This window comes from Monodon monoceros, unplaced genomic scaffold (genome assembly GCF_005190385.1).
Source record: "Monodon monoceros isolate NGI ecotype Baffin Bay Population unplaced genomic scaffold, NGI_Narwhal_1 Super_Scaffold_7, whole genome shotgun sequence".
In the NCBI taxonomy this organism is placed as follows: Eukaryota; Metazoa; Chordata; class Mammalia; order Artiodactyla; family Monodontidae; genus Monodon; species Monodon monoceros.
The window spans coordinates 79,813,923-79,886,011 of NW_021703784.1; the positions used below are offsets into that span (position 1 = coordinate 79,813,923).

The 72,089-nt window shown below is 39.5% G+C and overlaps 1 protein-coding gene across 2 annotated transcripts; it reads left to right on the top strand.

Annotated features, from left to right (window-relative positions):
- The first annotated feature begins 21,256 nt into the window (after positions 1 to 21,256).
- On the top strand, positions 21,257 to 39,586 carry ARL14EP (ADP ribosylation factor like GTPase 14 effector protein). Of its 2 annotated transcripts, XM_029209527.1 has the most exons (6): positions 21,257 to 21,342; positions 28,613 to 28,678; positions 31,474 to 31,578; positions 33,710 to 34,182; positions 35,884 to 36,011; positions 37,398 to 39,586. In XM_029209527.1, exons 4-6 carry the CDS (start codon positions 33,757 to 33,759, stop codon positions 37,624 to 37,626), a joined length of 783 nt encoding a protein of 260 aa, XP_029065360.1. In that variant the 5' UTR covers positions 21,257 to 21,342; positions 28,613 to 28,678; positions 31,474 to 31,578; positions 33,710 to 33,756; the 3' UTR covers positions 37,627 to 39,586. The 2 variants fall into 2 exon arrangements, with proteins under 2 accessions (XP_029065360.1, XP_029065361.1); XM_029209528.1 differs by lacking the exons at positions 28,613 to 28,678; positions 31,474 to 31,578 and having other exon boundaries at positions 21,267 to 21,342.
- Positions 39,587 to 72,089: the final 32,503 nt, after the last annotated feature.

Below are 72,089 nucleotides of genomic sequence, written 5' to 3' on the forward strand. Positions count from 1 at the left end.
TGACCACTGAATCTCGCAACCATGAGTTCTTGGGTGATGCTCCAGAAAGTTTCACTAAATTTTATTACATTTTGTATTTCTTGTTTATACATATCCTGTAAGCAGAAAAAATTATACATTTTTTGTTTGTTTTGTTTTTATTTTTAGATTCTAAGGAGAGGAGCTGGCTAACCACTCATGAAGTTCTGATAATAATATGTTGGTGAATGGAATAAGGTCCTCAGTTTTGATGGCCTCTATTTTATCAGTTCACACAGAAATGTTTAGGTTCTAGAGAACCAACTCACCCTGAAAGTTACAAATTTACTGATAGAATCTGATTTGTTAATCAAAAAGTCAGTGTATCCATTTGTATTAGGAAATACACCATTCTAACACCATTGCAGGTTGAAGGAACCAAATGGAAAGGAGGTAATAGTAAAATGAGCCCTCCCAGGGTGGTATTACTTTGAAGAATTTACCATAGTTCAGAATCTAATCCTTACTCTGGCTGATATTAAACTCTGGGAGCAGATTTGACTTGAGAAGGCTGGTTCTCACTAATCCCATTCAAAAGATTCAAATGAACTCAAAAGAAGTTCATTTGTAAGACAATTATAACTGAAAATTCAGGACGCAGATTAATATAGAAAACCAAACCATCATATAGTTGATTGACACAAATGGAATTTCTTTTAAATGTGCTTGCTACAAGATTCATATTTTCAATGGCATATTTAATGAACATCCCTGTTATAATAGCCACACAGGTTGTCTTTGAACCAAATAATTCCCTCTCCTGGCAGAGTGGACATCTGCTATTTTAACTTATCTGACATCTCTTTCCCTTCCGATAACAGTGTGAGTTTCACTAGACAACTTCCTCCCCTCTGTCCACACCCTTGACTCATTTGCCCTGCCTTTCCTACCTCATTTGTATCTCAGAGAAATCTAATAATTGTTGAGGGGAAAGCATTTTCTTTATAGGGTATTCCAGTTAAAAAATGAAGAAGCAATGATAGGATTATAATATCACCATTCTGCTCCTCTTAATGAAATAATGGAATTAGGCAAAGATCACAGAAAGACAGACAATTAAATAGCATGTGTTTCCTATTAGCAGTATACAATACACTCTACAACATATTTTTGGCAAAAAAGAAAAAATGATCAGACCTGAATCTGATCACCTCTTCAGATTTAACTACAGTCTATGGGAAATATAGAGGTAGAGACATATGTTTAATAACATTATAAGAATAAAAATCAGAAAAATCAGACTCCTCAGGGTAAAAAACAAACAAACCAGCATTTTCTTCAATAAACAAATTGCAACAAGAAAGATAGAGATAAAGGAGGGGCCACCAATAGATTAAAAGAGACTTAGATGATATTTCCACAGTAGTAGTTTACAAAAATTATCCCATTCTTCACCCCATCCTATGCAATATAACTCTGTAGTGCTTTCCAATCTGACACTGACTTGGCAATATCACTTGCTTTGGCCAAAAGAATGTGAAGTGATGGAGTGCCACGTTTAAGCCAAAACCTCAAGAAACTTGCCTGTTACTTCTTTGCTCTCTCACTCCTTTGCCATCCCTATGAGAACATGCTTGGGATAGCCTACTGGATGACAGACATGTGGATCTAGGTCAAATCATCCAAGACACCACATAGCCAACAGCCAGCCAAACCCAGATACACAAATAGCCCAGATAATAGCCCAGAACCTGCAAGCTGATCCCAGATAAATTAGCCATAAATTCTTGTTTGTTTGTCCTGCAAAGTAATGTATGTTTTGCTAAAAGCAATACTGAACAATAGATAAGTGATACATTCCCCAAATTGCAATATAAAGATCTTCTTTGTATTCTGATTTGAACAAACTGTTAAATAAATGTGAGTCAATTGGGAAAGCTTAAACTGTGACTGGATATCTGTGGACATTATGGAAATATTCCTTTTTTTTTTTTCTGTGCTGACATTATGGAGTTAACAGCTCATTTTTTTGCAGCATGATAATGATATTGTAACTCTGTATTTTAAGAGTCTCTTAAAGATACATACTGAAATGATACGATGTCTTGGATTTGCTTCAAAATAATTTGTGGACCACGGTGGTGATAAGGATGGGGAAATAGATAAGATTGATCATGAGCTCATATTCACTGAAGACGGATGATAGCTATACAGGGCTTAATTACACTCTTTGCTTTTATATGGTTGGAATTTTCCATAATTGAGAAGACATGCATGGGGAAAAAAAAAAAAAACAGGCTTGCACCCAAAGCAAACAACAAAAACAACACTATATCAGGAGGGGAAAAAAAAAAAATAGGTTAGTTGAAATTCAACTGGCCACTATTAAACATGCCATTTATTCATTCAAAAAATAAGCATGTGCCTAGTATTTGTCACGCACTGGGGATATAAGAGTGAACAAGACAAGCAAAAGTACTTGCCATTGAGGAACTTACATACTAATGAGGAAACAGACAATAAATAAGTACACAATATATCAGATAGTGATCAGAGCTATGGAGAAGATTCCTTCAAGTCTTTGCTCAAATCATATCTTCTCAATGAAACTTCCCCTGGGTAAAGGGTTAACAACACCCTTTCCCTTTTCCTACAAATATGCCCTTGGGTTAATATTTTAGCACTGTTTCCCTAAAAATCTGAGAAAGGTAGAAGAGCAGTTGTGTCACTAAGCAACAGTGCTTGTGGTAAAAACAACCCTGGATTGATAAGTAGCATGTGGATTGAAAGTTATATATGTGAACTACAAACTCTCCGTTGGAATCTATAGCTTTGGAATCCGTGAAAGTGACAATTCTTGTAACTAAACACGTCCCTCGCAGGAACATACTGGGGAAACAGGGTTTCTACGCCAGGGTGCATATTGTACTTACCCAGCTGGACCACCTCTTTTCACACCTGAACTAAAACTTTGGTCGGGGTGCAAAAAAGGACTGGCTCCTGGATGACTGGGGATTGCTGCAAAGACTACTCCCGCTGTAGAGAAACATTCGCCCACCCTGCTGGCATGCTATTTTTCCTGACCTCTATCCTTCTAAGTAAAGCTTAGTGCAAGTATGGCCTATGGTAGTTTAATTGAACCGGAGAAGACTTCCCAGGTGGCAATCATGTTAGGAGCTAAAGAGAAAATGAGCTGGAAATCAACCATGAAGCGGACCAGCAGGAGTATGGGAGAACTAGAAAGGTTCCGAATGAGATATCTGGGCACGTGGACGGTCCAGGAATGCAAGACTAGAGGTCAGCAGCTAAAGTCTGCAGGCACTAAAAGGGGCATCTGTAGCTTCATCTGCGCAGCTACCCTCCCATTACCCACACACGTGTAGGATGCCTGCATTTGGCTTCCTGTCTTTTGGATGGATCCTGGGGAGCAAACTCAAACTCCCTACCACTGCTCTTGCACCTGTTGATGGCACTGATAACTGTCTGCACCTGGCTGGAGTGGCTGCCACAGCCAATTAGCAGCAATTCCTGGGAAGCACATCCTGACAAAGCACAGTGGATGAGTCAGAGCCTTAAAGCAGCCAAAGCACTGCTGTGCCAAGGCAGCTCTGGCAAGTTACTGGGAGCATGCGAGAAACTGCATCTCTAGGCCCAGGATGTTGGGTCCAGGGACTCAAGGAATGCTTCAGAGGGCTTGGTCTCCTATGTATTATGTCAACAGAGGAACATCCCGTTTCCATGGGCCCTTCACAGTACAGCTCCCATCAGCTTCTCTAGCTCTACCACCCTCCACTCCAGACCCTTCCTGCCCAGCCTTCTCTCAACATGCTGTGCTTCTCACCACTGCTTCAACACTTGAGGCCTATTCATACCCCCGTGTCTTGCTAAATATTATTCCCTCTGCCTGGCTCGGACTTTTCCACCTCACTTTCTCTATCTGACCCAGAAAAGGTTGCTGCAGGCTAGCTGACTCCCTTGACCTAAAGTCACCTTTGCTGTAGGTGTCCCTCTCTCCAGCTACTGCTTCTTCCCCTTTCCCTTAGACCTATCCACATCTCCATTAAGTTGCTCTCTAATCATTCAATTTTTGTGTGTTCCACCTCTTTCCAACTGGGACTCTGACTGACAACATTTACAGAAATGTATTGAACAGTTTTACTTATCAGTTTCTTCACTAAGATTATAACTTCCTCAAATGTGGAAACAATTATTTTATCTGTTTGTTCAGTAGTTTAACAAGTATCAATATTTACAAGGTCCTCCACTATGTCAGGACCCCAGGGATAAAATGACAAGCAAGAAAGACCATGCCCTCATGGAATTTCTGTCTACTAAGGGCCATTAAAAGACTGTCTTGGGATTTCTTAATTTTGGAGACCATATCATACATCATATCGAGCATTTTAAATGTACCAGTAAAAGTTATGAAAGCAGTCTTACAATTTTTTGTGTGGCATCATGAGATACAAATAGCACATATAATTCATGAATTGTTATGATTTTATAGAAATTATGCTTATCGAGAACTTCAAAATTAAGAAATAAACTTTTCAAAAGCAATGAAATATTTATGAATACCCAACTAAATAATGAAGTCAATATTTAATTATTAATTCAGATTTTCTTCATTTTTAAACTTTGGACTTTTTTATTAATTTAAATTTATGAATTTGGATTTTCAGTTTTATTTTCACATTTTGGAATTTGGGGAGACATGATAATAATACTCACTAATACCTGACCCTCCTTACCTCTGGGCAAATAGAAAGCTGTACTTCTCAGTCCCTACAGCTGAGCAAAGCCATGTGATTAGTCCTGCCCAATGAAAGGGAAGTGATGGGCAGAGAAAAGCCTCGATTATTCAGACTGTCTCTGCCTTGGCAATCAGGAAGTCTGGGTTTTCTAGATGGGGCAGCTAAAAGACAGTGGAGGTTCTATCAGCCTGGGTTCTTGAGTGACTCTGTAGAGCCCAGAATGCCCCTTCCTTCACCATTAACCTGCAATGAACGTGTAACATAAGCTAGAAATAAAGCTTTTTGTATTGAGCCACTAAGGACTTGGGAAATAATTGTTGTTGTAGCATAATCTAACCAATGCTTACTAATACAAAGCCCCATGTTGGTTTTTTGGTTTTTTTCACTTCTCTTACATTTTCAGAGGCCCTGCATACAGTCCTTAGACACTGTGCCAGCACTACCTAGTAAATGAAACAACCCTAAGTCTACTAGGGGACACAGGAGACCAAATGAGAAGTTAAAGTTTAATCAATGCAATTCATTCAACAAAGGTTTATTGAGCTCATGCTACATGGAAAGAGGATGAGATCAACTTCCTCTGAGTCACGTGGGCTCCATGAGAATGTGGTGGATACTGGAACAGATTCAGAGTTCTAAGTAGGAGAAAGACAGATGGCTGCTCCATAGACAACCACTAGTATCTGCCTCAGGGCAGCAACTCCAAAGTTGATGACTTCTTTCACCAATGGTCCCAAATAAAATAAGGATAAGACACTTCTGGTACTAAGGAAAAGATGATTTCTCTGGGAAGATAAACAGAGACACTGCTCTGTGTTGTTTTAGTCTGGAGGCTATTCAGGAAGGCCAAGGAGGATGGGTTCTTATAAGGAAAAAGAGGCCGTTCCATTAAAGAGAGAGGAAAGCACTTTCTCTTCAAGTGGGGTGTGGAGAAAGAAACGGGTTACCTGAGAGATGACAGTGACCAGAAAAAAAAATAAAAGGAAGAATGCAAGAAAAAAAGCTCTCAAGGATTCTGACCCAGGAAGATTCTCTATCTTTGGCTGTTAGTAATCCTATAGTTAAAATATTACCTTGTACAATGCTCCCTGTGAGGTTGAGAGACTGGGGCTCAGGCTCCTTTTTCTGTTGATATTTGTACTTTTTAAAATATAGTTTTCTGCATATTGCAACAAAAGCAAGCAATAATCACTTTTAAATTGATTTTATAGAGGTTAATTTAACTGCAGTAAAATTCACCAATTTTAGGTTTACAATTTGACGAGTTTTGAAGGCATAAAGTTGATCATTACTATGAAGATATAAAACATTTAACTTGCCCCCACCAAATTCTCTCTTATTCCTTTGATATGTACTCTTTTTGAAAATGCAGCCTTAAGAAAGTTTGCCAACCTCAATTCCATGAGTAGACTCTCAATAGATTGCATCAAAGATGATAATCATAGACCCCTTGCTAGTGACTGGTTCAGGAATGAGTGTGAAAATCTAATTCTGGCTTAGGAGAGGATTGCTATAAACTTCTGGGAAAGCATGGTCATCCTCTTCTGCTCCTGATGGAGTAACTAAATGATGCTAGACATTTCACCATGAACAAATAGAAAACTGGACAAACTTTATGAAAGAACTGTTTTCGGACTTTAGACAACAGGTGGTGCAGGACTGTGATCCATTATGTTTACCCAATTTCTGCCCAGAGGAACTGCCCAGGCTGCAAAGCAGGGAGGTATAAGCCATGCAGAGAAGGCGCATCTACAGAGCCAGGGAGACAGAGATTAGAGTTTGGGAGGCTAAGCAGCTGAGATTTCTGAGGCAGAATACCAGAGAAAAGGGAACTAAACAGAGAAAATGCCAGAAATCTGCATCAGGGTCCCAAGTCTGGGCTGAATTCTAAGAGGCCACACAGCTGCTGGTCAAAGAGCAACTATAATGAAAACAACAAAATCAGGTTGCTAAAAGCTGAATATCTTAGCACTTCTCTCATTAGTCATGCCACCCTACTATCTTTATTAATAATCTTACAGCACGGGGGCCTCTGTTTCCTTTACTCCATCACTTTCTACTCTCATCTCTGATGCACAGAGGAACTTCTCCCGTAAAAATGCAATTATGATGGGACTTCTCCAGCGTTCCAGTGGTTGAGACTCCGCCTTCCAATGCAGGGGGTGCGGGTTCGATCCCTGGTCGGGGAACTAAGATCCCACATGCCGCACGGTGTGGCCAAAAATAAAAAAAAAAAGCAACTGAGGGCTTCCCTGGTGGCGCAGCGGTTGAGAGTCCGCCTGCCGATGCAGGGGACATGGGTTCGTGCCCCGGTCCGGGAAGATCCCACATTGCCGCGGAGCGGCTAGGCCCATGAGCCATGGCCGCTGAGCCTGCGCGTCCGGAGCCTGTGCTCCGCAACGGGAGAGGCCACAACAGTGAGAGGCCCGCGTACCGCAAAAAAAAAAAAAAAAAAATTGGAACCTGAAATAGGTGTTCTGGGGCAGCAAAATTTACCAGAACCCAGCAGGGGGTTGGGAAAAGGGAGGGGACGGAGTCAATAAAAGGACAGAGGGCAACAGAATGAAAAAGAGGGTATTTCTTGGCGCCCATCTGATGATTGCTCTGTTTGGACTGAAAGGTAACCCAATGGCAACAGGAAAATGTTCTATATCATTCTCTGAACTATGAATATGTTTGTAATAAGCCATTCATAAAATCAGATTCTTTCTTGTAATACCTGGACTCACCCATTTCCAAATGTTTTTAGACAGAGTTACAGTCTATAACAAACCCTCTGGTTCTCAATAAGATAGAATCATTCCTCAACTATCACTTTGCTAACATCTGACTTAGGAACTACAAGGTATCCACAACCATAATTTAATTTCCAACATTCTATTTCACATTAGAGTAAAACATCGCGAAGAATGGGATTAATATGCAGAGTACTGTAGAAGGAGGCTGGGGAGTAAGAAGACAAGCAATGGGGAGTTTAGAATCTGCACATAAGCAAGGAGCTAGGAAGAAAAGTTTTCAAGTCCTGTCTGCTTTTCAGTGCTGGGGTCATAGAATTTTCTTCCAACCCAGCAGGTAAAATAAAAGACAATGCCCAGCACCTCCTACTTGGCTCTGCTTGGTACTCTAAGCTTAAAATAGCTACTATAGATAATGAATGCCATAGCATTGCTAATTTATTTAAAGGAAGAGTCCTCATCTGTGATTTTCCCATCTATATCCACCTGTTAAACTGCCTGAAGCAGAGAACATGCTGGTGGTTACTAGACTATTACTTATACTCGTAGGTTTAGCTCATTAAAATGATTTTGGGGCTTCCCTGGTGGCGCAGTGGTTGAGAGTCTGCCTGCCGATGCAGGGGACACGGGTTCGTGCCCTGGTCCGGGAAGATCCCACATGCCGCGGAGCGGCTGGGCCCGTGAGCCATGGCCACTGAGCCTGCGCGTCCGGAACCTGTGCTCCGCAACGGGAGAGGCCAAAACAGTGAGAGGCCCGCGTACCGCAAAAAAAAAAAAAAGATTTTGGAGGCTCTCAGAACAATAAGCATGGCCTGTTGCCACTATTTCTATTTTTATTTCTTTGGGATATCACCTAGAAAGGCTGGATTGGATTACAGCAAGTGACTACAGCTAAGTGTGAGGGGATGTGAAGAACAGAGCCTTCTTAAGCTTTTGCTACATTCTCAAGAGTAAGTGGGAAATAACACTGAGGAATTTAAAGTCAGTTAGACCTGGATTTGCCAAGGGGAAGTTATTTAACCATTCTGAGCCCTGGTTTTCTTATCAGTAAAGTTGGACAATAATATATATGTTGCAGAATTACTGTTAATAATTAGAAGCAACAGGGAATTCCCTGGTGGTGCAGTGGTTAAGAATCCACCTTCCAATGCAGGGGACGCAGGTTTGATCCCTGGTCAGGGAACTAGATCTCAGATGCATGCTGCAACTGAGTTTGCATGCCACAACTAAGGAGCCCATAAGCCGCAACTAAGGAGCCAGTGAGCCACAACTAAGGAGCCCACCTGCCACAACTAAGACCCGGAGCAACCAAAAATAAATTTGAAAAAATAATTAGAAGCAACATATATCTAATACACAAGACATCTGACAAGTGGTTGATAAATGGTACTTGTTATTATAGCTCTCCGAAGTTTGTCAAAAAATAAAATCCTCATTAAATCATGAGTTTTTCCAGTATATCCCCAATATTTCATTAAGGGCTTACAGATACAAGCACAGTAGCAGTTATATTGGTACCATAGAAAGACACATAACTATACAAAATAATGCTTATAATAAAGCGACTCTCCTGTCAATATAAATAGAGTTGCATGAGGATTAGCCGTGAATGCAAGTGAAAGGGAAGGGATTCTATTTCCAACTCTAATAGCGTAACTTGTAGCAAACCAGTGAATCCTTGCATCAAGAAAAACTAGAAGGAACAAGATTTAAAAAAAAAAAAAAAATCACTGTTTGAAAGTATTGAGAGTTGCTGAGGCAACCAGGACTGAAGGGCCAAGATCCTAAAGAACAGTGAAGAGAGAGGTAAGCCTGTAAGTTTCCCATTGGGGAATTTCTTAATTCTTAGTGCTAGCTAAAAGGCTAAGAATCTGAGCAGAGTGTGTTCTTAAGAGGCAAAGCAGCTGAAAGAGTTTCTGGACAGAAAAGACAAAAAGTGGAGTCCAAAGACAACAGAGATAGGGGGAGAGGCAAGCATGACACAGAGTCGACTTTTTAAGATACACAAAGCAAGAGGGTAAGAATCTAAGGAAAATGCCAATGAAAGCATAGGGGAGTTTACAATGGCCTAACAGTGTCAAGGAAATAAAAGTAAGAGCATATGACCCAGCAAAAAGAAGGGGCCCTAATGAACACCCACAGCCTCTCAGTTAAGACCCTTGGAGGGTTATGTCCACAAGACTGGGGGCAAATCAGTTGGATATTTGTCTTAATAAAAATTACAACACAGATGATTCATGGCAACTCAGTTGTTGATCACATTAAAGTGATCTGACCCACCCTCCCCCCAACCCTAGCTTCCTGCCAGAGAACAGGGTAAGCCCTTTCTGAGGGAAGATAAAATCAGGAACTGATGCAATTTTTTCATATACAATGTCCATCATTTAATGAAATATGACAAGGCATACCAAGAAATAAGAAAAGAAAAAACCCAGATGTTATAAAGAGACCAGATTATCTAGATCACTGCTGTCCAACAGAACTTTCTGCAATGATGGAAATGTTCCATATGTGTGACATCCAATACAGTAGTGGCTGCACATATGTGACTGTTGAGTACCTGACATGAAAACTGAATTTATTTTATTTTAAATAATTTACACTCTTATTTGAATTTAAACAGCCACAAGTACCTAATGACCCCTGTATTGGGCAGCACAGCTTTAAATAGAATGCATACTTTTCAGCTGATAAAGGGAAGAGAAAATAAAAAAAACATTTGATTAATCCAACAAAGGAGGGAAAAAGGATCATAGAACAGACAAGACAAAAAGGAAAGACACAGTATAATGGTTAATACATATCCAATTATATCAGTAATTATATTAATTACAGAAACAATATATACTGCAATAAAAAACGAAGATTGTCAGACTGAAAAAAACACCACACATTCAATTATGGAAATTTCTTTATATACTGCCTCTCCTTCACGCTCTCTTCTTCTTCTCTAGAACTCTCATCATATTAGACATATGCTCACCCGTTCAGTCTATCCTCTATGTCTTCACCTTTTTTCCTATTTTTCATGTCTTTACTTATCTTTGCTGCATTTTGATTAATTTTCTCAACTCTTTCTTCCAATTCAGTAATTCTCATTTTTCCTGTGACATATCTACTGTTTAACCCTTCTACTGGGTTTTTAATTTCAATGATTTCATTTTTAAGAGTTTTTTCAACTGCTTTTCAAATTCATATATTCTATTCTAATATCACATCTTACTCTTTCCTTTTGGTTTTTACTCCTTTGATCACTTTAATAATATCAAGCAGAGTTACTCTACAGTATGTTTCAGATTGTTGTATTTTATCAAGTTCTTAAAGTCCTAATATTCCTCTTCATCATGTCTAATTATTCTCTCTCATGAATTATTTTCCTCTATGATTTATACATTTTAATCACTAACTCTTCATGGGAGTTCTTTACTGCCCTGGACTGCTAGAAGTGTTGCTACAGAGAGTTTTGCTTTTGCTGGACACTCTAGGATTTCATTGTTATGAAAGATTAGTGCTCACATTAAAATCCTAGGAAGACGGTCAAATGAGGCTTAACATCTACATATGGAAAAAGCTTAGAGCTTTCATTTCTCAGGTTAATTTTCTTTACTTTTTGGTTTTAGTGTTTAGTTTTTCTAATTCCCCTTTCATTGAGACAGAAATCCCAAGGTCCTACCTTTATGCAGGGACCTAAGTTATAACTTTCTGCCTCACACAAATCAAAGACTGCCTTCTGCCCTACAGCCTCTAGCTCCTAGGGGCTATATGCAGTCAACAGCATCCTTTGTACAACTATCCTTCAACTACATCTGATCCAGTAAAAACCAAACTTTGTATCAATGTGATGGTCTTGCACTCACTCCTCAGTCAACTAGAAAGCTGAGCACTGAGAAAAATATCTCAAAACCATACTAATTGTTACCCTTACTAAATATGATCTCTCACCTTGGCTGAACCCTCATTCAGAGTTTCAACTGTACTCATCTCTGATCAGCTTGCTCCCCCAAACCGCGTAATGAATATCTTATAATGGGCCCTCCATATCTGAGGGTTCCGCGTCCTCAGTTGCTTGAATCCGAGGATGTGGAACCCGCAGTAGGGAGGGCTGACTGTACTACACCATTTCATATAAGGGACTTGAGCATCTGCGGATTTTGGTATCTGTGGGGGTCCTGGGACCAATCCCCCACTGAGGAAGTACTGTACTTTCTTCTAAAGCTCCTACTCAAAGCAGATAATCTGGCCTCCTGTTACGTCAATAGACTCAGACCCATCAAGCAGGATGTCTCTCGGTATTCTGCTTCCAGGCAGACATCCACATACATCACCACCTACTTTCCTTTAAGCTCAGAAGTTTGGTGTCCCAACTCCTATCCGAGGTACACTCCTCCATCTCTGAGCTCTCTCTCATTTCCTCCCTCTTTTGTGAGACCTTTTCTCCAATATTCTCTCCTGTATCTTCAATCTCTCAACTGGTTTCTTTCTCACACCTGACAAGCATACTCAATTGTCTCTCTCTCTCCCTAAAAGACTAAAATAAAAAGAAATAAATAAAAATAGGGTCTTTTCTCCCAGAATCCTCACCTAATGTCTGGCCTCCTTCTTCTCCTCACTGAAAACACTTGAAAGATTATTTATTCTTCTTGGCTGTATTTTCCAATCATTTTTCTACCACATGTAATCTGGCTTCTGCCCAACCACTTTATTGATATTGTTCTTATTTAGGTCATCAATAAATTCCTGGTTGGCAAACCTAATGGACAGCTTTCAGTATATATTTTACAGGACCTCTCTACTGCACATGACATCATTGATCATTCCTCCTCCCTATTTCCTCCTTCCCAAATTCCCTATTTCCTTTTTCTCCCATGGCACAGAACTCTCTGCCAATCACTTCTGTGGTCCTGTGTAATATTTCGCAAGGTGCTCTCCTTCACCCAGTATGCACCTGACGCAACGTTCTTTCCTTGCTAGACCTCACTTAACATCTTGATTTTATTGACAACTTAATAACCAATGAATCCAGTGCTTCAGCAAAGGCATTTTCACACCCATACACATTAACTTGTAGACAGACATTGTCTTGTGGTCATCCCACAGGCCTCATCCTCTCTACGTCCCAAATCAAATTTGTCATCTCCTTTGGTAGAAGTACTTCTGCTCTATGTTCTCTTCTTCAATTGGAGACACAATCATTCACCTATGAAAGAAACCTGGGAATCATTCTTGACTCCCCCGTCTTCCTTACCCTTCACATCTATGTGCAGTAGCATAGCATGGTGACCCAGAGATTAGCACTGAACAGGTCCTTGCTCCTGATTTATTAACTATACTGGGCAAGTTATTAGATGGCAATTTCATAAGTTCAACCTAGTACTTGCCATAACCACGTGGATGGGGGAGGAAAGCACCTAGAAAAGCTGAGAAGAGAGAACAGGACAGATTAAGGAACACAATGAGTAGAGTACATTCCTACTCATCCTTTATGACAGCTCAGGTGGTCCTCCTCCAGGGACACTCCAGACCCCCTTTATTGGGTTGAATGTCTATATTCTATGCACCCTTACTGCCCCATATGTATGCCTAATTGTCTAATACTGCCGTTAAAATATTCAATGATCTGCCTCTGTGTCAATCTCTCATGAACTCCTTGAGGACAAGTGTGTATCATATTCAGTTTGATTCTTCAAACTCTGAGGATACAAAAGCAAAGCAAAAATGAATGTGTAAATTTATTAAATATTTCTGGAAAAATGAGTAGGTGATTACTCGAACTGACACATGAATTTTATTTCTGAAACTCTAGCTATAAAAAGTCATCATTTCACACTTTCTCTGAAGTCACTACACGTGTATCCTCTTACACAGCAAACTCCAGTGACTAATAATTCCAAACCTTATTAATTATCTTTTCTGAAGTAATTATTAGAAGTGAGAGAATCTATATAATGGATTTGATTATGTATATTTAAAATCACTTAATTAATCCAATATTCTGAAGAAAAGCACCAAAAAACTCCTACTATGCTTAAGAACTTTCCAATCCCAGCTCATGTGACAGCCGGTAAAGTCAAATAAAAATGCCAATTCATTGACAGAGGAATTCTCTGTTCTCCTTAAAAGTACAGGAAAGAGTAGCTCACCACTGTCAAGGCATTTATCAAATATGTATAAAAAATGAACAGAAGGTAAAACAGAGTGAGAAGAATCTTGGTGAAAATTGGCAAAACAATGTTCTGCTCGCCCTCTGCTGGCTCCTAGGTAGTACTGCTCTTCAAAGGCCTGCCCAAAGGCCCAAATGAGGGTTCTCTCATGGAAGCCCCAAAATATTTAGAATTGTTCACATTGTTCATCTAAATAAGCCCCCTTCAAGCCAAAACATTCCCCCAAAGCCATCAGTATCTTTTCTCCCTATAATTAATAACGGCTAATAATCTGAAAAAAATAGATATATATGTGTGTATAACAGAATCACTTTGCTGTATACCTGAAACTAACACAACATTGTAAATCAACCACACTTCAAAAAAAATAAAATGAAATTATAAAAACAAACAAAAAATAATGGCTGATACAGAAAAGACAAAATAAGTAGACTAACGGCTTGACACCTACTTTTTCAAGAGAGTAATTCAAAAGAACAGAGATATATGTAATATTATATTTTCTGGTTTTCTAAGAATATGATCCTTACTCATAGATCAAGATGCAACCTGATAGAGTGGGAAAAACCTGCATTTTGAGTTAGAAGACCGGGGTATGATTCTTGAGCTTTCCCAATTATCTACTGGTTGTGTAACCTTTCCTACTTGTCACTTTTATATTGGTCGCATAATGTTACCATTTTTGGAACTGAGTTTCATCAACCACTAAATGAAGATGCTAGGCAACAGAACTGTTGGATCCTTTTCTTGTTCTAATATTTTCTGATTTTAAGTGCTGTTAAATTACAAAATTTTAATGGTTTCTGCTTTTTCTTGACACCATTTGAGTCGTTCTCAGACATAAGCAAAATGGTTGAAACCTTTCCTGTCACCATCAGCTTCTTTCCTGGATGCAGTGCCAAACACACTGTGGACACCCAGATGAATGTTGATTGACAAATCAATGGTTCTGATGGCAATGAAGAGCCCCGGGGCTTACTTCGGGCCGAATTCTCTCCTGCTTATACGTCTAGAATTCTGAACAGCAGCTGTGAACAGATCTGTATCTCCTTGCCCACGCCACCCTGACAACTGAAACCTTTGTTTCAAACGGGAAAAATGAGAAACAGCTAAAAATGTACTTTCAATCTGTTCTACCGTCCAGTCATTAGTTAAATTCCCTATACCACATTTCTTTAAATCAACTGACTCTTCGATATTGTTGCAAAGAAAGAGGGTACAAAGTGGTGAGAGGGAAGTCAGGAGGTACAGTTTCAAACAACTCCACTTCTCAGTTTAATATCCACCTTTCAAGACTAAAATACAACATGTCATGAACGAGAGTACATGTGTGAGCTGCTCATGCCAGTGTTTCCATGTATAATTGGTAGTCTATAAATAGTAGCAAACATAATTTTAGCTACCAGTTATTGAGAGCTTAATTGTGGCAGGTATATATGTATATATATACATTACATACTTAAGGAGATCACATATATATATATATATAGTTGTGATATTGTGATCTGCAATAAGAAATTTTTATGTGGATTCGGTCCCTTTTCCTGGCACAGAGCTCCCAAAATCCTTAGAACTCCCTAATTGATAAAAGTAGTAAACAAGCTCCTAACAACTACACCAGAGTTTTGTTAATGAGGGGACTAAGGGAAAGCCCCAAAGGCTAGTGGCTGGTTGCCAGGGGAACCAACTAGGTGAGTAGAGGGTTGGAACTATAGGCCTCATCCCACCTCTGGGAGAGGAATGGGGCTGGAGGTTGAGTTGAATCACCACTGGTTAATGATTTAATCAGTTATGCTTAATGAAGCCTCCAAAAAAACCCCAAAAGGACTAGGTTGAGAGAGCTTCCCAGGTTGGTGAACGCAGGTAAGCTTCTGGGAGAGTGGTGTGCCCCAGAAAGGGCATAAAAGGCTCTGTACCTTTTCTCACCTGCCTTGTCTTATGTATCACCACCTGGCTATTCCTGAGTTATATACTTTTCAAATGAAGCAGTAATCTAGTAAGTAAAATATTTTCCTGAGTTCTGTGAGTTGCTCTGGCAAATTAATGGAAGCAGGGGATCACGGAAACCTCAGATTTATAGCCGGGGGTCAGAAGCACAGGTAACAACCTGGAATTATGATTGGTGTCTGAAGTAGGGAGGGGGCAGTCTTGTGGGACTGAACCCTTAACCTGTGGGATCTCACACTATCCCCAGGGAGACAGTGTAAGAATTGAGTTAAATTGTAGGACAACCAGCTGGTGTCGTGGAATTGTTTGGTGTGTGGAAAATCCACACATCTGGTGTCAGAAGTAAAGGAGTATATAGTATAAAGAAAAACACACAGGAGGAGGTGTGGTATGTGTGTATATATATAAACTGTAAAAGATTAATAAAAAGAAACCTCAATTGAATGTAGTTGGGAGACCAGAAGGGGGCGCTCTCACACCCTGAGATGGTAGCACAGCCCCCCCCAATAGGAAGAAGACAAACTCAGCCAATGAAAAGCCACGGACTCTTTGTTTACTACAGCCCTCCCAACCTCCTTTCCTCTCTATAAAATCATTGCCTCCCCTTGCTGTGCAGAGACTTGCACGTGGCTCCCATGGTTGCAGAGCCTGAATTGCAATTCTCTGCTGATCCCAAAGAAACCCATCTTTGCTGGAGAAATATCTGGCAGTCTATTTGTTTCAACAATACCATAGAGGTATATACATACATAGATAATACCACAGAGGTATATGTGTATACACAGAGGTTTGAACTGTGGGTCCACTTAACAACGGATTTTTTTTCAATAGTAAATACTACAGGACTCCAAGGTTCATTGACTCCATGGATGCAGAGCCATGAATAAAAAGGGACAACTATATATACTGTTACAAATAAAACTACAGGCCCAAAATGACATCACTTGAGGTAAAGTCCATAATGTCAAACCTAGATTTAATACCTAATCTAACTGCAGCTGAACATTCTGCAGAAATGTAATCTTAATCAACCAGTTTGCAATTTTCCGGTCAGCACCTTTGAGGTAATCTGTCAAATGGGCCCTCTCCATCCCCCTACCCCCATCCGGGAAGAAGAGGCAATCTGCATAATAAAACCTCTGCCATTCCTTTCCCTCCCTCCCCCCACTCCCCAAAAGATGTCCCTTTCTTTTATTTTGCTAATAGCTCCCTTGCCCCACCCTTCCTACAACAATCTTCCATTTTGTACCACTCCTTGGGATGCCCTTCTAGTTGTTAGAAGACATGCTGCCCAATTCATAAACCCTTGAATAAAGCCAACTAGATCTTCAAATTTACCAGGTTGAATTTTATTTGACTAGCATATAGCTAAACTCTCAATGACTGGAAGCTATAATAATTCTTGCTAGTATATATACTTGTCAAAGAACAAAATTCAACCGAGTCCACTTTAGAGATTTTATTGTTGGGAATTCCCTGGTGGTCCACTGGTTAGGACTCTGTGCTTCCACTGCTGGGGGCCCAGGTTCAATCCCTAGTCAGGGAAGTAAGATCCCGCAAGCTGCACAGTGCGGCCAAAAAATAAATAAAGATTGTATTGTCTTTATTCAGCGATTCATGTACGGATTAGCAGATTGAGAGAAGTTTTGAGGAACTGTACAGAATGAAAGGCTTTTACAGGTAAAAGGGCACAAGAACAGAGAAGTCATACTAGGCATTTGCTGACTGATTAAAGTGAGGGTATTTTCCTTATATGGAGCAAAGGGAAGTCTAGGAGCCTGGTTAGGTAACTTGTGCTGAGCAGGCAAGCACTGATTGGTCTACCTTGGCCTTCCTTATTTTGGGAGAGCCAAGAATAGAAACTTTGTTAAGTTTTGGTTTGCTGACAAGGGACTTACTTAGCATGAGCGATTCCATCTTGGGCCAAAACTGGTTACTTTAATATATTAGTATTATACATATACACACAAACATGTATATGTATATATGCTTGCTACATACATACACACACACACACATACGCGCATATATTTATTCCCCACAGTAACCCTATAAGGCAGATGATATTATCCCTATCTTACAGATGAGGAGTTGAAGCTTAAGTTATTAAAGTAACTTCCATAGGTTATGCCAGCATAAGTGGCTGATCCAGGATTTGAACCAGGCATATAATTCCAGAGCCCACTTAGAGTTGTTTTGTGCCCCAAGTGGTGCAGTGAAGTAACTTAGTGTTAGAAAACAATTACTTATGCAACCTCCAGAGTAACTAAAATGAAAAACCAACAATAACAGCTGATAAACCCAAGTGCTGGTGAACATGTTTAGGAGTATAAATTGGAGCTGAATGTAGTGTAAATTGATGCAATCACTTTGGAAAACTCTTTGGCAGTATCTACGCACAATGAACATACACACTGCCTATTATCTAACAATTCCACTATTCACTAAGTATCCACTACATACGTTCACACAAAGCGTGGAATACACGTGCACTAAAAGACAGAATGTGCACAGCATCATTATTTGTAAAAGCCACAAATGAAATCAACCCAATGTCTATCAACAGTGAAATGGATAAAATAACAGGTTCTCACCTTCATGTAATAGAAATACGATTCAGTCATGACAAAAAACTACTGCTACACCCAATAGAGGTGGATATAATGTTGTGTCATGAAAGCCAGACACGAAAGAGTGTATTCAGTACAATTCCAAATTCCAAAAACAGGCAAAAATAGTCTATGGTAAAAGTAGTTAGAACGGTGGTTACCTTTGTCGACAGGTGACAATAACTGGGGGCAGGGAGGGCAACTTAAAAGAATCTTCTGGGATAGTGGAATTTCTTGACCTGGGTAGTGGTTATGTGGATATAAAAATTCATCAAGCTATGACTTGTGTACTTCTGTGTGACATATTAAAATTCAATATGAAAGCTTACAAAAAAAGAAGAAGAGGGGGAGGAGGAAAGCAATTACTAAGAATCCATCCTCGTTCATTTCCCATAACCCCTTTCGGAGTGCCAGGCCATCTCATCTGAAACTTGGGACCCATTTCATGTTAATACTTCATGTTTTGCCTAGTTTGTGGTTCTTGTGCAATCACCTTCTTCCTCACATACATATCTAGTCAGTTATGAAATCCAACTAAATCCGCTTGCTTAAGTTCTATCCTCTCTTGCTTTCTTAATTCCCTTAGTTCAGGGTTTCTCAATCTTGGCACTACTGCAATTTTGAACCAGGTAAGTTCTTTGTTGTGAAGGGTTCTCTTGTGCACTGTAGGATGTTTAGCAGTTTCCCTGTCCTCACCCCACTAGACTATCAGTAGCACCCTCTAGTTGGAATAACCAAAAATGTCTCCAGACATTACCAAATGTCTTGAGGGCAAGGGAATCACATCTCACTCCACAGAGCCACTGTCTTAGTTGATCGAAGACCTCATTATTAATCACCTGCACTAGGGCAAGAGATTCTACCTGGCCCTCCTGGGCAGGACTGTACCTCTTCCCTATTCTTCACACTCCACACAGTTTTACAGTTTTCTCCAGGATAAAATCTAGTATCTCTAATATGGCCAAAAAGAAAAAAAAAAAAGGTATTATCTTTCCTCTACTTACCTCTCCAGCTTCCTACCCCAGCTATACTGAATTCTTTGTAGTTCCCTGAAGGATGGATGAAAGTCAGAAGAAGTGTTAGTCAGAAGTGTTAAGTACACTAGCAGCTTAGAAGATAAATGCAGAACTCCTAGGATGTTTTATATATAGAAAATGAGTAAGCATGCACTTTGTGAAACACAGACAGAACTGTGTTAAATATACATAGTAAGTTAGTAAACTATAAGGCATATCAAAGTGAAAATAAATCAAAAATATGATGGAACAGAGCATCATTTAGAGTCAAAAAGGAATGGAAAAACTAAGATATGAATAATTATGCCATCTCTGGGATGACAACTATGTCACCCCTAAATCAGCCATCCATAGGTGACACCTAGTATAGTCTCTCACATGCTCTACCCAAGAAATACAAGTAAAACCCGTGTCTGTTCATCAGGCTAATTAGTAAGCTCTGGTTGTGACCAAACACGTTTCCCTGCATCTATCCAACAGAGCAGGTGTGTGCCATTGGCCCAAAGCACTTTCCACCTGTGGGCCTCCTTGCTGTAACCTCAACGCTAGTCTTCATAAGCATAAGATCAGTGGGAAAGGCTGATGTGGCAACAACACATGAACACTGCATAACTCATGACTCAGCTGATGTTGCCCTTCCACTTGTTTGCACCCTAGCCTAAGTGTGTCAGCTTGCCCCAACTCTCTCCCCTTACTTTTCACTAGATATCTAAATTGATTCAGTAAACCATGTTATTCAAGCATCTTAATTTGTCCTGAAAGCCTTCTGTTTCACTACCTCTAGGATAGATTGCCTAACAGTTTACTTGGAGGCCACCATTGCATCAAGCAGTTTTCCATAGACAATTCAATTCAGGCATTAATCTCTTCCCAGAATTTCCCTGCCTTAGCACCTCTCATTTTATCCTGTCCATATCCTTGCATTTCTGATGGCATTTATCACACCACACTGTGATTAACTATTTATTCCTCTCTCTCATTAGTCTGAGCTCTCTGAAAGCAGGTATAAATTTCATTCTTCTTCTCTCATAACTTAGCAAAGTGCCAATCACAAAGTAACTACTAAAAGAACTACTGAATGTCACCTCCTGTGGACACAGTTGAGGGGATTACCCATTGTTCTTGCCTTTCTCCCATTTCTAAGATGGGTGTAAATTAGGGAACGGCAAAAACCCTCACTAGGTTCAAAGCAGCATGGAGGTGTTAGGAAGGACCATTAGAGAGGTTCCCTGCAAAAAACAATTTACAGTAGGTGTGTATAGTATTGCTAGCAAGCTTGGGCTTCGGTGGATCTTATTTCCCTGTCTCACACTTTTCACCTGGCTAGTTAAAACAACAGTGGGTCGGGGTGGGGGAAGGGGTCCTCCTACCCCCACCTGAAAATGGCTGCCAGCTCAGACGCTTCAGTCTAAGGGATTTAGGGCCCTCAAAGATTGTAGGTGAATAAAATCTGTTTTAGAAATTAATCAGCTCCTAAATTGGCCCAGACAATAGGGTTACAAGAAAGATACTGTGTGTGTGTGTGTGTGTGTGTGTGCGTGTTTCCCTTCTGAAAATTTGCAAGCATCTTCCTGGTGCCTACACTCTACTCAAAGTAATAAACACAGCTGTTCTTATAATTTATAATAAAAGAGATGCATTTTGGAATATATTTCGCTTGAGTGAAAGAAATCAAAATGTGAGACCCTAAATAAAGGGTCTCTTCTGAAGGTCTTTTTAACTCATTCACTTCTTCAGGGATTAGGAGGGTTGGGGTGCAAGAATGTGGCATCACGCACAGGCGTAGAGATTCGCAAACACAACCCAAGTTAGCCAAATTTGCATCTTGTAAAAGGTGGCCCCAGACACCGCCCAATTCCCTAACGTCCAAGAGAAGAAAAAAAAAAAAATCCAGACAGCCTCTGAAGCAACCATTGCCTCACCTGGATTCATTCGCCAATTCACGCCGCCCCGCCCTGTCCGCCCCGGAGGCGGTGGGCCAAGCTCCGTTCCCCTCTAGGCTTCTCCCAGGCCTCTCTTTATGGTAGCGCTGAGACTCTCTAGCCTGGCTCGCCGCCCTCTCGCTGGTAGCGCAGGGGGGAGCTGAGAAGCCGGCTGCCGAGGCCCAGCTGAGACGTTGCGGTTGCGGCCCGGACCCCGGCGATTGAGAGCTCCCGCTAAAGGTGGGAAGGGCTGGGGGAGGCTTTGGGGAGGGTCGGGGGCGTGGAGACCGATCCCTGGGTGGGAGGAGGGCCCGGGCCAGGTGATGGAGGTCCCCAGGAGAGGAGGGGGAGCAGGTCGGACACGTGAGGGGGATTTTCAGCTGCTATCTGTGGCCTCCGCCAGCCTGCCACTCTGCAGCGTTCCCCGTTTCCTCCGGTTCATCTGCGGCCCCTTGTGTCAAGGCCCAGTACGGTTTCTACCACCGCATCTGTTGACCCCGCGGGTCGTCGCCACCCTTAGGGAGACCTGGAGCCCTGCTAATTTTGATTTAGGCTTGTCTTATTTAGAGGAGAGCTTTGCGGCCTAGAGCCCCATCCACAGCTTATATCTCTGCTATTTGGTTTTTATTTTTTAAATCGGAGCCCTCCCAGCCCTAGCTGTTTGGTTGAGGCCGGATGCCGAATAAATAGTCTTCTTTCTTCCATTCCTGTACCGTGAACATGGTAGAGGCTCATATGATGTATCTGGTGGCTTGCAATATTCTGATACAGCCGTGAAGTAGGGGCGTTATGCATATGAGCACAGGGTTGAGGTGGGGATAATTGCAGGATCCTGAGCACCTAGTCACATTGATTTGGGCAGATTCAGCCTTCTTTGTGTGAGATTCTGGCAGTTTAGGAACATGTATTCATTCGAAAGATGAATTGCCAATAAGTACTAAGTGCCAATATTGTGCTAGTTAGAGAAGTTACAGCTGTAACAGGACCCTGGTGATTCCTTGCCCTCACGGAGCTTAATACATAATGGGGAAAACTAACAAAGAAGAAAGCCTGTGATGAGTGCTATGAAAAGGGAAGTCCCTGAAGTTACTTACTCTTTTGCCTTGAGTGAGAGAGAAAATAACACCATATAGCTCCTGTCTTCCAACAGCTGAAAAGTAATAGAGTAAAAGTTTCAAACACAGAGGAAGAAGGTCCTATAACAATAGTATTTGGGTAAGGCACAGCAGAAAGGTGAAGACGCTGGCACTGTCTTGAAGGATTAGTTAGCATTGCCTGGCTTTCCAAGCAAAGAGACAATATGAAGACATAAAATATAAAAGAACTTTGCTAGTAGAGTATTTTGACCCGGAGTATGTGACGTTTGAACAAGTAATGCCATGCTAAGGAGTCCAGACTTTGTTTTCTAGGAAGAGGTGGAAGTGTTTTCAACAGAATAGCTTACAGTTCAGTGTCACAATCATTTACCCAACTGTTTGACAGTTTTAGTATTAAGTACTGTTTGACAGTGTTGACCACATCCAGAATTCAGGTAGAATAAAGAGAGCTTTGCTCACTCATATTAGTCTGGAAACAGTCTTTCAGTTGTTGAAATCAAGGGATTCTGTTCTCTTTGACGGTTTAGGACCATAGGAATAGAGAGAAATCACAAATGGAGTTTGGAGACCTGAAGGGTTTGCTGAATTGTGCCAAATGTGAGCAGTAGGCAGTATATAGATGGGTCTCATTGTTTTAATCCATTCATCCAGCCTATGTCTTTTGATTGGAGCATTTAGTCTATTTACATTTAAAGTGATTATTGATAGGTATGTACTTATTGCCGTTTTGTTGCTCATTCCTGGTTGTTTTTGTGGTTCTTCTCTGTTCTTTGCTTCTCTTGGTCTCTCCCCTCATGTTTTGATGATTTTTTTTTCAGTGTTATGGTTGCTTCCTTACTCTTTGTTTTTTGTGTATCTATTATAGGTTTGTGGTTACCATGAGATTCATGTATATTGACATATATATATATCAGTTTATTTTAAACTAATTCTTGGCGTAAGTTTGAATGCTCTAAAAGCACATTTTACTCTTCCCCCCATGTTTTGTTTTTGATGTCATATTTTACATCTTTTTATTTTGTGTATCTCTTAAATACTTAATTGTAGTTATAGTTGATTTTACTACCTTTGTTTTTTAACTTTCATACCTGTTTTTAAGCAGCTGATGCACTGCCTTGACTATAAATTTGCCTGCACCAGTGCAGTTTTTTTTTCATATATTTCCTTATTTCTTGTTATGGCCTCTTCTACTCAAAGAAGATCTTTAACATTTCTTGTAAGACTGGTTTAGTGATGATGACCTTCTTTAGTTTTTGCTTGTCTGGGAAACTCTTTCTCTCTCCTTCAATTCTAAATGATGACTTTGCCAGGTAGAGTAATCTTGGTTGCAGGTTTTTTCCTTTCTGCACTTTAAATATATCATGCAAAGTTACTGCTAAAAAACCGGCTGATAGTCTTTCAAGAGTTCTTTTGTGAGGGTTCTTTTGTATGTGATTAGTTGTTTTTCTCTTTCTGTCTTTGAAACTATCTTTGACTTTTGCTGATTCAATTATAGCTTGTCTTGATGTGTCTTTAGGTTTATGTTGTTTGGAACTCTCTGTGCTTCTTGAACCTGGATATCTGTTTCTTTCCCCAGGTTAGGGAAGTTTTCAGCCGTTACTTCTTCATATATGTTTTCTATTTCTCTTCTTCTCCTATAGTGCAAATGTTAGTATGCTTGATGTTGTCTCTGAGGTCCCTTAAGCTCTTTTAAATTTTTTGCTTTTTGCTTTTCTGCTTGGATGACTTCCACTATTCTGTCTTCTAGATTGTTGACCCAGTATATTTTTCATTTCAGTTATTGTATTCTTCATCTCTGTTTGGTTCTTTTATATCCTAACTCTTAAGTTCTCAGTGTGTTCCTCCATTTTTCTCCCAAGTTTGTTAAGCATCTTTATGACCATTACTTTGAACTCTTTATCAAGTAAATTACTTATCTCTATTTCCTTAGGGTTTTTTCCTGGACTTTTATCTTGTTCTTTTTTTTTTGGAACATATTTCTCTGTCTCCTCCTTTTGTTTAACTCTGTTTTCCTATTAATTAGGTGAAACATCTACCTCTCCAAGTCTGGAAGACATGGCTTTGTGTAGGAGTGTCCTCTGTATGGACCGTGTGTGCCAGGCAGCTTTGTCAGGCTGGTTGGACCTGGAGCAGGTGTGGGCCAGTGTGTTCTGGAGCACGTTCACATTGGGACCACCCTAGTGGGGTGACTGGAGCTGGAGCAGGCATGAGTGGAGCAGGGGAGGGATGCGGTCCCAGGACTTGCGGTGCTCAGACCACCTTGGCAGGACAAGTGGAGCTGGGGGGTGGGGTGGACCTGGGGCATGCTGGGGCAGCCTTGGCAGGCCAGTATGAGTACCTGGACCATGATTCTGTCCGCACTATTAAGGTGTACGGGGAACACACAAAAAATGGCACTTTCTGGCACCTTGGACCCCAGAGACAGTTTCACCAGTTCTCTGCCCATTTGGCAGACACTTGAGGATTAGTAAATGGATTTCCTTCATCTAGAGCGTAGGTGTCCTTTAAACAGTTGCTTCTTTGCCCTGCTCTAGTGTGGGCAAGTCTGCGTACAGGTCCCTCAGTGATATCCCTCCCTACTGAAGGTCCTCGTCAGGGTTGGGGTTCCCATCGATACCATGCCTCCATCTCTTTTATCCATCCCCTGTGTTGTACCTCTATCACTTATCACTTGTTCTGCAGCCCCCAGTTCTTCTTTGGCAGGAATGGATCTGTATGTAGGTACAAATTCAGCGCATCTGTGGGAAGAGATGAGTTCAGGGTCTTCCTACACTACCATCTTTGACTGGAACCTCCCAAATGTTTTATTTTAAATAATACTATGGACCATATTTTTATTTTAAGTTCACTTTATCTTTCTTATGGGGCCTGGGTCTTCTTGAGGTTTAAGACTATCCCACTTGGCCATTTAACCCTTCTGTTAGTACCCATTCAAGTGTCCTGTAGGTAGTTAGTATTTGAAGATAATGGGCACAAAAAGTTTCCAGTTGCCAGAGGCATGATTTGTGTGTGTGTGCATGCGTGCGTGCGTGCGCGCGTGCGTGCGCATGCATGCTTAGGACTGAAACTGCTGATATGCAAAATAGGGGTGAAGTTATTTTTTTTTAATTAAATAAAAGGTAAATGGGGAAATACCTTACAAATTGTAAGACCCCTATACCGAAAAAACAAGACGTTTTTCCTGAAAGGGAAAGACTCTTAAAAATTGACCTAAAAATTCAGTAATTTTTTTTTTCGTTAAATTTCCTCTTAATGCTCTTTTTCCCACTAACTTGAAGAGTGATAACCAAGCACCACTATCTCCCTCTGCTTTTGTTTTGTTAGTGGAAGTGATGGTTGTGGTTCTGCTTTGACTAACTCCTATAGGAGGCCTGTGATCATGTCCTAGAACTTGTGTTATTAGGGAAACTTGCTACTGTCGTGGCCTTGTATGAGGTCACTCAGCTTCTTCAGTGCATCCAACCTACCTACCGTAGAGTTGGGTAATGAATAGCAGATAGTGTTTAAAACTTATTCCATGGAATCTATAAAAAACAAATAATTTTAAAATATAATGTTTAAAAAATGAACTCATAGATAAAGAGAACGGATTGGTAATTGCCATTGTCGGGGGTTAGGGTGGGCAAAATGGGTGAAAAGGGGGTCAAAAGGTACAAACTTCCAGTTGTAAATAAGTAATGGGGATGTAACATCCAACATGATAACTAGTTAATAATACTGTACTGCATATTTGAAAGTTGCTGAGGGAGTAAATCTTAAAAGTTCACATCACAGAAAAGAAACATTTGTAACTGTGGTGACAGTTGTTAACTAGACTTATTGTGGTGATCATTTTGCAATATATACAAATATTATATCATTACATTGTATACCTGAAACTAATATAATGTTATGTCAGGTAATACCTCAGTTTTTTAAAAAAGCTTATTCCCTAACTTGTCAGTGTTCAGATATATGAGGAGCAAATGCCTGTGTTTACTACCTAAGGTATAGAAGAAGGGGTCTAATAAATCTATATTTATTTCATTCTCTCTCGACTCTTCTGGGAGTGCTATAAAAATATTGGAAGTTAATCTTAGAATCACAAAACATACTCTATTTAGGTACTGAAGGAAAGTATTGGCAATTCTAAGGCAAGAGAAAATTGAAAATGCAGAACTTTTAAAAGCAAGTGTCAAATAATAAAATCCAGAGTTAGTAAGGAGAGACTTTATTGAAAGGGTTATTGCAAGAGGGGAAAAGGGATTATAGCAGTGGAGAGAATTCTCTGACCAAAAGATTTACCAGCTTCTCAAGGGATGAGTAAACAAAGCCAAAACAGAGCTGCTTGGTCTGATTGTAGATCCCAGATTGTTTTGCCCTGAGGCCAGCCTATTCTCTGGAGGGGTCCTTTGCTGGCTCTGGCTGAGGGTAGGCCAAAGTTCAGGGACCTAGGGGAAGGAGAGAAACTTAAAATATGGTTAACAAGCATTTTGTTCCAATTGATATTTTCAAGAAGCAGTTCAGCTCATTATTCATAAATTTATAAATGAGACAATGGGAATTTGGAGGTCCTTTGTCCTGGTCATAGGTAAACAAGGGGATGTTCTTGAGTCTTATGGAAGCCATATGGAGAGGAGTAGGAGGGTTTCGTGGCTATTCAAGAACCAGGAGCACAGGTCTCAGGTAAAATTTGACTTGTTAAAAAGGCATTTTACTATTTGAAGTGGAAAATAATTAAGTGTACAAATAAAATTCATTGAAACATTTATCCAGGAAGGCCTTAGGATACTCATTGACATTCAGGAATTAAAAAATCCTCCATCACTATGTGTAGTTTGAAAGCACTTAAAGACCAGTCTCATTTTTATCTGAAATTTTCCTAAGGCGGTGGGGGGAGTGGGAAACAAATCTAAATTACTCAGGTCTAAATGAACACATTTGGGGCTTTTTGTTTGTTACATGGTTTTCGTCTTAACCTATAAAAGCTGGATTTTTTTTTTCACTCCATCAAAGTGACTTGGCTGGAGCAAATTAATTTTTTCCTATGTTTAAAATATAATTTTCCACAAAAAAGGGAGAAGGAAGTAAAATCATGACTGTCACACAGATATAAAATTAGCAACACGTGGTTTTTGTTTACCTTATTAATGAGGGGACTGGTAAGATGTTATATAATCAGTTCAAATGACAGTCAAAAGAACTGACACATTTACTGATCAGGAATATTGAAATAAATGAGCAAATAGAGGCAAAACTTTCTTCTTCCACAGTGGGCCAGGGGCATCAATTGTACCTCTACCAGACAGAATTTACAAGAATATAGACAAGAGTTTTGCATTGCTGTTAGTTTTGTACAGTTGTCAGCTGTAAAATAGCTCAAAGGCAATGAAAGACTCAGAGCTCTCATGTAAGGGGAATGTGAAAACCCTGAAGGTTGTACTCTTTAACAGTGCAGTTTTCCACTGAAGCAGGTATTTCTTTCTATACCTAGTTTATGAAATTTACAACTCCCCCTCCCCCCTCAAATAATCTTCCCTAAGTGTCGGACTTCCTGGAAGGCAAGTACATGTCTGTGTGTGTGTGTTTCTTATTCTTTTTTGATATACTCTATAAATATAGAAGATGCTTGGTTAATGTTTTTAATTGAATTATCTGAAGCAGTGCATCTCAAACTGTACTGTGCTTACATATCACCTGGGTGTTTCCTTTTTAAATGCAATTCTGATTCAGTGAGTGTGGGGCTTTCCTGAGATTTCTCTTTTCTATTTAATAATAAGTTCCCAGCTGATGCTAGTACTATTCAATAGTTCATGGACAGTAAATAGTAATGTATTTCTGACTATTAATTGAGGAAGATATTAGATAATCATTACTGGAGAATATGGCACCATACTGCAGGTGAAGGGAGCAACATGAAGCTACTAGACTATCACTTGAAGAAAAAAAAAAATACTAATTGTGGGCCACATTGCCAGAGCACAGGCCAAAATGAGCAAAAGAAACAGTTGCTCGGAAACAGATCCAAAAAACTCTATAGCAGGGCTTCCCTGGTGGCGCAGTGGTTGAGAGTCCACCTGCCGATGCAGGGGACACGGGTTCGTGCCCCGGTCCGGGAAGATCCCACATGCCGCGGAGCGGCTAGACCCGTGAGCCATGGCTGCTGAGCCTATGCGTCTGGAGCCTGTGCTCCGCAGCAGGAGAGGCCACAACAGTGAGAGGCCCACGTATCGCCAAAAAAAAAAAAAACAAAAAAACTCTATAGCAGAACTTTAGCTTCAGAGAAGAGAACAGAAATGGGGACACTGGGAGATACAACAGGGGAGGAGCAACCAGAGGGGTGTAAGTTTTAGAAGGCAGGCAGTAACCACTGAAGATCACTGCCTGAAATTTTGTGTTCCTTTAGCTAACCTGACTTTTTTTTTTTTTTAAAGCAATGCTTGAACGTAAAACTGCTTTGACACAGGTGTGTACACTTTTACCGTGACGGTTTCACTCAGGTTAGTGGTATCAATATGCCATTGAGCTTTAAGCAATGTGTAAAATATATTTCGTACTGCAACTAGTGATTTGTCTTCTGTCAGATGGGGCACTTTAATATTTAACTGAGCAGGTCCTGTAATTTGTTCATAAGTAGTTCAGTTTTCTTTTAGCAGCAAATAAGAGGTGGAAGATAATGTGAAGCTGGCACCAAAGAGATCTCTGTTTACTGGAATATGCAAAAAAAAAAAAAGGCATGGTAAATGAGGCCACCAGATTTAGCAAATAAAAATACAGGATGCTCAACTAAATTTGAATTTCAGACAAACAACAAATTACTTTTTAGCAATGCCCAAATTTAACTGAGCATCCTGTATTTTATCTGGCAACTCCAATAGTAAATAATTCTACCCTAACAGTGATACCTGAGAGATGGCTTCTTAGAAAATAGCATAATTGTGCAGCAATTTAATTCAAGTGTTCCTCCATTATGTACTTAAAAGTACTTATGTACTTAAAAGTACGCCAAGAGTTCAAAATGGTTAGAAGCCATTGTTTACCCAGAACGGGATGTTTTCAAAGACTGATAGGGTCATGGCTAACTTGAAGGAAAAACAAATTCCGCTCTATGCTTTCCAACTAAGAGTCTAGATTCTTAGTGGTTTAAGGTTAATAAAAGAATTTATGCAATTGTGGAAGATGTCCAAGCAAATACTTACCAGAAAAATTAATTTAGTAGGAATTAATCATATTTCCCAATTTCCAAGAGCATCAGATCACTTAGAAATAAGGATTCAACCTCACTGGTATAACTTGAGTCTACTGATAAACTCTTGTGAATGACATCGTAATTTAGCCAAGATTAAAGGAAAATAAAGGAATAGAAGCCCCTAGTAGCAAAGAAAAAAAAAAAAAACTCCCTAACGGGTAAAAATGTTTTATTGCCATGGACAGATAGAATTTCTAAAATAAAATTTCCAAGTCACAAGATGCTTTTCCTATCAAATATGATCAGGGTATAACTTCTTGAATGCTAAGAAATAGTTTTACGTTCAAAAAATCATATTATACATTAGTGTCTACAAATCGGTGACAGTTACCTACAAAGATAAAGAATCTGTGGCATTAATAAGACATTAGCAGTCTCCATACTGTGCTGTGGGGACAGTTGATCAAATTTCCTTCCTGTTAGTCGACTGTTAAGGAAAGTCAGAGCCAGATTTGTGACACTATCTGCTGAAGTTTAATACAACATAGTGTGGCGGTGGTGTTTTATAACCGTATCTCTGGCTTCTTCTTTTCCATTCCTTAATTTATCTTAACCCACTTATCTGTTAAAAGAAAACAAATAATTAGATTTATACAAGCATTTTCATCTGATGTGATTGGGACCTATACTTGGTAATTAAATTTTAAAAGTTGGTTAAAATATAATTTAAAATATACTCTGTTTTAATCAGCTTTTAAATTTTTTAAGTTAAAATGTTCAAACACTTTAAATTCTGGGGTTTTTTGGGAGGGGTGGCAGTGGGGACCGTGTCTGGCCAGCCCTCATGTCCAGGTACTTCAGGTAACACTGCATTTCCCAACCAGGGCCAGACCAGGGTGAGGCAAGAGAGGCACCTGTGGTGCAAATCTGGGTGGGTGCCCGCCTTCAGGGGCACGCCAGTGTCTTCTCCCAGGCTCAGCCCACTCTTGACCTCTACTCATCCCCCATAAATTCTGTTTTTTAATTTTTAAAATTTTGTATTTTAACTTAAGACATAGAAATGTATATTTACTCACCATTTTTTATTACATGAGACTACTCTTTTCTTTGTATATGGCTTTACTGATTACAGTTTCTCTCTGCAGAAAACATATCAGAAAGTATCTAAGCTTTCTAACCCTTTTTTTAATGTGGAGCAAAGCTTATAAAAACACTTGCAAGATTTCTGGATCCTTTACTTTTTCAGTACCTCGCCACTGCCCAGATTTCAGTGGTTCACATCTATTTTCAACAACAGTTTTTTCCTAGTGACTTGTATTTGTTAAAACTTGTCTTACGAATTCAACTAAATTTTTGTATTTGCTTTGAAAAATATTTAGTTATGAAAAATTTCAAACAGAGCACAGAAGATAATGAAAAACTTGTGTAGATACCCTTTTCTTCTATAAATCTCTCTTAAAAAATAAAAAAGTCCTTCCTCTTTAGAAGTATATATACCACAGACTTGGTATCTATTATTCTTAATGTATATTTTAGCATGTATTCAAGTTCTTATCCAGGAACAACACATACTATTGTATATGTAAAATTTTACGTGATATACTATATGTTCTTTTGCAGCTTTTTCACTTGTGATTATCTTTGAAATTTATTCAAATTGACTCATTTAATTCATGCAGGGTTTTTTTTTTCTTTTTTTTTTTTTTTTTGCGGTGCGCGGGCCTCTCACTGTTGTGGCCTCTCTCGTTGCGGAGCACAGGCTCCGGATGCGCAGGCTCAGCTCACGGGCCCAGCTGCTCACGGGCCCAGCCGCTCCGCGGCATGTGGGATCTTCCCGGACCGGGGCACGAACCCGCGTCCCCGGGCATGAACCCACGTCCCCTGCATCGGCAGGCGGACTCTCAACCACTGCGCCACCAGGGAAGCCCCCATGCAGTTTATTTTTAACTGTCCTGTAGCAGTCCCTGTTGAGTAACCTACAATTTCTCACTCTTTACCATTGGGTTATTTCCAATTTTTCACTGTCAAAAGCGATGCTGAAAGACTTTGTATGTATCATGCGCAAAGTCCTTATGCTCACATGGGACATATATTTCTCTGGCACAGACACATGGAGCTGAAAATGCAAGGCCCTGGGATGTGGACTTCTTCCGTTTTGCAAGAAATTACCAAAAACTCTAAAGCAGTTGCAGCAGTTTACATTCCTACAAGGTATAAGGAGCATGTAAGAATTGGCCACACTTTTGCCTTCACTATGTTACCAGATTCTTAAAATCTTGCCAAACAAATGTTTGAGAAGTGGTATTTCATTTGCATTCTCCTGATAACTATGAGGTTAAACACCTGCATTTGTTGGCTGTTTTGTTCTCTTCCTCTGTGAATTGCCTGTGTATATTTGTTTCATTTACTAATGGGTGGTCATTTTCTAACTGATTTGTAGAAGTCAGGGGGTTTTTTGAATATTTGGAATAATAATCCGAGCAACACCTATCCAGTGTGACTTCTTTTCCCTTCCTTAGAGTTATATAGAAATGTTTAATTTGGACATAAAATCAAACGTGTCCATCTTTTTCTTTGATATGTCCTTTCTTGTTTGAGAAATTCTTCTCTACCCCAGTGTCACAAAGTCTTCTATGTTTTCTTATAAACATTTTTACAATTTTTCTTTTCAAGTTTTATTTTATAATAACATCTGGAATTGATTTTGTTTGTGAGGAAAAGATTTTAGTCTGTCTTTTTCCATATGGTTAGCTTGTTGTCCAAGCATCTTTAATTAAATCTTTCTCCCATTAATGTGTTATACCTATTTTTTTTAATTCTATCAAACATTTATTTATTTATTTATTTATTTACATCTTTATTGGAGTATAATTGCTTTACAGTGGTGTGTTAGTTTCTGCTTTATAACAAAGTGAATCAGTTATACATATATCCCCATATCTCTTCCCTCTTGCGTCTCCCTCCCTCCCACCCTCCCTATCCCACCCCTCCAGGCGGTCACAAAGCACCGAGCTGGTCTCCCTGGCTATGCGGCTGCTTCCCACTAGATATCTACCTTACGTTTGGTAGTGTATATATGTCCATGCCTCTCTCTCGCTTTGTCACAGCTTACTCTTCCCCCTCCCCGTGTCCTCAAGTTCATTCTCTAGTAGGTCTGTGTCTTTATTCCTGTCTTACCCCTAGGTTCTTCATGACATTTTTTTTTCTTAAATTCCATATATATGTGTTAGCATACGGTATTTGTCTTTCTCTTTCTGACTTACTTCACTCTGTATGACAGACTCTAGGTCTATCCACCTCATTACAAATAGCTCAATTTCGTTTCTTCTTATGGCTGAGTAATATTCCATTGTATATATGTGCCACATCTTCTTTATCCATTCATCCGATGATGGACACTTAGGTTGTTTCCATCTCTGGGCTATTGTAAATAGAGCTGCAATGAACATTTTGGTACATGACTCTTTTTGAATTATGGTTTTCTCAGGGTATATGCCCAGTAGTGGGATTGCTGGGTCATATGGTATTGATTTATAATACCACATGTCATACACCAAGCCCTCATCTTTTCATGGATCTATGTGTCTATAGTATACTGATACCACACACTTTTAATTATAATAGCTTTATAGTAAATAATTTTTTTGTTTTCTTTTCCTTCAAGATTATCTTGGCTTTCTTGAACCTTTACTCTTCCATATAGACCAGCTTGCTAAATCCCGGGGGGTGGGGGAGTTGTGGAATACCTGGTGAAATTTTGATTGGAATCATATTGAATTTATAGATAAATTCCTAGAAAATTGACATATTTACTATAGTCACACTTGCCATGATTAATTTCTACATTTATTTAAGGTTTCATTTGTCTTTCTGTTTGATCGTCTTCTCCATAAAAGTCTTACATATCTTTTGTAAGATTTATATATCTTGTAAGATATCTTTGTAATGTTTTTGTTTCCAGCATGCTTGCTGAATTATCTTACTGGTTCTAATAGTTTGTCCATTGAACCTCTTGTATTTTCCATTTAGATATTCATATCTTTGAGTAATATTTCTTATTTCTTCCTCTTCAATCTTTATATTGAATACCTTTTAATATGGTGTTAAATGGAAACTGTGATATAAGTATTCTTGTGTAGTTCTAACTTTACAGAGAATGCTTCTAATGTTTTATAATTAAATAAAATAATGTTTTTGTAGGATCTTGGTAAATGTCTTTCTATTCCTTGCTTGCTAAGGGTTTTCTTTCTATTATGTAGATATTGAATTTTATCAAATGCTTTTTCAGTTTCCCAGATAAAAATTTTGCAGCACAAATCTGACTTTTTAATGTTTTCTCTAGGGTGATCTAGACAAAAATCAAAAAGAGGAAATTTGCTAGAATCAAAAATGATGGATCCATGTTCAGTTGGAGTCCAGCTTCGTTCCACAAATGAGTGCCATAAAACCTACTATACTCGTCATACAGGTTTCAAGACTTTGCAAGAATTGTCATCAAATGACATGCTTTTACTTCAACTTAGAACTGGAATGACACTTTCTGGAAACAATACAATTTGCTTCCATCATGCAAAAATTTACATCGACAGATTTGAGGATTTGCAGAAGTCATGTTGTGACCCATTTAACATACACAAAAAACTAGCCAAAAAAAATTTACATGTAATTGATTTAGATGATGCCACTTTTCTGAGTGCAAAATTTGGAAGACAGCTTGTACCTGGTTGGAAACTTTGTCCAAAATGTACACAGATAATCAATGGAAGTGTGGATGTTGATTCTGAAGACCGACAGAGAAGAAAACCTGATTCAGATGTATGTATAGTCATTTTTTCTCCATTACTTCTACAATGTAGGGTTATAATTATAAGGAAATCACATTTATATCACTATTTATTACAGTTGAGCCTTGAACAACACAGATTTGAACTGTGCAGGTCCACTTATATGTGGATTTTTTTCAGTCAATACAGTACTATACAATCTGTGGTTGGTTGAATCCAAAGTTGCAGAGGGCCAACTGGGACTTGAACATCCTAGCATTTTGGTATCCACAGCGGATCTTGGAACCAGTCCCCCTCAGATACCAAGGGAAGACCGTACACTAACTAGCAGGCAATGAATATAAAGTTGGGGAGGTGAAAATAAATGGTGTTTCTAAATATTTGTGTAAACCCAGATTGTTTGGTAAAGAAAGTTGGCTTAGGAAAAGAATAACGTAATATTCCCAAGACTTTCAAGCCATAGCTCCTAGTGCTAAGACATTCTGGCACAGCCAGGACTTAACCATCCTAGCTCCTTTTCTGATACCAAAGTAACTCAGTAGGATATGCCAGCCAGCAAGGGCCTGAAATGTAGCAGGATAAAGTCCCCTTTTTTCTGAAGGACTTGAAAACTGCTGCTTTAAAAGGAACTTCAGAAGTGACTTGAAATAATTGTTTCTTATTTCAGCCTTTCTTTCTACTTTGGCACTATCCCATTCTTGTTTGGGATTTTAAGATGCTTGTGAATTTCCTTTGCTTCTAGCTCTCAATTCTTACTTGGTATGGTCAAGACTAATTTTAGGACTCCCTACTGTCAAAAAGCATACATTTTTACATTGTAAGCATTAATTATTTTATAACTCTCTTCCTTAGTCACATGTTACCTTTAAATTATTTAACCGTATCAGAATAACTTAAGATTTCATAAAGCTGTCTCTGGTGCAGAACAAGGACTGGTACATCAAAGGAGCACTTCTCAAATTTTCTATTTATAAGCAATTTATAATTCTTTCTGCTGGCATATTTTTCTCAGTTTTCTCCTTTTCATTATATTAATAAACCAAATTAAAATTTTAAATTACCTGTAGTGCTTTTCCTTCGTTATCCCCTCAAAGACATATCTACAGGACCCAATGTTATCTTGCAGTTTATGCTAGGTACTTGCTGCTGTCACTTTAGATGTCTTCTCCACTTCATTTATCTATTGTTCATGTGGAATGTATCACATAAACCTTTCTTCCCCCCAGATAATGAAGTTAAACTCTTAACCGTCAAAATTTTGTTTTACCAATTTTTTAAAAAGGATTATAATACTGTTACAGAACTTGAAACTTTATTACTTCTCAGCTTTAAAAATGTATGTAATCGAACCTTTTCCTAAGGACTCAGGATCATTACTAGGAGCCTGTGCTGTGTGCTGTGGGTTATACAGCAGTTTTGCTGCCTTCTCTCCCATGTTGGCAGCAGCCATTGCCATTTTCACTGTGCCTGTCCTCCTCTCCTTCTAATATGCCAGAGACTAAAATTAGATAATAAAAATATCATAAGTTAACCAGTAAACTTTGAATATGGTCCCGGACCATGGGCCACATAAATTTTGTTGCACTTGGTCACTAAAACCCTTTTTTTTTCTTTTTTGTGAGTTCCAGACTGTTTTCCAGGCTAAGGAATAATCTAGATTAAGATTAAGTGAAATATTTATGTATGGTTGGATATTAAGATTTGAGTTGATAATTTGTTTACCTTTATTCAGGGAAGAACTGCTAAAGCTCTGAGGTCATTACAATTTGCAAACCCAGGAAAGCAAACTGAATTTGCTCCAGAAACTGGTAAAAGAGAAAAAAGAAGGCTTACAAAAAGTGCAGCTGCTGGTTCAGACAGGTAGGCTATGTGTTATTTAAGGTATATGTTAACTTGCTTCACATCTGTATTGTTTTCCTACCTTTCTCTTAAGTTTTGAATGTTTCTGGTTAGATATTTTAAATTCGATAATCTGGAATTAGTAAGAACCTCCAAGGGCCTCATAGAAAATTAAGGCATCCCCTTCCACTCTGAAAATTTATTTCTAAGAAAGTATCAATGAAGTGAACAAGATAACATTTTTGACACAATAATTAAAATAATTTAAACTTATTATACTTCTCTTTTTGTTTTGTTTTTGGCTGCGTTGGGTCTTCTTTGCAGTGCGCGGGCTTTCTCTAGTTGCGGCGAGCGGGGGCTACTCTTCGTTATGGTGTGCGGATTTCTCATTGCAGTGGCTTCTCGTTGCAGAGCACGGGCTCTAGGCGAATGGGCTTCCATAGTTGTGGCATGCAGACTCAGTAGTTGTGGCTCACGGACTCTAGAGCACAGGCTCAGTAGTTGTGGCGCATGGGCTTAGTTGCTCCGTGGCATGTGAGATCTTCTGGGACCAGGGCTCGAACCCGTGTCCCTTGCACTGGCAGGCGGATTCTTAACCACTGTGCCACCAGGGAAACCCTATACTTCTTATAGCTAAAATAATTCACTTGTTTGAAAGCACTGATATATAATCAGTATGTCTCTGCTTTATAGGTGGCAGCTAAAAAATAAATTTTATGAGAATATAGGTTACTTTTTATTTTTTACATGTCTAAAATAGAAAGTTACAGTACAGTCAATAGAATGAACAAGAAAACTAAATTGTTTGGAATATGACTTTTTAAACTGAACATTTCTAAAATGCAAATTGACAAAGAAACGTTAGTGTAATCATTCAGAATTATTTTCTACATAGGCCATTTATTCCATTTGTGAAGGTTTTCCATTGAATCATGTAAGTGTTTTTAGGCCAGATTTGCTAGAGTCCATTAAAGAACAAGAAACAGATTAACTTCAATATAAAAAACAATTGGATAGTATACTGTGATAAAAATCTGTGTTCACAAAGCAGTAGATAGATTGGCTGCTAATAAAATGTACCACTATTACCTAGCATTTTTTTTTTTTGGTAAGGAAAGGGTAAATAGTTTTAACAATTATATTATTGTTTTTAGACACAGTTCTTGTCCATTCCTTTGGATATGTTTCAACACTTTACAGTGAGGTCTCTTCTTCTCACAAGGAGCTCATTAGCTATCAATTGTAGAGTAGCTTTGAGTTAGGTAAGCCATGTATCAATTTGGCGGGGTTTCATCCCTAATTCAAAACATTTTATCTCCTTAAGTTTTTGTCATTAACTGTTTTCAACTAAATATTCAGAAATAATATATTTGTGGGGTGTAACACACCTTGTGTTTTGTATTACAGACAAGTGATCCCAGCGAAGAGTAAGGTCTATGATAGCCAGGGTCTCCTGATTTTCAGTGGAATGGACCTGTGTGACTGCCTTGATGAAGACTGCTTAGGATGTTTCTATGCTTGTCCTGCCTGCGGTTCTACCAAATGTGGTGCCGAATGCCGCTGTGATCGCAAGTGGCTATATGAGCAAATTGAAATCGAAGGAGGAGAAATAATTCATAACAAACATGCTGGATAATTTGTGGTATCAAATTACGGGATCTTTAAAGTTCCTTTCTCTATTTCTAAAATTCTAAGGTACCTTTTAAAGTTGATTGCCAAGTGACAAACATGCACTCAGTGTGCACTAATGTTGCTTTTAGGGTGCTTTAAAGTAAATTATTTGATGTAAAGTTTGATGGACTATTTATTACTCAGCAGTCAGCTTCGAGCCTGCCTGGGTCAATGTAAACAAGCAGTGTATAGGCAGTCCTCAATTTGCACAATTCCCAGGTCCACAAATTTCCATGACAGTGATTTAGTTAAATAAGCCAGTTGCCTAACAGCACAAATTTCAGTCACCATGGTATATTAATTGTGAGTATTTATATGAAGTACAGACTTCCTTGCTAGCTCTTAAGTCCACAAATCACTATGCAAGTAACAGATGTGCTTCAAGATCAGTGATCAATCACGTTACTTCTCTCAAATTCTGCAAGTGATTGGTCACTGCACATCCGTTACTCAGTTTGCTCAGACAGCAAAGCACAGAGTTGTGTTGACTCCTGCCACCCATGTGACATTTTACAAAGTGGATAATCAGAATTGGCCAACAAAGATGAAAGTGCAGTGAAAAAATGAAAATGATAATGCTAGAAGTGTGACTTGAATTGAACATACATAGAGTTGTAGAAGAAATCACTGATCATGGGAATATTGACACTGCTGCTATTCCAGAGCCTCTAGATATGCAGCTAGAGGAACTCAGTGAAGGCAAACTTATCATCATAAATGAGAAAAGGAGGAACACGTCCCAGAGGAAGTGATGGTAACAAACTTCACATTAAAGGAAATTACAGAGGTATTTCACAACATTGAAAGCACAAACGATAAAATGGTGGAAGCTAATCTAAACTTAAAGGAGTCTGACAACTTGCAGTGGTATAGAAAAGATGCTTACCCAGTACCATAAATTACTTGACAAAAAGGCAAGTACTCCTGATTAGTTTTTTACAATGAAATAACACTTTAATTTTCAGTGCTTCTAATATAAATTACAATGTACTAAGTATACTTTTTTACAATTTTTTCATTTTTTTTATGTTTATAACTGACACTTTTTAATATTTTGACAGATTTTTTTCAAGGTCACAGAACAATAATAATTTTCCCCATTAATTATTAAGATTACTTTGATTGCCATTTTTATGGTCCCACACTACCGCCCATGCAAGGCAAGGACTACCTATAGGTGAGAATAGTACCTACTTCAGGAACAGTTAATTTTGAGACAGCTAAGTAGTTGAACTATTTTGGAAATAATCTACATAACTAAGTACTATAATACATCATTTCTTCTCTCCACTTATTCTTTTAAAAAAAGTTTTGATACTGTAAACCTTTCATTGCTTAGAGTGTGTTCTTGGTGAAAATTTGTGCTTGGTGGCAAAAATCTATGTATAAAACATGGATATACATACAATATATAAGCAGATATGCATTATATCTGTGGTATTTCAATTTAATAGGGTGTTGACTAGGATTAAAAGGGCTAAAAACAGCTCCTTAATGGAGTAATAATGAAACAAGGTAGAGAAACACTGGTTGAGACAGAGTATAAATTATTTGGAAATTGATTGAATCTTGAGTTGGAATGTGTATGGGTACCCTTTGGAGGGTGGGGGTGGGTGGTAACTTATCTCTGCTCTTTTTTTCAAGACAGCTATCCGTCAGTCTGTCTAAAATTTTTTATTGTCTAGGACACGGCCTCTAAACTAGCTTTTTATTTTCCTTAAGTATAGTACTTCAATCAAATGAGCTTTTAGCAACTTGAAATACTTTTAGCTGTTGAAAATAGATTTATACAGCCAATTTGATGAATTGACCAAAAGAGGTTTATTTTTACTCCTGTATACTTTTGGTATCTGTTTAAAATGACTGGTTTTACTTTGATGGAGTGCCATTTTCAACCATGGAATTAAAATGTCATTTTTAAGTTAGAAGTGTTTACCGACCCAATTATTAGAAATACAGTTTATCAGTTCCTTGACTGACATGTTTCAACAGAGCACTGACAAAAAGAATATTTTGGCTTTCTATACTTAAATCAGATGCTAGATTCTTTTTTTTTCCTGAATTAAGGAAATATTTTATCACAGAAGAGACGAACACAGGCTCCTAATTTTATCTGAACTTCTAGGTTATTAGACCTTCTTAGTTGAGTTACTGCCATCATTTTTTTGCTTCTAAATATGACTTAGTGTATTGCTTAAGCTCTTCACAGGGACAAGTTAAAATCGTAGCTTTTTTGTTTGTTTAAAACAGGAACATATTTTCAACAAAATAAATGACTTTAAAATTCAAATTGTTATATTTCAACATTCCTTAGTAGAAGAACATTTCTCTTATTTTTCAAAGATGATAAATTTTTTAAGGGAAACTTTCTTGAACAATTTTGCAAATATTTGTTCATTATGCCTATTTAGGAGACCAAACTTTTAGTGAGCATGCAAAATGTTTACAGAGAAAGGTATATCTGATTTGGAGTAGGCTGTAATGAAAGCTGTGTTTCAGAAAAACTACATCACAAGTCCACTTATGTTTTAATATAAAATTACAGTAATATAGAATACAATGAAATTGTCTAGATCCTTTCTGTACTTTGCGTAAGTATGATTCAAAGTGGCTAAATTATTTTAGAATGCTATTAATCTAAAAGCAAAAATAAAAGTTGTATGAAACACGTAGCTTTGGCTATAGGTGGGTCCTGGTTGAAAAGTTAACATAAGACCACAAACGTTGGTCTTCCACAGTGTTGGTCACAAATGTTAGAGTGAAAAATGCACATATATATCTGAATAAAATGAGTGGCATCCCAGTGATCTTTTTCCCATTTGTCTTTTACAAGTATAAGAAAATAGCTACTTATCTTTGGAATATTATATATGAGACTCTTCTATTTTTAAAAATATTATGTCTATTTCTAGATAGCAAGCTGCTCTACAACCTGACAGTCTATTCTAAGACTGTTTTCCTGGCGTGGATTCAACTAAGTAATTTTTAACAGATGTATTTTGAAACATGCATACATATATATACATATAGAGAGTGATTTATTCAGAGAATATAACTTATAGTAAGTTCCAGCATGTTTCTTAACTTTATGGAGGTCAAAGACCCCTGTGAGAAGCTGATGAAAACTATGAACTCCCCAGAAAAATGCATTTGAGTACTCATAAATATTCCACGTTCAGAACCCCTGAACACGTATTGAAGTACCTGGGTAATAGGCATTTTCTGTAAACCATTTGATGTTTTTTTTTTTTAAGTGAGGATGACTGTCTAAAGTGTAGTTTGGTTTTTTATGTAATGTTGTAGGTGGGTTTTGTTAAGCGAAATCAGAACGGTTCAGTTCGTTGAAAGAGCTCTTGCTACCCTGAAAAGGCTAAATCCCACCGTGGCCCACCGCTCCCACCTCCAAAAAGGTAATTACATGTCGAGTAGCAATGTAGAAAACTGAGGTGTCTTACATGGACTGAGCTTTTGTAATTAGAGATTTTCTTGCATTATGGTTATGCTGTTAGAAATAGCTTAGCATCCTTGTACAAATTCATGCGACACTACTTTAGTTTTTGCTGACATCTGCTGGTATTTTCATGAAAATAAACTCTGTTGCTGCTACTTAATGGTTAATCTCTTTGCTTATAAATTAAACTATGAACACTGGTAGTTACATTGAAGTGGGATATTTTTTAAAATTCTCAAAGTAGAATGGCTTCTCTTTTTAGCATTCTTAGGTCTTGCCCAGCAGCGGTCAACAAATTTTTAAGAATATGAGTGAGGATATGAAAATATACATGGACACTTCTGGGTTTATTTTTATTTTTATAAAGTTGGAGAGACTGTGAAAAATAATGCTTTTACCTGTTTTTTAAAAATCATCAAATACTTCATTGAACACTTAGTTTAAAAAGTGTAATAGACTTCTGTAGAGTATATACCCCAATTTGTAGATTATCTGTAACAGCATAGTTAAGAGGATTGACTAATCTTACCAGAAGATAAGGGAGATTTAGCAAATAAAACAGATTATTAACTCAGTTGGGTTAGTAATTCTCCATCTTTAAATACAATTTGAAAGTATTTAATTACAGCCCTATTAAGTGGCACGATTAAAATTTATTAATTTTTTCCCCTTGAAATGAGGGAATAATTTCTTTGTGAAATAATGATTAGAAACTTCAGTTTTCCTATTTTTTATCACTACAAGCAAACAGATGTTTTATTAAAAAGTTGCTGTAATCTTCCTAGACTATGGTTTTAAAATAAGTGGACTTATTAAAAATAAAATGTTTGCAAACATTGCTGAAATAGCCAAAACCTTCCAGTACTCCCAATTTCTAACAGCTAATATATACATGAAAACACGAAGTTTTGGGCTCATGATTTTCATTGTAAACAGGCTGGATGATACTTTACTCAGTTCTTTTCAGAGGCACGTTTTGAGGTAAGGGCACATTTTACTTTAAAGAAAGTAAAACCAGGCCTTGGCTCAGAGTTATGGGATGTTTGCCTTATCGAGAGAACTTATCTAAAACCAAGATTGAAGAGTTTGGCCTTTAAAAGGAGACCTGAAACAATTCATAATGTAAATACTAGCTCTGTAATTATCCCTTAGTTATCAACATCCAATCAGTTATATTGACCAATTTGATAAATACAAATTAAATTTTGGTTTCAGTTATCTTATATTCTAGTAGCCCAAATGTATGATTTGGGCTTCAGGGTGGTATTGCAGTTACTTTAAAAATTAAATTTGTTATTTGGTGACATAAGGTAAAATTACGAATAGTGGCAGTACTGGTACCATGTAAGTGGGTTCTACAAGGTTCTGGGTAAAGTACAAATTTAATTTTGGCATTAAGAGAGGTAAAATGATTCAGGGATGTTCAGTGAATTGTGGTATCCTTAAGGTTTTTAAATAACAATCTCACGCCTTCCCCAAAGGTTATTTAGCCTTTTGATTTGGATTGGACTTGTTTTTCAGCTCAGCTTAGTATAGTGAGATCAGATCAGTTATTAAGAGAGAGTCTGCAGGGCTTCCCTGGTGGCGCAATGGTTGAGAGTCTGCCTGCCGATGCAGGGGACACGGGTTCGTGCCCCGGTCCGGGAAGATCCCACATGCCGCAGAGCGGCTAAGCCCGTGAGCCATGGCCGCTGAGCCTGCACGTCCGGAGCCTGTGCTCCGCAACAGGAGAGGCCACAACAGTGAGAGGCCCGCATACAAAAAAAAAAAAATAAGAGAATCTGCAAACACAGAAAACAAACTTATGGTTACCGAAGTGGGGGAGGGGTAAATTTGCAGTATGGGATTAACAGATACACAGCACTATGTATAAAATAGGCAAACAAGAATAACACTGGGAACTATATTCAATATCTTGTAATAACCTATAATGGAAAAGAATCTGAAAGAATATATATGTATAAATGAATCACTTTGCTGTACACCTGAAACTAATACATATTGTAAGTCAACTGTAGTTCAATTAAAAAGTCACCCCACACCATGCAAGGGAATTTTAAATTTTTATAATTCATAGTAATTCAATCACAAATTATTTGTTGTTTTAATGTCTTTTTTCCTATTGCCCACAATTCAGAATTCCCTTGCACACACAAAAAAAATAGATTGGCATAAAGGGCCAATCTGAAGTGATCTGGAGAAAACTATCACATGAGCTTTTTTTTTTTTTTTTGTTACATGAGATTTTTTTAAAATACCGATAAGCTTCTAATCACTTATGGCTTAGGGAATGAGACTATGGAAAGAGAATTTCTGCATAAGATACAGACCCTACAATCTGGTGCATGCAAATAAGATTCATTTTTTCCAAAATATTATGGCTCATGGCATTCCTAAATTAGGCCTCAAGAAGACTCCTATAGGAAATATTGAAAGGGAAACATTTCCAAAGTTTTTCAGTTAAAGTTTCCAACTCATCCTCAAAATGTATAGCTGAACAAATGTTTAATTTCTCTTTGATATCTTTTTGTGTCAAAGAACTACACATAGATTTTAGGGTCAGAGCCCAACTAAACAGCCCTAACAGACCAAGCCTCCCACTGTGTGACATACCCACAACCCATGTTAGGGGGCTCAGACCTTTTAAGGGAAATGGCCTTAGGAGTTTCTTAACATCCTGCATTTTGTTTTCCCCTGCTCCCAACTATTGGGCTTGGAGAGAGACCTGACCCAAGGAAAGCCAGTCTTCATATTGGACAGCAGAGCTTTTAAATTGGGCAAATGTTAAGGAAACACTGCCGAAATGGTGAAAGTGATTAACTGAGCCAATCATTCTCTCAGGAGTTTAAACAGAAGATAAAGGAGAAAAATTCAGTTTGTATAAGGAGAGGTGAAATGACAGAATAGCTAAGACACTATAATGGAACACAAGGGTTCTATACTTACACACTATACCTTCAACAACTGGTGAAGCTGTCACTGAGTCACCAGAGCTGCTGTCAGATTAGTACATCTGTTGTATCTCGAAAATACCCAATCTCAGTGCAGCTTGGCCACACACAGTCAAGACCCCTCTTATTTTCATATGTATCCTTGCAACAAACACCACTACTTAAGAAATCCTTAATGAGGAGATAGCTCTTTCACCCAAAGAGTCTTACTAATTACGTCTGCCCTTCTAGTTAAGAGAGAGTGGAGGTGTAATGTTATACTCCTGCCTGCGTTAGCATTGTATCGTTGGAGAACTCTAGACCAGTGGTGCTCAAATTTGAACATGCATCAGAATCACTTGGAGGGCTTGTTAAACCACAGACTACAGGGCCAGGGTTAAACTCAGGGTTTCTGATTGAGTAGGTCTGGAGTAGGGGCAGAGAATGCATTTCTAGCAAGTTTGCAGGTGAGGCTGAAGTCGCTAGTCTGGAAACCATGCTTGAAGAATGACTGCTCTATCAAAAAAGACTTTTACCTCGGCCTCACCTGCAGATACTTGATTTAATTGGTCTGAGTTTGGCCTGAGCATTGGGAGTCCAACCCTTCTGGCTCAGTGTGAGAATCACTCAGAATTCAAGTAGGCTGATGTTATGTGTCAACTTGGCTAGGCGATGGTATCCAGTTTTTGGTCAGATATACTCTAGCTGTTGTTGTGCAGGTATTTCACAGTAGTTGAGGCACGCAGGCTCTAGAGCGCAGGCTCAGTAGTTGTGGCACACAGGCTTAGTTGCTCTGCAGCATGTGGGATATTCCCAGACCAGGGATCGAACCCATGTCCCCTGCATTGGCAGGTGGATTCTTAACCACTGTGCCACCAGGGAAGTCCCGAGCCAGTTCCTTAAAATACATCTTTCTCTCTGTGTATGTATATGCATGTCCTCTTGCTTCCGTTATCTCTGGAGAACCCTGGCCCCTGACTAATACAATAGCCTAATTAGTCTCCATTCCAAATTGGTACCCAGAAGGGTCCTGGCTCTGAATCAAAGAGTATAAACCTTTCACTAATTTTTTTTTTCTCTATCTCTCCTTAGAAGAGTCAACGAATATATAGCTCAGTCATTTTTGACTCCTTTCTTCTGTTCATATTATTAAATCCATTTGGTTCCCCCTCGGAACATTCTTGAATCTGCTTTGGGTTTTTTCTTCATTTTTATTTTGTCTCTGCCACTCCCGTTAAAGCTCAAGTGTTTTGCATGCCCAATATCAATTCCCCCTTTCGGTGTTAGACTGAAATTTGCCTTTGAGGCATCACCTTTATACTCAGCCCATGTAGTTCAGGTGGAATAGACCTCACCTTCTGGTTCCAGGAGTGGGTACATCACCAGCTCCGGCCTTTGAGAGTGCAGCATCTCTGTAGACTTAGTGTTTTAAGGGTGGGTATGTGGTTAGCAAGGCCAGTCAAAGCCAATAAACATCAGCTTTGCTGGGACTAGAAAAAAGGAGGGTTTTTCTATGAGGGCTGCTCAGCTTGTAGATTTAAGGCTGGACCTATTGGTGGTTAATTGGGATACCACCTAAGAAGAATCTGCCTTAGAATGAAAACAACATGGGTAAAAGCAGAAACCAAAGATCAAAACACACAGACAGGATTTGAGTCCCTGGATCCAGTTATGTCGGAAGTCAACCCAGGAATTTTCGATTACACGGGGCAATCATTTTGTCTTTTTTCCTATGACTGGACATTAAGTGAATACAAGGTGGTGACCAGATGGAGAGTTAGCTCTTTTCATCTGAGGATAAAGACCACCAGAGCTCAAGGGTAAAATGGCCTGTTTAAAATTCATGCCCTTGGAACATGTGTATATATTTCTTTTTTTTTTTTTTTTTTTTTTTTTTGTGGTACGCGGGCCTCTCACTGTTGTGGCCTCTCCCGTTGCAGAGCACAGGCTCCGGACGCGCAGGCTCAGCAGCCATGGCTCGGGCCCAGCCGCTCCGCGGCATGTGGGATCCTCCTGGACCGGGGCACGAACCTGCATCCCCTGCATCGACAGGCAGACTCTCAACCACTGTGCCACCAGGGAAGCCCAATGTGTATATATTTCAAGGAAGGAGAGCAAGCAGCTGTGACCTGCAGCCACATCTTTATTTCTACTCCAAGTTCTTGCAGAATCTTCTCACTCTATAGTTCTTATGGACTCAACCTCCTTTAAAAGACAAATGTAGCATAGACTGTGGTAATTTGCCACTAGGTTCTGAAATTCTATAATAAAAATTAGAGACCTATAACTAAGATATCAGTGTTTGGTATTTTTGTTGGTATTACTTGCTTTTAAGGCACTTAGAGTGTTTGAAAATTACACTGAAGCATTCTCTGTAATCCTGTGTTCCATAGTTGGAACTCAGTCCTAAGTTAAATGATCAAAAATTTTTAATAGCTGGGTCTGAATTAATTAACTTTTCAGGAAATTAAAGGTAGATCATTGCTTCAAATTTGTGATTTATAGTACACTGCTAGCAAAGTGAGATTTAAGTATTAACAGCTCCAGTTCTTCTTCCCTTCTGCCCTTACAGGCCATTTAATTCTCCATGGTTGAAGGCAGAATGTGAGGCAGTGGTTCCACAAGACAAAAGAGAACTAACTCGGGCTTCCCTGGTGGGGCAGTGGTTGAGAGTCCGCCTGCCGATGCAGAGGACGCGGGTTCGTGCCCCGGTCGGGGAAGATCCCACATGCCGCGGAGCGGCTGGGCCCGTGAGCCATGGCCGCTGAGCCTGTGCGTCCGGAGCCTGTGTTCCGCAAAGGGAGAAGCCACAACAGTGATAGGCCCGCGTACCGCAAAAAAAAAGAGAACTAACTCAGTATAGTTTAACATCATCTATATGTCACTTCCAATGATAATAGTGCCAGAAAATTAACTGTATAGTGACTTTCTGATATTTGATAGTATTTTAGATAGCTGGATATTCTTATTTATGGTAGGAATATTTAGATGCTTTCCTCTTTTTTTACATTCTACTATTTTGATGTATTTTTTACTTTTTTTTTAGTTTTGAAATTAGGTAAAACAAAGTATAGATTATCTTTGCCATGAATTTCATAGTTTCACATATTTCTGAGGTTTCTGTTCCAAAACATCTTTGTATGGATATCCTTGATTTCCTTGAAAAAGTATACAGCTCTAAAATTTGGATAATTTAGAGAAATATTTGGTTTGTTAAATCTTTGCTGTTAGCCAAAGCTTTGGTAAAAATAAAGACACTTCAAAAGAAGAAACTGGTTTTATACTTCCACATTGTTGGCTTTTGTGCTTCAAAACTTAAAATAGCTGATTCTATACAATTAATAACTGGGGCAGACCTAATCATAAAATACGAGTTTATACGTAAGAGTCTAATTCTTAGCACTGAGCTACCTCTGTTAGGTATTATTTCATCTTTCCACCAGGCCTACTTAACTGCTTTTTTTTTCAACTATACAATACGGTGTTATTAACAATAGTCACCATGTTTTACATTAGATCCTCAGACCTTATTCATTTTATAGCTGAAAGTTTGAACCCTTTTACCAACCTCTCCCTATTTCCTTCCCCACTGCCCCCCAGCCCCTGACAACCACTTTTCCACTTTCTGTTTGACTTTTTTTTTATTTTTAATTCCACATTTAAGTGATACCATGCAGTATTTGTTTTTCTCTATCTGGCTTATTTTAGTTAAGCTGCTACTTTTATAATTATGATTTAACAGATGAAGAAACAGGCTTAAAGAATTTAATAACTTGCCTAAAGTCACATAGCTTATAAATGGAAGAGAGGGAATCAAATGCAGTCTATTTGACACCAAAGTGTGAATGCCAACCTATATTCACTATATTCTTTCTACTTTCATCTTATGTATGTGAAGTTCTTCCTATTCAGGATGCATTGGAGCTATTTGATTCTGCTAGTTTAAGTATTATTATAGTTATTATTATAGTTAGGTATTATTATAGGTTATTTAAGGTGTATACTGAAATTAAAGATTTTACCTACTTCTATCCCCAGCACTCAGCCACCTCCATAAAAAATGGATAGAAAATTATTGCCTGGTCAGTCCCAAAATGTCTTTCTGCTTCAATTCTGAGGAGTCACTTTGAAGAGTAAGATATACACCTGATAAGTGATAACAACAGCTTTTCATTGTGTAGTTGGGCACATAACTGAATTGTACTTTTGTTTCAACTTTTAAAAACCCTTTGTATCCATCTCTGTTATATGATGCCCGTATGTCCAGAAGAGGGCGATGTTTTACTACAAACTTACAGTGAAAGGTCCACTTGCTTTGGATAAGGTCTACATTTAGAAACAATTTCTTAAAGTAGAGTTGAAGTGCCATTTGCTTAAGTGGTTTGGGAGAAAAAATGTTTCTCCTAAATATTACGTGGAGTGGAGAAAAATTTCCACCTCATCTTTATATAAATTGTTCTTTCAACTGGAAATCAAACATTCTATTGAAATACGGTTGGCAGTGGAACATTCCAGACCTAGACAATATTTAAATTATAAGTATTTATAATCCAGAGAAAAGAACATGGGCTCTGGCGTCAGACAAACTTGTTTGAATGCTGTCTCTACTACTTCCTGGCTTTGTGACTTCAGACAGATTATTTGGTTTCTAGAGGCCTCAATTTCCTTGCATGTGAAATGTGAATAGTGGTAAGTACCTGATAGAGATATTGTGAGGATTAAATGTTGCAGGTTAATACAGATGCATAGTAAATGGCAATTTCTTATTCAGTAAAAATAGAAGTGCCTGATAAAATGCAAGAGGCCCCAGTAATTTGAATTTTAGATAAGCAACAAATAATTTTGTGTGTGTTATGCCTCATGCAATATTTGGAACATACTTACAGCTACTGCATAAAATATGCTAAAAGTATCTGTTTATCTGAAATTCAAATTTAACTGAGTGTCCTATGTTCTTATTTGTTAAATTTGGCAATCCGAAACAGGAAACTCTGGCACAAAGGGAAAAACGTAAAATAAAAATGGCTAGAGACTTTTGTCCAAGACTTTTAGAACTCTATTAGTAAGTCACTTGACATTTCTAGTATCTAGGAAAATTAATATAGGCAATATTCTAAATTTTTGAATAAGTAGCCAATCTGAGCAAAGTTACATGAATTTTTTTTAAGATGGGCCTTGGTCATTTCTATTCTCCATTGCATTAAATATAGGCACATACTACACATTCAATAAATCTTGTTGAGTAAAATAATTTAAAATATAAAAAAGTTAGACTTTAGGGAAGAAATCACAAAGCCAGAGGTAAAACTGGTAATGTAGTCTAAGAGCTGTGTTTCTACCTTCTTCCCTTCCTTTTCTTCTCCCTGCCCCCAGTGAAAGAAGTCAGCTCCCTCCTTTCTTCTCTGACTGAGGAAGTGAGTTTGGCCACTTAAGAATAGGTTTGGGGAATGAAGGAAGGGAAAAAGAAATAAAAGGAAGTGTTTTGTTCACTGTCCTCTGTTTTCTGTTTAATGGGTAGGAAGTCTGCTGCAGAAGAAGGAAGGCAAAGGCCTAGGGGTTGCAGGAAGTGCAGTGTCCAGAGCCTGGACCCCACCGGGTGATGTCCGTGGGTGCCAAGGCAGGGCCAAGGTGAGCTGGCTGTGTGGCAGCCTGTAGTGAGCTCTCAGAAGGACAGGACAGCAACCCCAGGTGTGCTCTCCCTGCTCTTTCCACTCTGCTCCTCCCTGCTTCCCCTGGGAAATCCGCACCAGGCTGAGACAAGAGCAGCACCAAAGGGGAGTAGTTGTAGGTCCAGCCACTTTGCCTGTTCTTGGCCTTTGGTCTGGGCCCTCACACCCCAGCACCCAGGAGGTACGATGTATCAGCTCCATTGACCTACGGAGGGCATCATGACTAAACAACCAGAAAATGTAAATGATGACACTTGTCAGAGGGAAATCACCTCTAAATGACAAACATGGCTGCCACTGGGGCCTAAAAATAGAGATTTTGTACAAGGATCCTTGGCACATAACAGCAAAATTTGTGAACTAATTTTCCAATAAGGAGGAAACAGTTGAACAACTAATGGTATAATATTTATGTATCAATATAATGCAACCAAATAAGTTTTTTGCAGAATTTTTAATGATTTGGGGCAATACTCATAACATAGTGTTAATTATTATTTTTTAAGGCAGGATACAAAACAAAATAAACAGTACAATTTCAAATTTGTTAAAAAGCAGAAAAACAGAATGAAAGAGACTCCAAAATGTTAATAGAACTTATCTTTGATTTATGTCATTTTTAAATTTTTTCTATCATATGTTGTACAATTTTCAGATTTCCTATATTAAACACTATTACTCTTATGATAATGTAGCATTACAAAAAGGTAGTGGAAGTCGTTGAGGCTAATGATTTGTAACCCATCCTTGTTACATAGAAGATATAGCATCTAGCTCATGGCTTCTATGGTCAAAGTTGAAGGACTTTGGGCAAGTCTCTTGACAACTCTGACCCTCAGTTTTGGCATCCTTAAAATGGAAATAATTGAATGGGGTAGGGGTGACTTTGTGCAGTTGCTGTGATGATTGAGTGAGATGATGTATGTAAAACTTTGCTTCGCTTAGCCCAGTCCTTGGTAAAGAGGAAGTTCCATCAACTATAATATTTATTATTAGGAAGTAGAATAGATGAGTAGTTACCTAATTCTAGCCCTAGCTTCTTTAAGCTTTCCTTCCTTCTTTCCTCCCTCCCTCCCTTCCTTCCTTCCTTGCTTCTTCCCTCCCTCCCTCCCTCCTTCACTCCCTCCTTTCCTTCCTTCTTTCTTTTCTTCTCCCTTCCTCTCCTCTTTTCTTGCTGCCTTCCTTTAGGCAAAAAAATAGTTGATATTGACTATCTCATAAGATTTGACTTTGCTTCTTGTTTCACCCCATCTCAAAAATTTGGAGCAAGGAAGTGGACCCCAGACCCTACTGGCAAATGGATTCCCAATGATAAAAAGAGAAAGGAAGGAAAGTGTGATTCTTTGGTATTGGGAGAAAAGGACAGCCCACTTGACTGTCACGGACAGAGTGATTCTGAGCCTGTGTCTGCACCAAGGAGGGATGGGCCAGCACATGGTCTTTGGGTTCTGGTACATCACAGAGAGGCCCAAAGAAGAGCACAGGTACCAGATCTGGGCAGGAGTGAGGATCTCTTGGTTGGGCCGTCCAACTCAACCCTTGCCACTGAGACGTGCAGGGCGAGAGGAAAGGAAATGGAGCCACAGTGTCAGGGATTTAGGTAAATGTTTCATTTGAAACTTTTAAATTGTGTTCTAGGCAGACAGAAACTCCAGAGGCAAAAATAACATTAGGAGAATCCCTTCAGAATAAAACTGGAAATGAAGAGCCCCTGTGAATATCTATGCAACGGCCACCTGAGCAAGTTCTGACCATGGCTGGGTTTACCAAGTGTACTTAACCCTCATGTTGCCCTCACAGTTTCCAACCATATGGCCCAAAGCTCTAACTTTTTTTTTTGGCTGCACCCTGCAGCTTGTGGGATCTTAGTTCCCTGACCAGGGAACGAACCCTGGGCCCTGGACAGTGAAAGTGCAGAGTCCTAACCACTGGACTGCCAGGGAATTCCTGGCCCAAAGCTCTAGAAACTATTTCTCTACATTCCCCATTAAGGGAAATCCCTCAAGAATTTTCTGAAATGCAGGGTTTGGAGTGCACAAAATATAAACAAACAACCCCGAATGTTTTAAATATCTAGGATCAAGGTTAAAAATGTTTTATTATTTTTTTTATAGTGTAAGCCTGAGCCAGTCCCATGCTGAGTTGTCAACCTTAAACAACCTTGTGAGCTAGGTGCTTCAGTTGTTTCCATTTTGCAGACAAAGGGAAACTCCAACTCCATGAGACAGTTTTGTTCACTCCTTTGTCTCAGTACCTAGAACACTGGCTGGCATTTAATAAGTGCTCAGCAAGTATTTGTTGACTCAATGAATGAAGTTAATAAATTTGCATAAGCCACCCAGCTGGTAAGGGGCAGAGCTGGGGTCACACCCCGGCTGGCCTCACTGCAGAGACTGAGTTCTCAATTTCCGCCTTTGCTTATCTCTTTTTCATTGACTGCTTAAGTCTGGGGAAGAAGACAAGGGCCTGCTGGTGGAGGTACTTCCCTGTATGGCATTTAGAGCTGGCACGTCCTTGGGAATGGAGGTAGAGTGATTCCTCCAGGGTCAGTGTTTAGACGTTGCTAATGATCCAGGGCTCCTCTAGTCTGAGAATATGTTTACGTATCAGCTGTGAAAGCTGAAGGCTTCTATATAATATAGAAGGTTTTCTCCAGGCCTTCTGTAATGCAGAGAGATAAATTATAGGCTACTTACCAAAAATCTCTAGATACAAGCAAATGTATTTCTAGTATCATTTAGCAATTGCTTGAGAGCTTTGCAAGTCTCTTGAAGACAGGCAGTGGAAGAAGTTTCCCTGAAGAAATTATCAAGATTAGGGCTTGGAAGGTAAATGCAATTCCTATACCTTTTAGACTCTGTCTATTCTAAGGTGAATAGATTGAATTTGCTTTTCTCTCTGTGATTAACATCAAGCACCCTGTGTTGGTTGAAAAGGTTCATTATCTGGAGAAGAATTTAAAAGGCAGGATGGACAACTTCAATTTAGATAATTGTTGCATGTGATGGAGTGCTTTTCAAATGGGTCTGCATGGGCAGACGTGGGGAGGAGCCTCACCGCTAAGCACTGGAAAGGCTCTCAGAGCCCCCAGGCAGCAAAGGCCTAAATGAAGGAAGCATGACAGATGGGATCAGAAGACTTGAGCTTCAGCTCTGGCTCCATCACTTACTAGCTGGGTGGCCTTAGGCAAAATCACTTTGTGTCTCTGAGGTCAGTTTTGTCATCTGTAAAAGTGGCACTGGCCATACCTAAATTTTAGCTTGTTATAACTATCCAGTGAGATGGCTGAAAATGCCTTGTAAATGCTCTTTATAAGACTTGGACCCATCATCACTATGATTGTATGATGATCATCGTTACTAAACAAGATTTAAGAGAATTCAAAGATGAATAACACATTGTATTTCCATCCAGTTTTATAGAACCTGAAGTTAATACAATCTTCAGGGCCTCTTTAAGGAAAAGAATACCAACTTATAAATATAAATTAAGTACATTGCCTTGGAAAGGGATTTGCTGGCTTCACGGTAAATGTGCCTCTGCCTCCAGAGAAGTGGTGTAATTGTCATCAGGAGCATGGACTCAGGGAGGCACACTACCTGGGTTTGAATCCTGGCTTAGCTGTGTGACCTTGGGCAAGTTGCTAAACCTCTCTGTAAGAAGGGTTATTATGAGGCTTAAATAACATAAAATACATAGTGGTATCCACACATAGTAAACAAATATATGTGTTTACCACCATTTTTTTTTATACCTCCTTTGAAGGATCTTTTCACCTGGGAAAATGGAACAAAATAAGGGCAAATATTACTTGAGACAGAGTGTGGTGAGTGCTGTAAGGAGGTACAATCCATGAGTTCTGGAGAAGAGAAGTCATATCTACTTGGGGTTACTGGGAAAGGCTTCATAAAGGACAAACAGGGAAGGTTTCAAAAGGCAGTGCATTCCAGGCAGAGGAAACAGCCCACACCTGGGCTTGGAGGTGAGACTCGGTTGGAGCAACCAAGGTCTATGTTTACAGACTGGAGTGGAAGTAGGAGATGAACCTGAAAGGGGGTTGGGGCCATAGCGTGGGGACTCTTGGGTGCCCAGGTGCGGAGTGGCAGGCAGTGGAGGGGATTAGAGCAGGTGGGTTTGAGGAAGATTACCCCGGCAGCGTTGGGCAGGAGGGATGGAGTGGGTTCAGTGCCTGCTACACATCCAGGCAATAGGTCATGGAAGGAACTGGAGTCCTACACTTACAATCCAGTTTGAAGTATGCCACCAACAACATTGGAAAGGACGATACTTTCTTTAAAGTCTGAAGAAAGAACTCCTAGTTTGTATTTTTTGCATTTTTCCCATTCACATGAGTTGCCGAGTTGAGTTTCTCATTCCATTCCATCTGGGAGTCCGCCTGCCGATGCAGGGGACGCGGGTTCGTGCCCCCGTCCGGGAAGATCCCACATGCCGCGGAGCGGCTAGGCCCGTGAGCCATGGCCGCTGAGCCTGCGCGTCCGGAGCCTGTGCTCCGCAACGGGAGAGGCCACAACAGTGAGAGGCCCGCGTACCGAAAAAAAAAAAAAAAAAATAGGAAGGAGGAGGGGTTTTTACCTTTGAGAGAATAGAATCGTCACCCATCTCAGTCCAGGGTCTTGCCCTCATAAGCTCTGATCAAAGGGCTGAGAAGGGCTTCTCTGGCATAGGCAGAGCCTTTCTCCCAGTAAAAACTTTTCCTATCCCCTCTCATTAGGACTAACGTTTTGCAAGACTTCTTTTGCTGTCACATTTTGGGATACACTTCCTTCAGAAATGAAGCACTGTCATGCAGCTGCCTGGCATTTGGTTTTCTCCCCAGGCGCTGGGGCTACAACACAACCTAAACTGCTCTGTGTGGCAGCCCAGCCACCTGGTCAGGGCCTTATTGCAGAGGACATTTGGAGAGCTACTCCCAGGTGTTTCCAGCCGTCTGGGAAAGGAAGTTGCAATGTGTCCTCTGGGGATTTTGCCTCCCTGGCATCAGTTGGTCCAGGAGTGGGCATCTGACATCAGCCAAGACAGTCAGCATCCTTCCCTGGAGTATTTAGAGCTGAAACGGAGGAAAGGATCAGCCTCCTCTGGTGGGAGCGACAGGATTTGAATACTGGGAGCACCTACCCGTCAGGTTCCCAGGATATGGAAGAAAAGTCTACATAGTAGAGAAGGGTTCTCTCCCAGGAAAAAATGAAGTCCTGGTTGAATTTGAGTCCATTTTCAAATTTTCCCTGAGGATCAGCTCCACCCTTCTTCTACTCTAGGTTAAGTGTGATGTCCTCTCAGAAAGTTCCTTTGTCTTTTTCCTAAACAATTTTGAGTTAGATTTCTTTCACTTTTGATCAGAGTCCTGATTCATATATCCATGCTCTCACCCTGTGCTCATCAATGCAAGCCTGCTCTTCTTTTCGGTGTCCTGTTTCTCTTCTTTTCGGTGTCCTGAGGGTTGGACAGACAACATCATTACTGCTAAGAGAACTATGTATTAACCCTTTTTTAAAAATTGGGGTATAATTGTTTTACAATGTTGTGTTAGTTTCTACTGTGTATTAACCCTTAATAATCACAGTCAGCACTTACATACTGCTTTTCAGATTTCAACATGATTTTTCAATCAGTATTTCCCTTGATCCACATAACACATGCAGAAAGACAAGGCTTATATTTTCTTCCTCATTTTACAGAAGAGAAAACTTAGGCCCAGATCAATTCATTGACTTTCCCTAGTTCCCTCAGTTATTTTCTGCCAAAACCTAAATTTCAACATGTATTTTTTTCTTCCAAATGCTTTGTACTTTTCCCAATACCTTCTTGCCTTAGAAGGTGATCCAATGCTTAGACTTTGGGATATTGATGAAGGCCAGTGAGGAAGATGCTGAGGTCCAGGGGACCTCATAATATTCTTATAACGCTTTGGTGGGGCAGCTTTCTGTTCTGCCTACAAGGAAGACGGTGGTGCTGTTGATTCTCTTTGATGGGACCAAAGGAAATGACACAGGGCCAGGGCTAGGGTGAGGCAAGTCAGGTGCCAAGGAGGAACAATTTAAGGAGATACCTACTCTCAGGGTCATGCCAGGGCTTGCCCTCCTGTAACATCATTAAGGTCGTAGCTGCAAAATTCAGACTCCAGGGGTATGTGAGACACCTCCTGAAATAAAAACACCTAGGCTAAGTGATAGGAGGTAGGTTGGGTGGAAGAATCAGATGACCAGGGACTTCCCTGGTTGTCCAGTGGCTAAGACTCCATGCTCCCAGGGCAGAGGGCCTAGGTTCAATCCCTAGTCAGGGAATTAGATCCCACACGCCAGAACTAAGAGTTCGCATGCCGCAACGAAAGACCCCACATGCCGCAATGTGCAACTAAGACCCGGTGCAGCCAAATACATTAAATAAATATTTAAAAAAAAAAGAAAAGAATCAGATGACCAGGAACAGGCACTGGTAGTTGATTCTATCATGCCTGGCATCTAGACATCGTTGCCCTCATACTTTTTCTCAGCGCTTGTATGTATACTTGATTCACTTGGCTAAATGCTCTCAAGAAAGATTTTTTTTTTCCACTCACCCTGATGTACAAATGTCCTTAAAAGTAGACTCTTAGGTGAAGGAAAATTACAATCATTTTCTGTTGGAAACTTAGTAAAAGCCAAACAAATACTAAAAATCAATCTTTTTAAGCCTAAATTAGATCTTAGAGATAATCCATTTCAAGTTGGATTTCTGTCACTTTTGACCAAAGAGTCTCAATACTATATCCATAGTCTTCGTCTGCTCTCATTGATCAAAACTTACTTATCCTCTGGAGCTTAAGTGGCTTTCTCAAAGTCTATAGCCAGTTAGTGAAAAAGCCTGGACTGGAATCCAGGTCTACTGACACACAGTGTTCAATCCACTACACCATGAATCCTACCCTGAGACACTGGACTGAGAGAGTTATTGTCCAAGCTACAAGAAACTTTTTTTTTTTAACATCTTTATTGGAGTATAATTGCTTTACAATGGTGTGTTAGTTTCTGCTTTATAACAAAGTGAATCAGCTATACGTATACATAAGCCCCATATCTCCTCCCTCCTGCGTCTCCCTCCCACCCTCCCTATCCCACCCCTCTAGGTGGTCACAAAACACCGAGCTAATCTCCCTGTGCTATGTGGCTGCTTCCCACTAGCTATCTATTTTACATTCGGTAGTGTCTAGTCATTTCATATATGTACACTTAGAACTTTTCTGAGTACTCCTGTATCCATTATTTCATTTCCAACTCACACAAATTTTGTGAATAATTTATACCTATGATAAAGATTTAAAAATCGCATTTACCAAAATATGTGGGAAGGCATACATATCTAAAATTATTTGTTTAATAACCATTCTCTCCTGCCCTGTATTAGTTATCTATTGCTACATAACAAATTACCCTGAAACTTAGCAGCTTAAAATAGCAAACATTTATTATCTCACAGCTTCTGTGGGTCGGGAATCCAATTACCACCCACACAACTGGGTGCCTCTGACTTAAGGTCTCCCCTGAGGTTGCAGTCAAGTTCCAGCTGGGGCTGCAGGCTCATCTGAAAGTTCAAGTGAGGGATGATTCACTTCCAAACTGTCGGCAGGATTTGGTTCTTCATGGGCTGTGGGTGAAGGCCTCAGTTCCTTGCTGGCTGTTGGCCAGGGACCACCTTCAGTTACCACATGCCCTCTCCATAGGGCAGGTCACAACATGGCAGCTGGCTTCCCTCAAAGTGAGCCCAGGAGCGAGCAAGACAGAGAAGCTCAAGGCATAAGCCACACTACTACTTTGTATAACCTAACCTTGGAATTGACAGCCCATGACTTTTGCCATGTTTTATTCATTAGCAAAAAGTCAAGAGGTCCAGCCCACACTCGAAGGGGAGTGATTACAAAAGGGTGCGACTATCAGGAGACTGAAATCATCGGAGCCATTGTAGAGGCTGCCTAACAAATATCACATACCCCAAATTAAAGTTACACCTTCGAGACACCCAAGGCAAAAGAACTCTAGAGTTGAGTTTATTATCCTTCTGTTTTTAAGAAAAAACATTTTTTCATTGTAAAGCAAAAGGGATTATTCATCCAAAAATTACAGCTGGCAGCTTGTTTGGTATTTTGAAGCCATTGTGCAAAGTGGACACATATCCCAGAGGGATAGCTCTGTGCTGCTGCCATCCGTCTCTCCCTGTCCTCAGAGCATGCTAATTTCATAGTTTGATTTTTATTTTTTTATTTTTTTTTGCATCTGAACCAAAAGTCTTGCCTTCCAGACACACAAGTGAATGACACTGCCTGCCTGTCAGAAATTGCTACTGACATTTCAATTTTGCTTAATTTTTTTTCTGTCTTTGATAGTATTATGGAGAAAATTTACATTTGAATAAAAAGCAAATAGTGCATGTCAGAGTAAGCATCAGGGAATGTCAAATTGTTTTTTTCCAATTACAACTCTATTTCAAATAGGGTAATGCAATTAAAGGATAATTACTAGAAGCACAAAGCCAAGGTTACGATCAGAAATGGTTACCCTTTCACTTTAAGTCGTGTCTTGCTAAATAAAATATTCCTGAGGGGCAAGTTACTGTTTGAAAATAGAATCCACGCATCCAGGAACAACCAAACACTTGGCAGTGTTGACCAAAACATGTATTTGTGCATAAATACAAGTGTTTAAAAGAGATGAAAAGACACTAAAGGTGAGCCACATTTTCCTTGGCTTTATCACTCTGATTAATAATGTGACAAATTAGCTGTAGGATGCAATATTAATTAACAGTATATTAGTTGCATTTTATTGCCAATAACATAACAAGCTCTGAAATAGTAGTCAGACTAAACTGCTGACATGGGCTTTTCTGCAAACTGAGCTGTAGCTTGATTTCTCATTTGTCCAAGTGAAGCATCAGCAACCGAGTAAAACCAATTACCTCAAAACCCACCAAGCCCTCGGCAGCAACTTAGTGCATCTGAGCTTTGCCCAAATGTTATTACTTTCAAATTAAAGCCTGGCCTGAGATGGGGCACTGAAGAATTTCTACTGCTGAAAATAATTCAATATGGCAGTCGAGTTGTGTAACATTTTGCAGAGCCAAATAGAAAGCAAAGGCTCCCTTCAACATCTAGACATCTTGAATCCATAGCTGTCCACTTCCAGGAGGCAAGCTGGAGGTACAGAAGTCAGATACAAAAAGAGAGGCGTTCTCCTGACTCCCTCAAGTGAAGAGGTTGTAGGAACATTTTCAGATTTTCATTTCTGAAAATGAAATTCAAAAGTGTTCATTTTTGAGGTGAAGTCCTGGTTTTGGGTGGGGGGCACTTGAGGTAAAAAGATGCAAAGCATAAGGAGGTAAGGGAGTTATTGTTTAGTTTATTTAGTTACATATTGGGAGTTCCCTCACTATATAGTAAGAAATTCTAGCACAAGCTTCATAGCACAGGGAGATTAGCTCGGTGCTTTGTGACTACTTAGAGGGGTGGGATAGGGAGGGTGGGAGAGAGACGCAAGAGGGAGGAGATACAGGGATGTGTGTATATGGATAGCTGATTCACTTTGTTATAAAGCAGAAGCTAACACACCATTGTAAAGCAAATATACCCAATAAAGATGTTAAAAAAATAAAAATGAATAAAAAAGACAACAAGGATGTGTTCTAATAAATTATGTTAATACACAATGCACGCAAAAAAAGAAACTCTAGCACAAAACTTTACCAGGTCAAGAGAGAAGTTACTGAGTTAACACAGGGTCAGAGGAATTAAAACAATCTGGGCGAGGTGCATTAGAGACACCTGAAGAAATCTCTGTCCATTTATTTAGTCACTTGTCTCCCCCAACATCCCTTCGCTGCTCTGTCTGTCTCTCTCTCTCTTTCACACACACTCTCACTCCCATACACGACAGTCATTTTCTATTCCCTTATCTTGCTTAATTTCTTTCATAGCACTATCCTAAATTACATTTCAGATAACTTACTCATTCACTCATTCATTTACTTGTTTACTGCCCATATCCCTAGCAAACTAAACTCTATGAGGTCAGGGGGTGTGTCTGTCTGTGCACACATCACATAGTAGACACAGAAATAGTTGAATCGGAGAATGAACCCATTCACTGAACTTACATTTACCAAATACCCAATGTCTAAGCGCAAAGGATTCAAAGGTGATGATAATCAAAACGACCGTTCATTGACATTTACTATGTGCCCTCAATGAGCTAAAGACTTTACATACAATATCTCATTTAATCTCACAACAACCGTGCAAAGTATGTGTTTCTATTATCTTTTTTTTTTCCAGACAGGAATAGACAGCTCAAAGAGCTTGGCCTACTTAATGCCACTCATGTAGAAAGAGGTAAAGTCATGAATTAAATGGGGTTTGCCCCTCTGACTCCAGGCATTGTCAGATTCAAAGATGAATAAGATACAAACATCCTCTCTGAGAATCTCACAATCTCATGACTGGATGTCATTGATGACCCTTTGTCTTCAAAGGTCATCATTGCCTTGCATGGCCAGAGGAAGAATCTAGTAATGAGTCCTAGAGAACTGGAGATGGGACATTTGCCATCCTGGGAACTTCAGGAATGTCCTCCCTCCTGGCAGGATCTGGTATTCCATGCTGTTTTGCCTTTGGGTGAGGTCAGATTCTACTAGATGTTCATGAGAGCAGCATGTATTCTCAAAACCCTAGTTCCAGGTTATGTGAGCCCAGCAGCTGTCAGGGATCTTATTTACTTTTAATAAATCTAACAAATGAACAATAAATAAGTGATGAGTCTCCTGCCTCAGAGAATCCAGAGAGGGCAGGACCCAGCCAGGTGCATGAGGAAGCCAAACTGTTTCCCAGCATTCATAACTGAATTCTAAACAGCCAACACCAAACTCTGCAGTCAGTTCAGAACACAGAGTTTCTATGTATTTTCCAGGTCACAAAACTATTCCTCTCTCTCGTCCTCTGGAATCAAAGAAAGTTCTTCAGCCTATTCATTCCATGAATTTAAAAAAAAAAAAAAAAAAGATTAAAAAAGGTCTCCCTCAGTAACAATGCTGTTCATGTCCTTTGACCAGAAAGAGTTAGAGAAAAACTTCAGGATTGATCTGAGGGACCAGGTTCCATTAAAGTGTATTAATGCCAAGGTCTGTGCAATTAGTGAAAAGTCAATTCCCATTACTAGTTAACAGTATTGAATATCTGCTGTCTTTAATAAAAAGCCATGTCCAGTACAAAGAGAATAAATCAATAGGTTGGCTGCATTTAGATCTATTCTGCCTTCGTCTAAAATGCACAGAGAAACTCCCTGTCAAAGCTCCACTGTCTGTCTGCCAAGCTCAGCCTGTGAGCTGGCAGCTGGCCCCAATGTCTTTGCCTGGAATCTTTCATTAGCGCTCTCTCGCCTTAACTCTCATTTCTCTAATCAGAAAATTTGAATTTCACCCCGTGCCTGAAAATCCTCTATTTGAGCTGGATCTTGATCTGTCTCTAAATTGGACCTGTTCAGAAAACAAGCCATGAAGCAGCCATGGACATACCTCTAAACACCAGCATTGTCTATAGCATCAGCCTGCCCTCTGGCTAGGAGAGTGTGGGATGGACACAGCCTCTTACAAGGGGCCACAGAATCCCTAGGGCATGAAAGAGTTTGGCCCTTCAGATACCCCCTTTCTGTTATTCTACAGCTGGTTAATCTTTTTGCTGCCAATTTTGGAGGCAGCTGGAATGTTTCAGATTCTCAATTGTGAGGAGCAGAAAAGGATACATCTGTCAAAGTTTACAAGCCTTCTTGGTCCCTAGCACCTTCCCAGAGGAAGGACACTTTCACCTCCCTGCCTCTCTGTAGCTGAGCTGGGCTATTCATCTTCTCTCATGTGGCCCACAAGAAGGAGAAAGCTGTTTAGACACTACTCTCATTATAATGCTTGGTTTATTACAGTTGAAAAGAATGCTTTGAAACCCTCTGTCTCTCAGGTACTTGCTGATTATATGTAAGTTACTCTTAAATTGAAATACTGTACTTCTAGTAAAGTGAATTATTCCCCATATCATTTCATTTTATTCATGAGAATGCTTAGTCTTTGATTGAAAAAGGAGGATTGATATCATTTTGCTTTAGTTCACGTTCACTGTGCAGAATTATTTGATGTTCTTTTTTATCCTTTGGCCCTTATTTTTATCCATTGGTCCTTATTCACGGTTCAGTATTTCTGTACCGTCTCTCCCTTCCCAAGAGTGTACGTTTGGCAGACGGGTAGGTTTGGTGGTGATATTGGTTTGGGTCATGGTGTCAGTGGGAGAAGGTATTTGAATTCCACTCTTTTCAGGATTCATCAAATTAGTATAGATTGATCTGGGGTTTTCAGTTAGTTCGAGTCTAATACTCTCCACCCAAGAAGGTAGACATATCTAATGAAGCGGGATCTGGCCAAAGGCATATGTGTTTATTCCTGTTGGAGGGGTGCTTTCATGCCACTTGCCATGACCCTATTCCTGGTGCTAAGGTCTGGTCTGTCATTGCAAATGATTGCAAACCAGGCCCTACACCGTGAAACCCAAGAATGACCCCACTACTCTTGTGGATGCTTCCTGAAGCCACTGAAATCATCCACGGTGGTCAGAGAACTCAGGGAGGAGATTTGCTGTGTCACTTCACACAGCAGCTTGTGAAGTGATAACAGCTGAAGCAAACAGTGGGAATTTATACCATCCTAACACAAGGGTGGGAAGTGTTCAATGGTGAGGAGGCATTTATGGCTACACAAACAGCCAGTTTTTCTTCACATTCAAGGTTATAGATTTTGAAAAGGCAGGTTCATTAGGTGACAAGGGAAGACTTAAAAGTCATCAGACAGGCTGGCCGAGTGCTCCAAACAGCTCAGATGCCTCTGCTGAAGGGACAGTAAGGAATAAGAGACTCAGTCAAGGGACCACACATCTTCATCACCCCAAGTGGATGAAGGATGCCCACTAGGCCAGAGGCATTGACTGAGTTCCCATTTTGGGATGGAGATCACAAAGTGATGAGCTGGCATTGTCAAGAAATTAATCCAAGATGAAGTATGATAATGAATGTTGGGAAATGAATAAGTGCAGTCCTAAGCAATCTGCCTGTGTGACGTTTATACAGGAAACTGCCTTTTAAGGAGTTGGCAGTTGTCTTGGGTCCTTTAGCAAATCCTGCTAAGTCTGAGATGAATAGCAGGAGGCAGAACTGGATTAAACAGTTTCATTTTTACAAAACAGAGAGAGATGTTTTAAAAGTTTGAAATCCACAGAATTGCCTCAAATGCTGAAAACTTTACGAAACACCAAGCAGCCAACGCTTCCTGCCTTCGGGGGCAGGGGGTGGCCAGAGATACTCCCCACTCTGTAGGTAATCCTAACAACCAGCTTTTACAGGTGAGTCAAGTTGCCAAGGCAGAGCTGTCAGGACAGTTGCTCCATGAAATGAGAACAGAATGGAATGCACTCTCACCTTTGAGTTCAAGTGCATGTTGAGATTTTTATCTGAAATGAATTCTTATTAACATCAACTTGGACTAAGGGAGAAAAAAAACCATTCAAGCATGTGTTTATACTTGTTGACATGCTTAAAAGGAACACCTTAAATCTGAGTCACAATACTGGAAGAGAAGACTATTGAAAAATGCATGCCACTGGTACAGTCTTACCAAGAATCCAAGAGACAAGAATTCCAAATCCCCCACGAGACAGGGAAATTTGTTTCAATGATTTGTCCCGTCACTCTGCAGCCATAAGAACAAGCTATGGTTGAGTGCCTTCAACCCCCATCACACCACTTTGTTCTTTTAGTTATTGTCTCCTTTTCTCACTCTAATACTTCATTTTCCAATCATTTTAAGGAGAACGAGGAATGCACATACCTTCTATGAATGCTTTAAAATCCTCGTTGCTGGTACGGAGAGAGCAGAGAGAGTTGAGTTCCATGTTCTAAGGAGAGCATTGCACCCATGACAGTGCATGTCACACACACAAACAAGAGGATAAAATGAGCCCATCTCCTTGGAGGATGACGCCAAATTCCTGCAGTCAGCTCTCTTTATTAAGCCTGAACCTCTGCCTTCAGCCAAGTTAGGTCTTTCAGTGGAAATAAGATGGAATTCCCAAATTGGCAAGATTTGGAGCTTGGCTGTATAAGCCCTGTCAACAAGAAGCCAGTTTTTTCCTTTCTCCATCCCCTGGATAGACATGCTTACATTACCTATTCCTTCTTCCATGGTTTCTTGGTTTTTTTCTTCCATAATTTCTTAGCAGAAATTATTTTAAAGAGTACAAAGCAACTATATCTGATGGCTTCCGATCTCCCTAAGAGTAAAAGCAAAATCTCTACAAGGCTCTCATCATCAAGCCACCACCCAACCACTCACCCACCATCTTCATTCCTTCTCCAACCTCCTCCAGGCACACTAGCCTACATGTTCATCCTTGAACACGCCAGGCATCTTCCCACTTCAGTGCCTTCACACTTGCTGTTCACTCTGTCCAGATCGTGCTAACTGCAGTGTACACATGGTGAAATCTAGACTTAACTCAAATGTTGCCTTCTCAATAGAGAATTCCTGAGAAACCTTACCTAAAATTTTAACTTCCCCCACTTCCCAAACAATTCTTATCCCCTTCCTAACATATCATATAAATCACTTGTTCATTCTTATTTAATATGTCTCCCCACTTGAATATAAGCTCCAAGAGCACAGTTTTCTATTCACTGTTGAGTCCTCAGTGCCTAGAACAATGCCTGGTAGGTAGTAAGGGCTCAATAAATACCTGCTGAATGAATAAATGATGAATGAATGCATGAATGAATGTCAACGATTTATCAAAAGAGATAGCCACCTCTTCTACATTCACATATAAAGGCCAGGTCCTTTCATTGGGCACTAGAAGCATTAACACCATGATCTTCATTGTAAATGGCTACTAGCTCTTACCATGTACAAAGCATTATGTGAAATGCCATACATGCATCAACCAACCCTCATGCTGGGTGTGATCATCCCAGGTTTACAATGAATAATAGATGATGAGCTAAGGAGATCTGCCCATGTTGGTATATTAGCGTGAGGTGGAGCTCAAACACAAGCTGAAGTGTGTCTAACACAGTAGGTCTCAACCAGAGAGTGATTTTGCCCCTCTGTCCCAGGGGAAATTTTACAATGTCCGCAAACACTTTTCACTCTCACAACTGGGGGTTGCCACTGGCATCTAGTGCGTAGATATCAGAGATGCTGCTAAACAGCCCACGGTGCACAGGATAGCAAGCCTCCCCCATAAAGAATTATCCAGCCCAAAAGGTCAATTGTGCTGAGGTTGAGAAACTCTGATCTAACTCCATAAACAGCTTTTAAGTCACTTTGCAGTTTCTCTGGATTAGTTGCTAGCAGCAGTAAAAATACAGCATCAACACTTTTATAAAACATACATGATGATATTTCTCAAGAGTGCTGAATGTTTTCATACCTTTTGACCCTGCAATCCTATTTCCATAAATCTGGCCTCAGGAAATAATCTGAAATGTGGAAAATGTCCTCAAATATTTATCATGACATTATTTGTAATAGCAAAAAATTGGAAACCATCTAATGTCTGGTAATAAAGGAATCATTAAGTAAACTCTGGAACAGCCACTTGTTGGGACATTAAGTGGCCATGAAAATGATATTTATTAAATATTTATAAAGGGATGGGAAAATGTTTACATAGAAATTATAACTTTTAAAAATTAGGTTTCAAAATTATGTGTATGACTCTTTAAAAACTGACCAAAATTACACATACAAAAGAGGTGAAGCAGGGCTTCCCTGGTGGTGCAGTGGTTGAGAGTCCGCCTGCCGATGCAGGGGACACGGGTTCGTGCCCCGGTCTGGGAGGATCCCACATGCCGCGGAGCGGCTGGGCCCGTGAGCCATGGCCGCTGAGCCTGCGCATCCGGAGCCTGTGCTCTGCAACGGGAGAGGCCACAACAGTGAGAGGCCCGTGTACAGCAAAAAAAAAAAAGAAAAAAAAAAGAGGTGAAGCAGAAATACATTAAAATATTAATAGTGTTGTAGGACTATGGCTGGTTAATTTTATCTCTCAGTACATCCAGAATGTGCTATAATAACAGTGTATTCATTTTATTATAATCAGGAAAAAATATTTAAAAAATAAGGCTTTTTTTCCTCTTGTGAAAAAAAAGAAAGGTAAATAAAGCAACTGTCCCTAAAGTGAACTTCAGACCTGTTGTGGTGGTTTTGTCTCTAACATGGATTTATTAACTGTGTTTAATTAGTGTTTATAATTATTCCTTTTAGGTAACTATCTTCGTTGTAGGAAGAAAGGCTTGGTTAGTTATGTTGTGGTAGCTGGAACTAGCTCCATTTTTGCCAGTTTATATCTACCAAACACATTTTACTCACTCATCTTAAATTTGTTTTCTGATGTTTTAAAAACATTTAGTTCCATTAGATCAAAGAATTCCTACTTTTAGAACCAGAACTACTGTCAAGGGAGTTGCTGTCTGGGGACACATAGTGGGGATGTACACAGTTGGGGTCAGAGACTAAGAGGGTAAGCTCTGAACTTCAACAGGTCTTGATTCAAATCCCAGCTCCACACTCAACAGTGTGTTCTTGAGTGAGATCTTAACCCCTCTGTGCCCTCTCTGTATCCCAAGCCTGTATTTAAAACCACTACAAAAATTCTGTTAGTGCCTGACAGACTCCATGCTCTTTGAATGCTATGACGTGGGACCATGCACTTGAGAAAATTTGACCCACAACCAGGCTAGTTCTTCATCCTCATCCGTCACACCACTTTCCAGATGTCTTTAATCTCAAGAAAACTTAAAGCTTAGCCTGTAAAAGTTATGACACAACCTCTGAAAGCCTCATCCAAGATGCTGTATCTTTAGACTTTGTCTTAAATTAAACCTGCCTTCATTCTATGGACTGATAGGGGTAAGGCTTGGCTTTCTGGTCAACCTTGGGCTGCAGCCTAGAATGAGTAAGGAGCGCAGATAAAGCAGATGCAGAGATAGCATCCTCACTCAGATGGTATTTGGGAAATGAAAGAACAGAGAACTTGGTTATTTAATGAACCCTCAGAGTCTCTGAAATGTAAACATTTTCTTTGTAAAGCCCTGAGACCTCTCTTGTTTCCAACCAGAAGACCTTTATTTCTGCCTCTCCTTCTGTTCTCTCTGCTCTCGACCCCCCTGTTAGATGTTAGATGACTTGTTTGCACAGAGGGACGGATTTTTTTTTTCCAAATTCTTGAGGCTTTAGAAATTTTCTCCCTTATCAATTTTCCACGGACTGGCCCTCTATTCCCGAATGGCACTGGATTGGTACACACTGCAAACACTGGCTCAGAAACAAAAGGAAAAGCAAGAAGATAGAGATACACACAGACAGCCTCCCTGGCTATTCCCTGTGTGTCCCACTGACAATGCTGCGTAGAAGGGAAATTGTTCTATCAGCGACTGTGTTAGATTCATGACCCCAGCACAACCTTGAATTGGCCTTTAGTTGTCGCTGATGGGAACTGAAGAACAGCGCCTGTCGACATGATTGCTACTCTCCAATGAATCAGAACATACAGGGCGCGGAGCAGCATTTTAAACCAGCAACAGAAATATATCACTGTACTTTTATATAGATGTATTGCTTTTGCCCAGGCATAGAAATGATTGGGCCAGCCACTTATTTTTTTTTTTTTAAGGGCTATAAATTAAAAATAAGCTAAGGGTTTTTAAATTATGTTCTTTTTTAAAAATCAGGGTAGCTATTTTAAGGCAACAGTCAAATATTTAAGGATCATCTTATATGGATATTTCAGCCACTGTCACTGGGAGGAAAATCAGCCCTTGTTAAGTAACTCAGGTTCCTTAATACATGGGCACTAATTTATCATGTATTGTCATTTGCTAATCGATCTTTTTAAAAAGTAAATGTTTCCCATATTTACTTCCCTACCTGCTTTTTAATTTAATTTAATTTAATTTTTTTTTTTAAACAGCAGATTCTAATTAGTTATCCGTATTAGTGTATACATGTCAATCCCAATCTCCCAATTCATCCCACCACCACCACCACCGCCCCCCGCCAATTTCCCCCCTTGGTGTCCATACATTTGTTCTCTACATCTGTGTCTCAATTTCTGCCCTGCAAACCGGTTCATCTGTACCATTTTTCTAGGCTCCACATATTGAAGAAAGTATATTTCACAAATTTAAGTTGTGATTTAAATAGACAACAAGCATATGCACCAGGGTAGGACAAGGTTCTGTAAGAGTCAAGGTGTTCAGAGAAAACTAAGAGTGGGTATCAATGATTCTTAAATTTGGGGTTATAAAAGTCCCATTGAGAATATGCTGAAGCCAATGGACCTTCTCTTCACACATGCATGAACAGAAGGAGCACACATGTATGCTTGCCCTTACAAGCAAAAATTTTCATTTTGGTTCAAGGACTCACAAACTCTCTGAAGCCCCTCCCTGGAGCCTAGGTTGAGATCTCCTGCCTTTGAGGTTTTCATATAAAGCTATAAAGCTGTGACATACTAGTATGCAGTGATCAATTGTGAAGTGTGTCTCAAGTCAATGGTTATTAATAGGTAAAGTGTAGATGTTTGCAAATGATTTACTTTTTAGAAGTATATATAGTTGAGAAGATTCAATGGTTTTCCTATAAACAGCTTTGCTCTTATTTATCACCATAGCCAATAAGACCTATGTGATCTAGCACCTGTCTACCTCCCTGACATCAACTCTTACCACTTTTCTCCTCACCCCAAAAGCTCCAACCACAGGGCCTCCTTTCTAATTTCCAGCCTTGGGTCACTTCCATGTTCCAGGTATAGTTTGAATGAGGCCACTGCATCTGTCTTTTCTGGATCTTAAATTCTGTGGAGGGAAACAGACAATAGGCACATGAATACATTTATAAGTTTGATCGTTTCAAGTGTTATGAAGCAATTAAAATAGGATGATGTTGATGGGATAGAGACTGACTGATGGGTGGCCAGGTAAGGCCTCTTTGGGGAGATTTTATCTGAGATGCGAGAAATGAGAAACAGCTGCAGGTCAAAGGACACATTTTGTAGTAGCAAGTGCAAATGCCCTGAGGCTGAAAAGAACTTGCTGGTTTGGAAGGTCAGAAAGGAGCCTGTGGGGCATCTGCTATGCTATCTCAAGGAGAAACGTAAATGATCTCTGCTGCTGCCCAACTCATTGATAGGCCATAAGCAGTAATTACAAAATAAGTGCTTTATTTCCTGCAATCATTTTGAGTTTTTGTAAAAATCTAGGTATGAAAGTTGAGGCAATTCAAGATCTAATTTGAGATGGAGTAATATGAGGCCCAGAGAGGTTAAGTAATTTGCCCAAGGTCACACTGCTGGTTAATAAGTTAACTTAGTGGAAGAAACCAAAGGAAAGCCCTGGCTTCTGCATTTGCAGGGTGGTGTTCTTGACCCACACCACTCTGCCTCCCAGGGGTCTTCGCAGAATTTACCAAAGGTTACTTTTTCTTGAAAATTATTCTGGTGTCTGGTTCTATATGTAATTATGACCCAAAGACACACCATCACTATATGTCTTTTTAGCCTTTTTGACTTTTGTTAAAAGTCTAGCTCAGGGCTCCTGATTTCTTGGGCTTGTCAGTAGCCAAAGGTGAGCTAAAAATCTCTCACCCCTAACAGGAACCAAACACTACTATCTCCTCTGGGCCAGGCATTGAGATCAGTGAGATTATTATAAGTTCTGGCTGGGCTGCAGATGGGACAGAATGGCCTGCCTCCCATTACTGGATATTCATGTCAAGGAGGATAACCATATGCCCCCGCGCCCTCACCTTGTCCCTTTGGGTCCCCAACAGCAAATGAATTGACAGCAGTCTTTTTCATTTTTTCTGTTTTGGCCTTGCTGCACGGCTTGTGGGATCTTAGCTCCCTGACCAGGGATTGAACCTGGGCCCTCGGCAATGAGAGCGTGGATCCCTACCCACTGGACTGCCAGGAAATTCCTTTGACAGCAGTCTTGATTCTAAATAAGTGTGGGAATTCTCTGATATAATAGAATCAAATGATTTTAAAACAGTAGAATAAAAATGGAGGTGGACAAGTGAAATATTTTCGGTGATTATAAACTGGCAAAGACTAAGCTAATTCCAGCCACTACTACATAACTAACCATCACTATACTAGTACTGAAAACACTCCGAGTCTAGCCCAGTCCAAGAGTGAAATGCCCTTTCAGTAAGAAAGTTTAGAAAAGTGAACCTAGCCCCTTCTCCAGTACCTCTGGTGAAACTCAGGTTCACAATACTCTCCTTCAACATCTAAAATCTGTCTTCTCTTCAGCAAGTCTTTCTCTCCTTTCTCATACTGCTGGCGGGGGTGGGGGGGATGTAAACAAGTCATTTTTTCATGAACTCAATTTGGCTATTAGGTATCAAGAAACTCAAAAAACTATGTAGACTTTGACCCAACAATTGTAATTCTAAGATTTGATCATAGGGAAATCAGAAATACCTGCAAGATTATATGGCAAGATTTATATCACAGGATAGTCACAGCAATGTTATTTATGATAGTGAAATACTGAAAATAATTTAAAGGAGATTGGAATCTCTCAAAATGTTTTTTGTAGAAACTGGTCTCATAATATTCTCCACAAATCCACACATACACATACACACACACACAGGATTCTGTGATTAAATAAGTTTGAGACACGCACACTATATCCCTCTTCTAAGGTGTCACAAAGCATATTAGCAAGAATCTTCTCTGAAAAATTCCTGCAATAAAGAAATCTATTTAACAATGTTTAACTCAGTGTTTCTCAATATCTTTTGGCCATGGAACCCCTTTATTGCATAACCTTAACATACTCCAGAACTAGGGCACTCCAAAATATACTTCAGGAAATACTAGGTTAAATAAATTTACATAACCATATCATGGAATGCTTTGCTGCTATTCAAAACAATGATAAAGAAGATTGATCCTATGGCATAAGTGCTGATGATACAGTGCTGAGTGAAAAAAAAAGCAGGTTACATAAAAAGGAATATTTTGTTATCCTAATTTTGGACAATTGTGTGTACAATTATACCAAAATAATGACAGATTTAATCTTTTGGTGATAGAATTACTGATGGTTTTACTTATTTCTTTGTACTTTTAAATATTTTCCCACGTCTTATTAATAATAGGCATTGGTTTTTTTTATGAGGAAAAATATTTTAAACTTTTTATCTTTAAATAATTGTAGAGTTACTGCTATAGACTGATTTGTATCTTCCCCAAATGCATATGTTGAAATCTAATCCTCATGGTGATGGCACTAGGAGGTGGGGCCTTTGGGAGCTGATTGGGTCATGAGAGTGGAACCTTCATGAATGGGGTTAGCGCCTTATAAAAGAGACCCCACAGAGCTTCCTCACCCTTTCTGCCATGTAAGGACACAGCAAAAACACAGCCATCTCTGAACCAGGCCCTTGCCAGACATTGAATTTGCTAGTGCCTTGATCTTGGAGTTGCCATCCTCCAGAATTGTGAGAAATAAATTTCTGTTGTTTATAAGCCATACAGTTTATGGTGTTTTGTTATACAGCCTGAACAGACTAAGACAGTTACAGAAAAGTTGCAAAAATAGTACAGAAAATTGTCATACACCCTTTATTCATGTTCCCCTTGTATTGACATCTTATAAAAAAAAAACACAGTGCAATGATGGAAACCAGGAAACTAACACTGATGCAATATTCATTTGGATTTCACCAGTTTCCCCACTAATATCCTCTTTCTAGTTCAGAATCCATCCCAGAATCCCACACTGAGCTTAGTCATCCTGTCTCCTTAGTCTCCTATGTTCTGTGACAGTTTCTCAGGCCTCCCTTGTCTTTAATGACCTTGACATTTTCAAAGAGTCCTGGCTAGTTATTTGTAGATTGTTCTTCCACTTGAGTTTGTCTGATGTGTTCTCCAGTTAGATTCATGCACTTTTGATATTTTGGCAAAAATGTTCCAGAAATTGTGTCATGCCCTCCTCAGTGCATCATATCAGGAATTACATGATGTCAGTATATTTTATTACTGGTCTTGTTAACTTTGATCACTTAATAAGTACCCTGAGGAAAGATATTTTGAGACTATGCAAATCCTGCTTCTCATCACACTTTTACCTACTGATTTTAGTATCCGTTGGTGATTATTGTCTATAAAAGTTATCACTGTTGTGTTTTTCCTAATGATTTTCTCTTTCCATCATTCCACATTTATTACTTGGAAATCTACTATAAGAAAGATTTGTCCCTTTGCCTCCATTTATTTATATATCAATTATTTTTA

Excerpts from the sequence above, each read along its gene's own strand:
- ARL14EP (XM_029209527.1), top strand. The coding sequence starts at position 33,757 with ATGATGGATCCATGTTCAGTTGGAGTCCAGCTTCGTTCCACAAATGAG. Across the intron at positions 34,183-35,883 it reads GAAGAAAACCTGATTCAGAT|GGAAGAACTGCTAAAGCTCT; the intron begins GTATGTATAGTC and ends ACCTTTATTCAG. Across the intron at positions 36,012-37,397 it reads GCAGCTGCTGGTTCAGACAG|ACAAGTGATCCCAGCGAAGA; the intron begins GTAGGCTATGTG and ends TTTGTATTACAG.